Source organism: Melospiza georgiana, chromosome 2 (genome assembly GCF_028018845.1).
Source record: "Melospiza georgiana isolate bMelGeo1 chromosome 2, bMelGeo1.pri, whole genome shotgun sequence".
Taxonomy (NCBI): Eukaryota; Metazoa; Chordata; class Aves; order Passeriformes; family Passerellidae; genus Melospiza; species Melospiza georgiana.
In genome coordinates, this window is record NC_080431.1 from 70,716,070 (window position 1) to 70,788,158 (window position 72,089).

A 72,089-nucleotide genomic window follows, 5' to 3' on the forward strand; every position below is an offset into this window, starting at 1 on the left:
TGTGAGCAGAGGAGGAGCAGGAATGGAAATGGAAGGGGTAAAAAATTTGTTTTGCCCCAGAGGAAATTCAGGAATTAGGGAAGTGATAACACCATCAAACCAGAAACTCATGGCTTGCAGGTGGTGTATATCAAAAGCTTCACCCTGAGTCAGGGAGAGTTGAAGATTTGCTGAGAAGAAAATTATGGAAGTTTAGAAATTACAAAGCTCATTTGATTTAAAGATGGGAACAGGGTGTTGTGTGTAGTTGTGCCATCCAGGTCCTGTTTACCTCTCCACTGTGAAGTTCATTGAGCACTTCCGGTCTCTAAACCTGTTACATGTTTTGATTCTAATGTTGCACTGTGCAGAAGGAAATGATTCTTTTTAAGACTTAAATTTTATTGTTTCCTCTTTGAAAAATATCTTAGGCACCAAAATTCCCTTTTTGTGCTCTATCAAAACAAAAGTGAAGGGTTTGCCTCAGACTGTAAGCTGAACTTGTTAAGTTTATGATCAGAAAACAACTTCCTGAAAGATGGAGAGGCAGAGAATATAAAATTGACAAATCCAGCTGAACACTGAGATCTCATCATGCTTGAGCCTTTTTTTTGTTGGGAGTGAAGTTTTTTATGGTTGTTTTGGTTTTGTTTATTTGTTTAGATTGCATCCAGGGTGGACCATATAAAACCAGAAGTATTGAGTCTTTGCCTTGTCGCTGGTTTTCTGGTACCACAGGCTTGCTGTGATAGTCTGGTCACTTCTATCAGTCCGAGTTTACCAGAGTTATTCCACGTTGTACCTTAAATGATGCGAAGTAATTGTCTGGGTGAGATTCGCAGCAGGCAGGTTGTTACCTGTGAGGAAGGATGAAAAGTCCTTTGTAGCTGCACATAACCTCTAGGTGAGGATTCTTGTTCTGTATGTGAGTGTTTGAATGTTTTTAGCTCTGTTGTGCTTTTGTGATGAGGCTGATGAATGAGATTGAGTGGCAACACCAAAATAAAGCATTTCACTCTCAGTGAAACCTCTAGTTTTTTGAAAAAGTAGTTATAAGACAAATTGTATCATCAACCAGAGATGACAAATCAAGAGGAAATCGTGTCTGGGCTGAACTGAGCTTTGCACCTTTGCGTGTTGACATATGCTGCTCATCTACAGCAGCACATTAAAATCATCTTTACATTTTCATTTAAAGAAGAGGGAAAGAAAAGAGGAAGTTGCAGTAACCCACTAATTTCTACATACATTTTATTCTGAGTATATTAGAGTGATGGAAAAACCTGAGTACATCATTTACTTCAATTCAACTCAGTATTTGATACCAGTAATTTTTACCCTCCAAATCTGTGTTTATTTATGTGTGGCCTGTGTCCAGCTGTTGTGCCATGGCAGAACTGGGGGATGTGGTGGAGAAGAATATAACCAATGGCTGGCATCCACCCTCGCTGTGCAATCAGGGAATTGCACGGCTCCAGGCAGCTCAGGGGCAAAATAATTTTGGGCGTGGAAATACTAAGCCCCTACTAACTCTCATTTCAGAGAGGCTTTCACACCATGCTGTGTTTTTGTTAATCTCACTTTGTAGATACTTCTGTATTTAAAAATTGTCTAGGAGATACTTCAGAACAACTAAATTCTACTTTATTGATGACTGCTTGTCTACACCAGTGGTTTGTTAGCAGACTCATTATCGCTTGGGCTTCTTTTCAACTGTCAATGACAGCTGCAATAAGTGTGACAGCACTGAGTCATGTTATGATTTAGACTTTGTTGTGTGGCAGCAGAACCAGAAGTATTAAATTAAGCAGCTCTTTCTCCCTATTCCTTCCTGTTGGAGTACCTTTATGCCAATAAATACCTGTTGTGGATGATAAAGGCTTGTGGCAGGGTGTGTGCTTGCCCCCCTCCTTGTTCTGCAGGTTTGAGGGAGCCACAGCCCCTGAGCAGGGAGCCTCCTCCCTGCCTCCTCCAAGGGCAGCTGGAACCTGTGTTCATGCAGGACTAATTCAGATTATTTTCATTAAGTCTTTAGCTGTATTACCTTCTTTGCTTTGGAGCATAAAATGTATGGTGCTGGGCTTTGTTTCTGGCTTAACAGAGTACAATACAAGTTCAGGGTCCTTGGACTGATACACACCATGATGAACTGCTCTGGTTTTTATGGGGAAAGTGTTGTGTGGATGGGCTGAACTCCATGATTCTGTTTCCTTGAAATAAGCTCCGTTGGTGTCCATTGGATGAAAGGTTTACCAAGGGAGCTGCAAATGTTTTTAATGACTTCAATATGTGTAGATCTTGCTCAAAAGAATTGTTTTCTTCTTTTGCAGTTTCTTGCATAGCCAAGCACTCAACAGAAAAGGAATTCTTCAGCATCTTGTTTCAAAAGACCTTGGACAATCTTCTGCTGTTCCACTCCCTTTGGTCCCACATTTAAGCAAAAAAAAGATCCAAAGAAGAGGATGAGGCAGCTTAGAGGAAAACCTAAGAAAGAGACCTCCAAAGATAAAAAGGAGAGAAAACAGGCAATGCAAGAGGCCCGGCAACAGATCACCACGGTGGTGCTTCCCACACTGGCTGTCGTAGTACTGCTGATTGTTGTGTTTGTCTATGTAGCCACTCGTCCCAATACAACTGAATGATGCAGCTTTTCAGACTCTCTAGCTTTGGGATATTAATTTTACCAAGAGCCAAAAGGAACTCTCTGCCACTCTTTTAGTACTTTGCAAAGGATCTTGCTGGTATTTTCAGTCTTTCTCTTGGCTAGAGTCCCACAGATTCTCTTTAGGAATGTAACATAAAACGTATTAGTGAATGTGCTAGTACGTTTTATGGTCCAGTTATGTGCCTTTCAGACTTTTAAAAATGGTGTTTTTCTTAAAGCTGTTTGAAGCTCTATATTGTAAAAGAAAATCGTGTTCTGCTATAAATTTGTAAAAAATCAGCTTTCAGCTTTTATCACTGTTACGGATAATGTTGCTCCCATGAGCTCTTGTATGTCTATTTCAGAATTTCCAAAGAAGTACATTTCTTCTTTGTACTTAATGTCATATGAAGTGCTTTGATTCAGAAAGGATATATTTATTTTTTGAATAAAAGAAGTCTTACTTGGAATCTTCAAATTATTTTGCAAAAAAATGTGACATTGTGAGAGCCTACATTGTGTAATAATTTTTTCATCAACCACTATATAGTTCACTCAAAAAGAATTTCTTTTTGGTGCAAGATACTAACATGCAAAGTGAATACGTCAGGACCTGCTGGATGGAATCGTACAGAATTTGGACAGGGAGATTCTGCCAGGTTTTGGTGAAGTAACTAATAACAAACTACATAAACACAGTTGCTTATCTGAATGTTCAATATTTGAAACTGTGTAAGTGGCAATAAAAAGGTGATTTTGCATACAAATCCTCGATTATTTCTTTTATTAAGAAGCGAGAAGTAACAGTATAACTTTGCTCTCTGACATGTTTGCTGAAGGTAGCTGTTGTCCTCTGGCATGCCCCCATCCCCTCATTGGAAGGAACCTGTGAGCACAGCTTGGGCAGTTTAATTCTAGGAAATAAAGCAAAAAATTCTCATCAAAATGCCTGAATGACCCTGGATTCTACTACAGTCCTTTCTCATTGAAGTATTTTAAGGCACTCAATAGGCATTAACCTTCAGAAGATTTTGGAGAAGGAGATTGAGAATTCTTCACTGCTGCTTAAATGCTGGCCAAGCAAGGAAGAACGTTGATGCTACAGTGCGCTGGTGCATGGCAGGAAATATTTCTATGCTGGAAGTTAAAGGTCCCTTGAGTCTTTCCTTCATGTGCAGTCTTTTGGCTCAGGCACAGTCCCAGTGAAGTCAGCGGGACTCTTCACTGAGGGGCCAATGAAAGAGGGGGCTGTGTTTCCTGCATCACCCCCAGGTACTGCTCCTGTGCAGAATGCTGCTGCCAGCCAAAGTTGCTTTACAAAAAAAACCACTTCAGGTGAGCAAATGCAGGTCCTTGCAGTGTACTTTGCCCTAAGGCCCACGTTCCCACAGCAGAGTGAGCCTATGGCTGGCTATAAACCGGCTCCACTGGGAATATGCAGATACCTGCTGGTGTGAGGAGTGGCCATGGCTCCTGACACATTGCTACTGCTGTTGGGAGTGTCCAGAATAAAACTGGCCCCGGAGACCGAGATGTTTTTGCAATAGAAAGTTTACTAAAACCTAAAGCAGGAGTTTGGATGAGCTGTGAGGTTGTTCCCCCCTGCAGGTTGCATCATAGCTGGGATATGTGCACCAGGAGCTGCACAGAGAGCGTGGCCGGCGTGGTCTGACTGCCGGAGCGCTTGCCCGCGGAGCGGCCAGCGGGAAGGCTGCTGGCCAACCCCTGTGCTCAGCGGGCCGTGTGCTGACACTGAAATTATCCGTGCTTTGCACTGACAACCGCTCCCTCTCCTTCAGCTGGGGAGCTCTGAAACGATGAATCTGTAATGGTAATTGCTTAGTCTGTCATCTCCCAGCTGCTTCTGTTCTCCTAGGCACCAAATCCTTGTCCTATTTTTATTTTATCCTCAGTCAGGGATGGCTGTAGTGGAGCTCTGGTAGTTTGCACCTTTTTCAACTGAGCTGTTCAGCTTGAATAAAATTTGTGCCTGAGCAACTGACCAAAAGTGTGTGCAATTTAAATACGCATGTATTGCAGGGTACTTGGTGTCTAGAACAGAAGAGCAGTTTTTGATAACCTCTTGCACAGATCCCTCCTCATTGCCCTCTTCCATAGATTCTTAGCCAGGGATTTCTGACCCTTATTGTTCTGTAATACCTTGTGATAGCTCTAATGAAGTTCCTGTGACTTCCCTATCTCTGAGTAGTAGCTTATTTCAGCTTCTTTTACCTGCAGGGTTTTTTTATGAGCCCAGGCAATGATTTTATAATTCAGAGAGCCTTCCCTGAAATTGTTCAGAGTCCTTATGTGGTTTTGCCCCACCTTCATTTTCTGCAAGAGTGGAGTCTGCGACATAAGAGCAATGGACTGATGAACTGGCTGATAACAACTAAATAGGTAAAAGGTCAGTTGGCTTAGATAACATTTATGATTACTCCTCTAATGAGATGTTACATTTCTGCTGCTTTTTCTTATGCTCTTCCTTTATCTCTTGTCATCTGTAAATTCTTCAGGTCACAATAATAATATTTTCAGAGACAAATGTCTATTAATATGAACCTAGAGCTAATTAAAGATGTGTATTTCAATTCTCTGAAATGTGCAATTTTATTGAGTGCTAATTGAGAGGAAAATAGCGTTACACTTTATGAATAGTTCCTTATGTAGTTCCTTATGTAGAAGCTGGAATTGATTTCACAGTTTAACTTAAAAAAACCCCCAATATTATTTTCTCTAGTAAACAATAAAGTTGGATTCTGACATTTTCCACCAAATTCCCTTTTGCTAGTGTTGAATATAAGAATGTGGATTTGGAAAAAAGGTATGAAGCCTCTGCAGACAGAAACTGTCAAAAATCACTGAGTAATAATGGGGAAATAAATAAATGGTGGTTGCCCAAATGTCAACTTGTGTGAGCTTCTCAGCTAAAGGTGTAACTGTGCCTCTGTTTTTTTAACTGTATGTATTTCTCCAACTGTCATTGCCTTCAAAAATGTCTTAGAAATAGGGTTTCAGACATTTTCCCAGCATACAGTAGCTTGTGGGGAAAATGGAATGATTTATTACAAGCATTTTCCAGAAAACTCACGCTGAGACACTTCTTCAGCAGTGTCTTATGATTTCCAAGAGTGCTCATTATCAGGTGAAGTCATTAAAAACCTGCCATCGCCTTCGGATAAATCAAGTTATAGAAGCAGTTTTTTAAACCTGATTTTTCAAAGCATAAATCAAATCTGAGTCAAATGCTTAAACACCAAGGTTTGAATGGAGTTTTAGAAATGTCTGCGAAGCGCTAAGAAAACAAGTGATTGTGTCAAGCATTCTTGCAGTGGATAAATGCCCAGCTGTGTTACACAGGGCCCCCGCTCCCCAAAGCCAGGTGGGAGAAGCCAGTGGCTCTGCCTGTGGTCTGAAGGAAGAACTACATGTATTTTTAGAACTCAGAGAGAGTGGCTCCTGGTCTCATGTTTCAGTCCATCTACCAAGAAAATATTTACTTATTCACTGATGTTCAGTTTAAATGCACACACCAGAGAAGATGCACTGTTCTTTTTTCAGACCGTTTACCTTCAGTGCCCAGATGGTTCATGTACAGCTTTGAACACTCCTGTAGCTGTGAAAGAGGTGAAAGAAAGATTCATCTGTTGGTTTAAGAAGGGACACAGGAATGCAGCATATCACAGTCTAGGGCATTGCTCAATCCACTAGCAGAAACTTAGATGCAGTACATTAAATTACAGCCTATTTATGGGTTTGAGGCTGTCCATGTGATTAAAGAGTAACTCCAACACAGAGAACTTTGAGATCTGATCCCCACAGTGAGGGAAAAACAACACACAGTTCCCACATTGGTTTACCCAACTCCAATGAACTCTGCTTAACCTAGCATTTTCTCAGCAGAAGCTGTGTGTGAGGAGAAAAAACCCACGTTTTCCTAGCACAAGGCAGTTTCTGTGTAAAATCTAGTGGATAGCTATTTTGAAAGGAATTAAACAGGGAAAATATAAGATTGTGCATGACGTAGTTGGCTGTTGTAGGTTGTAAAGCCAGAGGGGAATGACACAAGCTAAGGACCTTCTCCCCAGTGCACTCTGCCAGCTGCTGAGTCTGTGGGAGACACAGGAGCAGAGAGCAGCAGGAGAGAGGAGTTCAGCACACACCTGGGCTGGCACTGTACTCCAGGCTTTGATGGCTGGCAGGACAGACTGTAGATGTGAAGTCACCCAGGGCTCGTGCATTCAGCAGGCTCTGTTGACGGCTTCCTTCTCATTCCCACCAGTGGTGTTTAGCTGAGCTTTGAATTACTGAGTGCTGGTGGGCTTGATTGTGTGCGCTGTTGTAGCGCTGTTAAACCAGGAACTAGAACCAGTTCCACTACAATAAAGCCAGAGCAGTGACACTGGGGGTTAGGCACCTCCTGCACTGTCTCTGATCACAGCACAGATTTATTGGCTGTTGTTTAAGTCTTACCCATTGGAAAAGCAAGAGAGCCGTGCCTGTGATTGTTGGTTTTTGGGTTCATCTGGCACTGTGTTTTGCTGCTGCAGTTTGCATTCCTCTCCACACTGGCTCAGAGTAGTACCCACTGTCTGACATTCTTACATTCTTATACTCCTAAATTTCCCATACATAAAAGGAGAGAGTAAGAAATGGAAGAAAATGTGCTAAATATCCAGCTTTCATGTGAGCCACTTTAAAATGGCTATTTAGTATTCAGTAACTGCTGTTTCAGCTCCCTCTGAGAAAGTTTTGGGAAGTGAATTGGACAGCAATGCTCTGGCAGCTCTTATGCCACCAACTATTTCAAAATTACATCTTGATGAAACATGTTGGCAACTGCATGCATTTGACCTCTGTTTTTCCTTCAGCCAAAAGAAAAAAAAAAAGCTGGTGACAGCCCGAACCATTGTTCTTTGTATTTAAAACAAGTCTTTCAACTGGGAGCCAAAAAATTGCTTTTCAGTACAGCTTTGAAAAATCATCAAAGTTCAGCAGCTTACAAAAATTTTCCATTGCCTTGCTATTCACAAAGTAGAATAGACATTTTCTGTATTTTTGGGCAATTTGCAGCTCCTGAAGATTGCACCTTGTCCTGTCAAATGAGCCTAACGATTAATACTTTTTTTAATTTTTATTTTTATTGGTGTTTAGAGGAATTTATAGCCTTGGACCCTTCTGACTATTCCTTTTTTAGTAATATACATCTATGTCCAACCCCCGTCCATAAATGAGTAATTTCTCAGTCTTTATTATTTCTGCTGTCCATCATTCTTTAAAAAGATTTTATGGTGTGATAACATCAGGAAGATGTATCTTCCTTCAGAAACCTCTCACCTGCTCAGTTGAGTTTCTGCCTTTTAATGCAACTAAGGTATTCAAAGCAGTGGCCTGGCTCCAGCTATACTATGGTAGGATTGGCCTCATTTAAACTGGGGATTGTCAGATGAGCAACTTTTGCTGTTTGGTTGAGAAAGAGAAGGACAACCCTTCTGGTTAGTAGGTGTTTAAAAAATGGCACCTTGATCCATCGTGTCTCAGTACATTTGTGGCACAGTGTTCTCTGAGCAGGCAATAACAGTAACAGGCTGTTCAGATACAGGTACTTCACAGTTTTCAGTGCTTCTCACAAGCAGTTCACTATATGACATTGCACAAAAGCCAGGCTGAAACCAACTCTGGTGTTTTAATAGCCAAAATTAGTAGCCTGCCCTAAACTAAAAGTTTTACTGTATCTAAGTTTCTGCTAGTGGATTGAGCAATGCCCTTTTTAAGTAGATCTTAATGAACTTTAGGAAAAAAACCCATTGTATCCATTTTTTGATGATTTCATTCACTCATTCTGCATCATGTCACAGATCTATACCTTGAGTGGTGTCCTCATGCCTGAACTGGAGGCAGACACATATATTTCTTTAAAGATCTGGAGCAGACTGTCATCTTGTATGTTTGAATCTGACAGTGGAAAAAGACTGGATAACTGGCTATTTATTTTGCTCTTCTGAAGGGCAGTATTTTGCTGTCTGTTTGCTTATACAGATCTTCCCAGCTTAAAATTTAGCTTTATTTTCAGAGGTTTCTGAATTTCTTCATTATTTCTTTTAAAACTGCATCTCCCCCTAAGCTGAGGGTATGTATATATTTAGTTTGTTCAGATGTCCTTCCGTCATCTTTTTATTCAGTCCTTGTTCCTCCAGCTGAGTCTAGTAATTTTCCTGAATTGTCCTGTAAAAGGTTCTTTGATGTCCTCATCTTCATTGCTCATTTTACTGCAAGCTGAGCCAAACTGGTATTTAAAATCTTGGTATTTTGTGTAAGTATGATGTAGTGTATTTTGTCTTAGTGGAAATATAGCATCGAAAAACAATTTACATTTTAGCCATGGTCCTGAATATTAATGAGAAATCTTTTACTCACAAACTGGAGCAGTTTAACAGCCTGGTATTATTTTTATCCAGATTTTCCCAGGAAGTTGGCAACAGTATATGGTGGAAAGCAGTTCTTCAGTATCTCATTCACTGAAATTGGTGGTTCATCAACAGTGTCTGTAATTTCTGTTTCGCTTGCACAGCAATAGAATTCAGTGTGAATTGCAAATAAAAGGAATCTCAATATTATGCAGATTTTCGGCACATGTAGTTGAATTAACTCTGCTTGGTTATATAATGTTTTCCTGTGATGTAGGAAAATGTAAAGAATTTAGAACCTTACCTAAGACTGATCACATGTTGTATGAAGTTAAAGTTTTTCCTCACTGTTCCAATACAGTTAAACAACGAGCCAACATGGGAACAAAGCTTCAATCCAAAATAGGTGCTTTTAAACACAGGTTTTAAAAATTGTAAAGTCTAAATAGAAAGTGCCTGAGATCAGGTTCTGCTCCAGGTGAAGTCCATAGGTCTGGTAAAAGAGGAAATATGGATGGCTTCAAAACATGTGCTTGGTCTTTTAATGCTTTTCTCACAGAGCAGCATTTCCAGAGGCCCAGGGCAGCCAAGAACCACCAGAGCATAGATAAGCTTTTCATGCCAGGAGCTGAGCCATGGTTAAAGGCCTTTATTTTTTTTCTGTACAATCCAGAGAATTTCTCTTCGTTGATTCTAATTTCAAGGGGATAATTCCACTTATTAGCCCCCTGTACATTACATAATTTAAAGTATTTTAATTTACAGTGCTCCAACAGGGTCTCTGCTGCACACAATTTAACTGTGCAAAACCCACCGGTATAATTTAGAATATGTTCAGAGTTTATTTTGTCATATACTCAAGTTACAATATACTTAAATCTGTAGGAGAATGATGATTTTCTTGAAAACTTGATGTTACAAATACATGCTATTGGCAATGTGCCTAAATACATTAACCAGCTAGTTGCAGATTTTAGTTCTGAGAAACTCATGAGTGATTACTTGGTTTGTTTTTCTTAATTGTGTGACTGTCTTAAGTACGCCTGCTTTGCTGCATCCTGGCATATTTTTTTAGAGTATTTTCAGAATATCTTTGCAGCTCTTCAAGGTGTGAATTTAAATGTTCTTCAAATTCTCTGGCGTGTTTCTCTTCCTCTTGAAGGAACTTTTCTGCTGTTGCAAGGAAGGACCTCTCAGGGGGAGACTGAGCAATGAATAGAAAATCATGGTTAGGAAAAACCAGCAAGTGCTACAACGTGTTTGCCTTATCAAATTCTAGATGTGAAAAATACCTTGACAGCAGCTAACAACACTCTAATGCTTTACACCTCTTCAAGAAAGCACCATTTTTAAAGGCATACATTTTTAAAGGCATTCATGTGCCTAAATGACATGGACTGAACATCATGTTTGATTATCTCTGATATTCATAGCATTAGGATATAGCTTGGCCATTAAAAATTTAAATATCCCACTAGACAGAATTAAACTGCTGCAGAACCTCCAAAATCTATCAACTACAGATTATGTTATTTGTATAATGTAGACCAGGGCAGAGGACAATAATCTTTTTTGGAATGACAGAGTATAATTATCTTGGATACTGCTGATTGTCTCCTGTAATTTTAGCTCTCTGCTTCTGTGGTATGATGCTTTCTGAGAAAAGGAAGAAAACTTGTGCTCATTTCAGTACTATTAACTGCAAGCCCTGACATTCTGGAGAATGTACTAAATTTTTGTTCACTGCAAGTAATTCACTGAAAAATCTTCTTTCCATTTAATGAGCATTTAGTAGACTCAGACTGAAACCGTACCAATAATCAGCCTTTAGATGGTTGTCATGGGATGCAGAGTTCTATAAAGCAAAGGACATGTGTGAATCTTTGCTGGAACAAGTTCTAAATTTTTAAGCACCAATTTCTGTTAATTTTCTTGCTAATACCTAAGATGCATTCATTGGAATATCTTTATCAATAGAAATATGAAATAATTTTTCTTTTATGAACGATACTATGCCTGTTTAAATACATTAAATGGTTTTATTTAGAGATAAATGCAATTTTATTACATGATTTTTTAAGATATGGCTGAGAAAAAAACTTAGTATAGGGGCTTTAATATAAAAAGAGAGGTAATCCTCTATTTTTATATTGTCATAAACTGGGAAAAATTATTGACATATTTAATCTTAGTTAAAAAATATCTTAAATAGCTTTTGTTACTGAATAAGTTATTAATCTAGAATTTCAGGGTTTTTTTCTAGAATTTAAAAATGTTTGAAGTTTATGTGTTAGCGCATCAAATAGGAATTCAAATATTCAGATGGTCTGTGGAAAAGGCCAATTTTTACTCCAGGCTCCACTGTATCAGAATGGGGTTTTCTGTATTTCCACAGAAACTAGAGACAGATTTGGACTTCAACTTTGTTGAAAACTGCTCTTTAGCAGCTTTTAAGGCTGAAAGATACTAACTAGAAAAATGCTCTAAAGCACCAATCCATTGAAACCCTTTGCAGCAGACTCTGAGATGAAATTTAGAGATCTCCTATACGAAACCCCTTTTCTTTTCAAAGTACAGAAGTGAGTGATAGCTGGAAATAAATTCAGAGTTTAATACCATCCTTCTTGAGTGAGAGAGGCTTCCTGATGTATAGGGCTCCTAAAATGAAATTCACAGAAAAAGCAGAATCTTCCTTTTCTCAATCCCTCCAAATGAATGTTTTAAAATGATGGCAAGATAAAGGGACTTAATTTGACATGTATGAATAAAAAAACCTAAAAGTACTGGATCACTTTTTACCATAACACCTCAATCTTAGTACTAGCAAGAATAAGAAAGAACACCAATCCTCTAAATTTTAAGAGAATGGAGGGACATCACCTGCCTTTGATTTTCTTCACAAACACATGCATGATTTCCCATTCATAAATTATCACTGCTCCCATATGAAGAGTTTTTCCTGACATGCTGAATGCCATGGCTACATGCCATTTATTCCTTCATGGGCTAGGTCACAAATACATCTCCTCATGATGTCAAGACTCAGTGACAGAATTGTTAGTACTATTTTAAATTATTTGAAGAAGGCTTTTGTATTATAGAGAATACATTTAATTTGGAGGCTTTTCCTGAAGAATGACCATGTGTTCCCCTTACTAAATACCAGAAATGAAATTGTTGATTCAATGCTGAGCAAATAAAACACTTTCAGTGAGAAGCATGAGAAACTGGGAAAATCTGAAATACAAATTTAAGAGGTGTCACCACCTAGAGAAAAATGTCATGTTAGACTTTTCCTTGTGGACTGCAGATTTACACAGGTGCCAGTCTCAGAAAATTTAAATCTAGTTAGAAAAGATTCTTAGAGATTCAGGATAACGATGCTTAGAATTACTGACTTCTCATTGGAAACAGACTGGCCTCACAATCAAGCCATCTTCCCAAACTGTTAAATGTCCTTTGCTTCAACTGGTACTTTGATGTGTTTCTTCTTGAAATACACTGTAAACTCTGAAAGAGACATTTCTGAATTTCCTCAGAGTTGAGAGAAGAATGTTTATCACTTAGAATAAGCAGGTCATGGCTCCCCACAGCTCCTTACTCAAGGGTCAGACATCACAGGCTATGATTTTAGATAGGTCCCTAATGCATTGTTTTTCATGCACTTTCAGAGATGGTTTTATCTAAGCAAGTCTAAAAGGCAACATTCCTTGTTAGCAGCATTTTGCGTTCCAAGCCTCTGGTCTGTTCTTTCATTCTGTTCTCTATTGTCTTTACTTTTGGCCACTGAGGAAGAAAAACCACAAAGAAAGGGCTTTAATCCATGTCTCAGATAAGATTCATTGTTCTTGGTTTTGAATTTCTTTTTTCTCAGATATTACTGCTTTTATGTCTTTTGGGTTTCTAACTGAAGCTGAATAGGGATGGGTTCATAATAAGCTTTCCATCTAACTTGTTTGGGTAATAAGGCAAGGAAGACTCTATATTTTCATTTCTACAATGCCAGCTGATCTCATATTTCTTTGGTGTATACCAGTAATGAGAAACACCTTTCTGCCTCATCATTTGCTGGAAAGGAAGGAATGCACCTGACAGAGATGCATATTTCTATAGATGAAATATGTGCTAAGTATGTCTTCTCCTTAAATAAGAACTAATGGTTAAGAATTCATTCTGGATTGCTGGGGAGGAGCCATTCAGGAAATTAGCTCTCTCAAAGAAAGAGAGACAGAACTGCCTAATTAATTTGCCTAGAGGTAATCTCTCACTTGCCCCATGAGTTGTCCCAGCATTCTTGGATGCACCTTCAGCAAGGCAGCAAGAAAGCTTTAACACGTGGGATATTTTAGCATTTACTGATCAAATCATGAGCTGTCAAATCCCAGTGTTAAGAGTCTTCTCATGTTTAGCTGCTTCTACTTTCCAGGAAATATTTTGTAGTACCAAGAGTAGAAATTGGTCTGGCTTATTTTAGTTTCACGATGACTAAATTTGGGATGTTTTGGGAGCAGTTTCCTCTAACCCTACACTGCAATACATGTTAGGCAGCAGGCCCCGTCTTAAACGCGCTTCTGCTCATATATGAAAATTAAATTTGAGATGCCTAGAAAATTGCTGAGTGACATAGAAAGATTTTTAGAGGGCCTGCATAGCTAGGAAATAGCTAGGAGTGAGAGACATGGACTATAGCATGCCTCAGGGTAGGATCAAGACTGTCAAAATAATTCCTAATGATGTCCAGGGGTGGAATTGCCACAACTTTTCATTGCAATCTATTTGTTAAGCGAATTCTCATACTAATGTTAGAAAATTTTCTAATGCCTAATTTAAATTTTAATTACTACAGCTTAAATCTTGTATTTCCAAGCCTTAAAGCCAGAACAAACAATTGTCTATCATCTCAAGAGAAACATGAGAAACTATTTTACTGGTTGATCTTTTGACTAAAAGATCAACCAATCATTTTCTGAAGTTGTTCATTTCAGAAAGAGAGCAAACCCTAAAGTAGTGTTTAGAGGAAAAAGTATTTCCCTAGATTTGGAAACCCTTAAAACAAGAATTTTTGGGGTTATGGGAATTTCCATTGAATCCCAGCTGAGCTTTCTATGACTCTTTCTATACATGTCACCTCTAAGTAAGAATGTGAAAGGGCAGAGGTTGCAGTGGAACATTAACTAATCTTTGTCTGAAGATTCTTTACCGGGAGAGAGACATAAGTCACTGTCTAAAGCCCTACAGACTATTTTCTCTCTTCCCTCAATACCAAGAGTTATTTTGGTAGGTATCAGGACATCACCTGGAAATTGGATGTTTTCACTTTGTGCTACAAATACTCTTCAGAAAACTAGTGCTTGTAAGATTTTCAGAAATCTTGAACATACTGGAGATTTCACATGGGTCCTGTGTTCTACACCCCTGAAGACCTCAGAACTCAGTCAAAGAACTCTGGTTTAACATATTGTGCATTCTCCTCCCTCTTTCTCCTCACTGGAACAGCTTTGCATTTGAACACAGAACTCTGGAGTAACAGACTGTTGAATGATTTCTGCACTAAAGCTGTGGTATCCAATGTCAGCCTGAGTGATCATTTAATTTCAGTGGTCTGAACTTGTACCTGCTTCAATGCCACCGATTTGAACCTAGACTCTGCATGAGAACTATCTCTTGCTTAACAGTTTTGTTATGTGTTTGCCCACACACCAGCTTGGCATTGAGCCTGGCCTGAGTGCTAGCTGGGAAATAGTTTCCCTGCAGCTTGCAGAAGTGTCTCAGAAGGGACATTTTTTCCAGGCGGTCTGGAAATGGAAGCTTTGTGATTTGATGTCTTTGTCTGACGTTCTGACAGAAGAGAGAAGAACTGGTGTTTATCAGACTCATCTGGAAAAGTCCAAATGACTCTTCATGATTAGCAGTTTAAAGAGGAAAACTCTCAAGCCATAAGAAACCAGAAGCTGATTACTTCAAGTTCCTGTGAAACATAAGAATATAAGATGGAAGTGAGGTCAAGTACCTGGGACAACGTGGCTCTCAGTGTTCTCAGACTACTGGGACAAAGCTGATGGGACCATGGTGAGTGAAGGGCTACCCTGCAATCCCTGCTTCACAAGCACACCATCATTACAGTTCCTCCTATCACATTTTTTTCCCCAGAACTGCTTCTTTATGTATTTAATAAAAATTATTACTGTTGTGTTATAATTCCTCTAAGAACAGAATTTTCAGACTTGAGTGCCTACTTGACTTGGGTTATGGTAATCTTTAGATAATCAAAACAGACACCACACCTCCCCTCCCAGAAACCAGTGAGGTTCTGGACTATGGAGATAGTTCTGCAGCAGCCACATCTCTGATAGCAAAGGCTGTGCATTTGTTTCTGAAGCGGACAGCAGAACTGGGGTACAACAACCTCAGGTAGCACAGCCTGTCAATCCCCCCTAATTAATGCTGTAGTCTTCCCTCTTCTGCCTCTACAGCTTCAGCCAGAGCCCAGCAGCTGAGAATCTCTTGGTTACAAAGATCCATGCATCACAGCTGGACAGAGGGAGGCCTGTAGCTCATTCCTCACTGACATTCCTAGTTTCACTGCTTACTGATAGTATGCTTTTGTGTCTTGAGGTCAGGAAAGTGCTAATTGTCAAGTGCAAAACAATAGTGGCCTGTAGTGGAGGCCTAAGGTAGAAGAGAAAATACTAATGAAGAGGTAAAATCTCAAATTTAAAGGGAGCTCTAAAGCCAAATAATTATGGAAAGATTTTCTTAAGTTGTCCTAGGCAAAGTGGGATTTGTCTCACTTGTCATGGAGGGTGGTAGTCTCTAGACTATGAAGACAAAAAGAAAGAATGCTGTCCTATTCCTCTTTCACTCAAAGAAAAATAAGGATCACAGCACTTATAATTTGTTTCTTTTCAAATACAATAGCTAACATATGGAAAATAGTTGCTATGATTTTTCTGATTTCATCCATCAGTCAAAGAGATGTAGATCAAATAGGAACTTGATTTGTCTAACAGCACTTAAGGCAGTAAGTTTGCAGGTATTATGGAAATACACTTGTAGCAGAGTGCTCTTATATAGGCAATACAAAGCAATGTGCCCCAATATAGAAGCCAATAAAATGCAGAAATCTTTCTCACAGTCACATAATGGCAGGTAATTATCACCACTGTTATTATAACAGAGGTATGGCTCAGTAGGGGATGTTTAATCTCCAGAAAAACAGCATTTCTGTTAGGATAAGGTACTTATATTTTTGCTGGGCTGGCACTCTATAAATAACAATGACAACAAGAGTGATCTAATTTTTGGCTTCTCCAAGGCTGCATTTGGAGGTCCACAGATGGATTTTTGAGAATATATGTGTTACAGGAAAATAGTTACTTACCGATAATTTGATTTCTTCCGCATTGTAAGCAGGGCTCTGAAAGCTGCCTGTTCTGCCCACTTCAGGAAATGCCCCATGAAGGCCCAAAGGATACCCCACTGGTGGTAAGGGAGATTTAGAATCTATTTTCTTTTCATGGCCTCTGTGAAGTGGATGAGAAGATAAAGTGCTATCACTTTTTGAACCAGTGGTATTGCAGTGGCCATACAAAGCAGGAGTGCAGTGTCTGTGGTATCCACCAGCAGTGAGCATAGCAGTCTGTTGACATTCCACTTGCCATGAATCTTTATTTTGGAAGGATCTAAAAGAAAAAAAAATTACATATGAAACCCAGTTAAAACTCTTAAGCTATCACAGCAAAGCCAAGGAATTTTCATTTTACTTGTTGACACAGTTTTGATTACTTAGCTGTTCAAACCGCTTCATGCATGAAGTTGCATGGGCACAAGATTCAGCATTACCAAATTGCAGCAATTTAGCAATTTCCACCTAGGTTACTGTAAAACTCTCAGTGTGCTTTCTCTGTCTGCTTCAGCTGTGAATTAAACCACCCTAATTTAAACCCTTTCAGTGGAGCTCAGGCTGAGGAGCCTTGCCTTGGTTGGTATAACTGTGGCAGAACGAGCTTAAACACAAACTCACCTCAGGTACTGAAGATGCCAGTTCTCCTTAAGTGTCTGTTACCTATCTTTGCTAATGGCTACCATTCCTTTTTCCAGTGGAAAAAGCTATGCAAGCACCAGAGTGAATTCAGCCACACAAATAGAGGAATTAAAATGTGAAAGTGCAAGAGGAGAGAAAAAACCTATTATTAGTGGTTGGATAATTAGTCAATTTTGATCTAATAGTAACTTAAACAACTATGTTCAAGTGGCTAGAATTGAGAATAAATACTTAAACAAAAATAGTACAAGAATCTTTGATTCTGCATTTTTACTGCAATGATAATTTTGCCACTGATTTAATGGTAACACTTTGGAGATTAATATAAAAATTATTAGATTTTTAAAATGCACTCTCTGAAAAATTGTACAATAACTGTCTTTTGTAACAATAAATGAAATCTTCAAGCTTAAAAAATTATTTTAAAGCATATTATTAGGATTTTCAAAAACTCTTGTATCTCAGTGATCAGAATTGGTGTGCAAGTACATATTTCTAATCATTTGTATTTCTGTAAAGCAAAAACTATTAGGGTTAGTAGCAACTTAAAAAAAAAAGAAATCCATTTTCCTCCCATTCCCAAAATAGTTAACTGAACAATTCTGATACTGTATTGATAAAAGCAGACATTTTTGAGACTCACTTGCCCAGATGTCTGCAAAATTACACTAATTTTCAATGGCATCATTCCTTGTATTACATACCAAAACATGCAAAAAAACTTATTCCAGATTCTATTAATTTTATGTTACAGTATTTTTAGCTGAGATAAAAAATTCTATCGTATTGAGGTCTGTGCTTACGATGAAATTTTAATCTTGGGAGGTAACTATTAAAACATAATAGCAGTTTGAACAGATTCTATCGTTGCAAATATCCTAAAACACTCTAGTAATTTGAAATGCAGCTATAAAAGCTTTTTAAGAGCATGTTCTCTGCCACTAAAATATAATTTAATAAATATTCAAGAGTATGCAGTGCTAGTCAGTACTTTTTTTTCTTTTTAAATAAAAAGAACTTGCCAAGTGCAGGGAAAATACAGTGTTTTCTGCAGAAAGATCACACCATCATTTTCTAGTCTTAATTTAAATATTTGGTGTTGGGAGAGAGTGGCTGTGGAGCCTTGATGGACCTGCTTTTACAGAAGCCCTTCCGCTGGTTTTTACAGGGACAGAGTTGATTTTCTTCAGAGTAGTTTGTACGGGGCTGTGTTTTGGATTTGTGCTGGTAACACAGGGATGTTTTAGCCACTGCTGAGCAGAGTTTACACAGAGCCAAGGCCTCTTCTGCTCCTCATCCCATCCCACCAGAGGGGAGGCTGGGGGTGCACAAGGAGCTGGGAGGGGACACTGCTGGGACAGCTGATCCCAGCTGACCACAGGGATATTCCAGACCATATGGGAGCATGATCAGCAATCAAAAGCTGGGGGAAGGTTGCCTGGGCATCATGACAGGTGGTGAGCAACTGCACTGTTATCACTGGGCATCACTTGTTTCATATATTCTAATTATAGCATTATTATTATTTTATTATTGTCATTTTTATTATTACTACTACCTTATTTTTATGTCCCATTAAACTGTATTTCAACATATGAATATCATTTTAAGAAAATTCCAATTCTTTCCTTGTGAGTGGGGGAATGAGAAAGTGACTGTGTGCTGTTTACCTGCCAGGTTAAACCACAACAGCCCTAAACCAGGAAACTGAGTATTCAGCACAGGGACTGTGCAGAACAACTCAGAGAACTAATGAAGAAAGTATTTTTATTCTCTGATTATAAAAGAAGCTGTGATTAAGATAATCTGAATGCTATGGCAATGGAAATTATATGCATGATGCTGTATTACTGTTTGTTACTATAATTTTATTTTTACTCTAATAATAATAGTATTATTATATATGCTAACATAAAACTCTCTCAGACTATTCACCAAACTTTCCAGATTTCTAAAGCACCTAAAATGTTTACCTTTGTGGATGCAGAGTTTTCTCCTTTCTTTCATCCTTTTCTTTACATATATACTCTGCTCTTTGGGCACAGGAGAATACTTTTTTCCTTTATTTTTCTCTCTATTTTAAAGTCAATTCCATCTATAGTGTGGATGAAGGGCACTGTGAAAAAAAGCCTGCCATAACTGAAGATAGATGGCATGAATAATAAAATCACAGGTTTTTTTTTTTTTTAATCTCATGTTCTGACCTTTTTGGAAGTAATTTTCTCTCTAAACCCATAGTAAAGTCTGTGTGATCTGTGTTCTTTTTTTTCCTGCCAGAACTGCTTCTTTATGTATTTAATAAAAATTATTACTGTTGTGTTATAATTCCTCTAAGAACAGAATTTTGAGACTTGAGTGCCTACTTGACTTGGGTTATGGTAACCTTTAGATAATCAAAACAGATACCACACCTCCCCTCCCCCCAAAAAAAGTAAAAAAATAAAAAAAGGACTGATTTTTTAAAAGGAACTCCCATTCTCCCATTCCTAGTGTAATCCATAGCGTTGCTGGGGCTGCTTGGTATTTTGGAAAAACATGACACCTACATTGAGGTAATTTTATAGGGATACTGGGCCTTTACTCTGGATGGTTTCCACAGCTGTGGTTTAAACTTCTACCAGTTCATGTGCAAAATAATATCTAAGAACACAGATCTACTTTAAATACAATCTGCACATTTGTGAAAAGCTGTCCATTTGTTAACACTGCCAATGCAAATACACTATTTCTGCAGCTGAACAACTTATGCTTTTGGTGGGATTAGTCATAGAGTATTTAACATGTACACATGCCACACAAATAATATCACTGTTGACATGGTGCCATAGGGGACAAGCAGTGAAATAACAGTGTTCTCACAAAGGAAATTTAAACAGGATCTACTTTTCCTGACTCATACATAAAATCTGCCTGGTCCCTGTGTGGTCAATGACTTCAGTGATGCAAAAACCCCAAATCCCTTACTCAGCTTTGGTGGTTGACATGACCAGTGTTGAGAAAGAAAACTACTGATCTTTAATGGCCAGAATATCTTCAAGAATTTGTGTAGTTGCTTTAACCTGGCAAGTATAACAGCTAGCTTGATTTTAAAATGGATAAAAAACCTTTTCCTGAAGAATTGTGTTCACTGCTTCCACTTTATCTATTGCAGTAACTGATACAGTGGTGTGACTAAGAGTTGTATGATCTCCAAAAACCTCCTGAACACAGATACTCAGTGTAAACACACATCCATTAAGTGATCCCCAGCTATCTTAGCAGGCATTAAGCCTTAGAATTTACCCTTCACTTTCTCCACATGATGGAAGTGCACTTTGGCTTGATCAGTTACCTTTTTTGTACATATTTTTGTGTGAAATAAATAGCTTTTCATTTCATAACTCACAGGTATGTTTTACTTTTGGAAGAAACAAAACTGAACATATCAGCTTCATCAGAGAGTTCTCTTTGACCATGCACAAATTTAAATCAACTGCATATGGTCAACGTCTAAGTAAAGGATTGAAATCTTGAGAGTGGGGAAAGCTTATGTAAATGGCAATTAGAAGTAAGATAATTACATAAGAAAACAGTAATTAAATAAGGTGGTTATAGGTAGAATGCGGGCACAGTCCTTTTTTAGCAAAAAGATGCTATTTCTGCATATCTTACTTTCTAATATTTAGAAATTTACTGTACACTGAAAGAAAGAAGAAATCATTCTGCTTTTTGGATTGCCAGTATAACTTCCTGCAATTTCCTGTGTTTTCTCTAGAGGGCTCCTCCCTAAGACAAGATGGTGCCCATACCCAGGATTCCAGTACTGACTGAGACACAACTGAAAATTATTGTAGAATATACACCTGCCACTTGCACAAACACCATGTTTTCTAATTTTTTACCATATAAAAAAAGTCTTTTGTGCCCTTTCTCCAGTGCCATAATTACCATGGAAACAGAACTGCAAATTAAACCAGAAATAACAGGGTTTATGCTCAGAATAAAATAAACATACTCCAGATTTTAACTTAACCAACATCAACTTCCTAGTTTATCTGCATACATCTGATGGTTGAAAATTTAATTTTAGTTTTCTGGAAAAATTTTAGATTTCTGAGGTAGTTTCCTGCTTGGGAACAGAGAACTGATACTACAGAGAGGGCCCAATCATAAAAACACTGGCTGCACAGTACATGTCAAATTTGCACGTTTTAAAATCTGTGTATTTATTTATCTGAATAGCTTTACATTTAGGAATTCTAATGAATGATTTAGATCCTGAAATCTAGGCTCAATATATCTGTTTCATCATATTAGCTACAATAATAATAATAATAATAATTTATATTGTGTTCAGTAGTCTGGCTGCGATTTCTGTTGTGAGAAAGGTCAAATCTCACAGGTGTCTCTCTCACAGTTTTGATTGATCTTCCAACAGCTATGAAATCACAGTCCTGCAAATTACATGCATAATTCTATTGTATCAAATATTTATGTTCTCATAAATTAAATTTCACGGTGTCTTATGTACAGCAAGTGTAAATCCTGAGAAGATGGGGAGAAAAAAGTCTTATTTTTTTCCTCACTTTAGAGGAGTTGAAGCACGAGCAAAAATGGCACTGACCAATTTTGTTAAGTTATGAGACCTACTGGTGCAGAATAATCTGTATCTTGATTTACAAGTATTTGTTTCACCAACATCTTCAACATAATTTCAAACTTCATAGGAAATCAGCCATACCTGCCACTTCCAAAGATGGGTGTATCTGTATGTATATATATTCATGCATTCTGTATATGCATATATATATATATATATATATATATATATATATATATATATATATATACATATATCTATTTATTTTTATATACACATGGATGCTATCTCCAACACAAAACAACACTCTTTAAACAGAAATTTTAGGCTATGGAGCTACATTTACTGGGATGCTGGTCTATTTTGCAGAAAGAAAATATTTTTAAATTTTGCCAAATCCTAAATGTATGAGTTTGAAATCTTAACATGTTCAATTTTGGCTCCAACTATTTCAGCTTTACTTCACAGAACTATTTCATGTTAGTGCTATCATGTCAGTTCTTTATTACAAATAATCAGTATATTTAGCTTCCTATTAATTTTATTTTCCTGTACTGTGAAATATTGTTTAGCAGGGTGTTGTTTTGTTTTTTTTTTTTTTTTAATTGCAATGGCATGATTATAATATGTTTGAAGGTAATTCATTGGCTCACTGAATACAGGGAAATAAGAAGAAAGTCATCACAACAATGCTTTCTATGAGTCTGAATATTCTCATTATTTTTCCCTAACAAGGAGTTTATTGTAGTAATGACTTACTCAGAGCATCTGAAATTACATTTCTGTTAAAAATCAGGTCACCCAAGAACACTGAAACCAGACAAGGCATTAAAATACATTTAATGAAACTTCCAACAAATGAAACTGGAGGACACAAAGCTTTTCAGCGGGGCCTATAGTTCAAACTGCTTATTAAGAAAACCTCCTGTCGAGAAGTTTACGCTCATGTTGATTTTTCTAGCCTTTCCTTGTCTTGTTTTTATTTGGTAGTAAAAAATACAGTTTGCTCTATCTTGCAAAACCTGGAACTGAGAATAGCTTGAGCAGCACATAAAAAGTTTTAAAGTTTCATGTGATAAATACTAAAACAGATATTAAACATTTCTGGGACTTCATTTACTGCCAATTTCCATTAGCCATGCAGAAAAATGCAGGAAGTCCTTACAAACATACTAACTAGATCTGATAGTTATATTGCTGGGAGTTCTGAATGAACAGAAACAGCAAAAAACTTGACAGTTTGGCCCAGTCAGACCTTCCAAAACGCTTACAAGAAGTTTCATAAATGTGTACAATCTAAATATTACCTCTCTTCCTTTTCTTGCACCTTTGAATGGGTTTGGCAGCTGTGCTCTGTTTCTCTGCATGCATCCATGCAACTCAGTATAGATGTTCCTGTGTCATTTTGTGATTTAACAAGGCTATTTTGTAGTCTTAAATTCTCATGCTTCATTTTGTGAACAGAAGCTGTGAAATTTCCATGTTCTTTGTTACATAAATCTATACACTGTGAAAGGAGATAATACCATCATTAAGTAGTTATTTTTTCCACAGTAAATGGGTATATTTTTAACAAGCAAACACAAAACAATGTTCTATGCTAAAGAAAAGACCTAGCTACCATATATAATCATGCAACATTTAGGGCAAACCGAGAGAATTGCCTCCAGAAAAAAAAAAAATCACAGTAGATAAATAGAAAAGAAGGAATAACAGCCTCTATAACACAATAAAACAAATTAAAATTTCTCAGCAAACATGCATTCAAAATATTATTGTTGTAAATTTATCGCTTGCTTTGTAAAACTGATGACATTAACAGCTATAGTTGCAGACTCTACTGCTCCCTTCAGTAACAATTCCTCCAAAAATAACAAGCAAAATTATAGGAGTTCATTACTACACTAGATACAGAGTATGTGTACAGGCACAATTTAATATGTGTGTTGAGACAGTCACCTTCAGTTTCAGAAGCAGTGAGTAAAGCCACATCAGCCCAGTGCTCTCTGTCCTTGTCACTAAACCCTGCTGCTCAGCTGGGTTAGCCCACACAGAGTGCAAGGCCAAATACTGAAAGTGCAAGCCACAGGTGCACTGTGATCAGGGGCTAAAAAGCCCCATCCACCAGGATATCCAGAAGGGAAGATGGAGATTAGCTCTGGAAGTTGTCTAGCCAGGATACTCTGTTCCTTTTTTTCTGTCACTTAATCCACAAAGCCTATGCTGCACACCTGAGCCAGCTATTTTGGAACTATCTCTCTGCAGAGTACTGCACTGCATTGTGTAAAATATTTGCAATAACAGTATGCTGTCATCACCAGGAAATTTTCAAAAGGTTTATCAGATTACATACAAAAGACTAAAACCCCTCGCATTTCATTAACTTGTGCTTTCATATATTCCTAGATCTACCTTATTCTCTGGGAACTCAGTAACTCTTTACAGATTTGGTCTTTGTACACTGCTGGCACAACTGTGCTCCTGCATTTGAAAGCTTGTCTATTCCTTGCACTGATTTGATGCCATCTCTTCCTGTGAACCTTGCCTTCCTCAGTTTTAGGGTGAATTTATGAGCCAAGCTGGCATGGAAATGCCAGAAGGTGTAATAAAATTTAATATTTTGTGTAACTATGGGGGAGCAGGGGCTCAGCTATGTCTCACAAGTGGGAGGAGTGGCAGAACCGAGGGAGAAGGAGAGCACTAAGTCATCCTACCACTAATAGCTCTAGAATCAGCAGTAAAGTTATAATGGCATGAACCCCAAAACTGAGCTGGCCCAGCTACATTGCTTTTGACATCTGAACCCTGACAGTAACCCTGCCTGATGATGCATTACACCATACTGACTTAGGCTGGCACTGGTCTGAGAGGTCTGTGTAGTGCTGCACTGTACAGCACAAACGCCCATAAAAATCTCTCCAGTCCCTGGAATCCTAATATGAAATACATCACAATCTAATTTTAGATCCTCACAATACATTAGTAAAGCAGCAAAGAATTTTTAAGTCCACAAATCTACTGAAACATGTATTGACCTTGGTATGCATAGTAACTGGATTTTACTGTTAAAATATAACAAACATGTGATGTCTCCAAGGACCCTTGTCAGACAGCTCTTCTCAATCTTCAAGAAAAGTGTCACTGCAGAGAAGAGTTAGACATGCACACACACACATCCATCTGTGCTTCCACAATAATATATCAATATACACACACAGATACCCATAATAGTGTGTATGTATGTGTAGGTAAGACATCACTGATGGACATCCATGCTGTTTTAAGGCTGTGGGTAAATGTAACATTCTTTCATGACAATTCACAGGCTACAAATCCCCCCCAAATGTATTTACATCAGTATTTCCAAACAACATTCCAGTGGGATTTTTTTTAGTGATACAGTAACTGCAGATGTTGTGTAAGAAGGGGATCTTTTGAAGCTTTTTGTGGAAAACTGCCTATATACTATTTATTATACCTTCTCAAACCATAGTTCTAGATAATCTTATGGCACACTTTTTATCAATTAAATTTTAAAGCCCTGCTGTTTGGAGAGATATAAATACTAGACTCTGAAAATAAGCTGGGTGGGAGCAAAATGTGTCAGTTTTTTACACTGCTATTTAAATACCATGTGAACAAAGGGGTAAGATATTAAAAAAGGGGCATATTTTTGTCTGTGAGGATGATGACTGTTTAAACTTAAATAAGTGGTGTCACTTACAAAAAAAAGAAGCTCCCAGAAATTGTTTAATGTCTAGACAATTACTGAAAAATTTAACTTACTTGTAGTTTAATACAATTAAGGTAAAAATTACTCCTAGCTATACTCATCTTCAGTCTGTGTGTGAATATCACTTGGTTTTGATTGTGTTGCTTACCTGATATTTATTTTTTTTATTTAATGTATGCAAGCCAGAAATCTCTAAATCTGCCATGATCTTAATCTGAATTTACAATAAATATAACTATTCCGCATACTTCATAGATTATAAAAATTTACCATGCAACTTTCACACTCCTGGTTTTCCATCATTTCTTTTAGATGTGTGTTTTCAGATTTGATAACTTGGTAATGGAATTCCAACAACTAGGAAAAGATTAAGATCTTAGTTAAATACAAGAATATTACTCTCAACTGAAATAACACTGAGTATGGATATATTTAAGCTTAATTTTACAAAATGTGCATTAGTAACTACAAAACTTACTATAATATTTTCAAATCTAACAATATCAAAGTAGGAAGAAGTATTAAACCATCTATAAAAGAATACAATACCTCTGAATTTATTTACCTTTTTGAAAGAAGTAATGACTTACCAAAACAAACTCACATGCAGTTACTACATAGAAAGAGGACAGATTTTACAGGCCACTGAAACTAGATGAAATCCTGTTCATGATATCTAGAAATTATATATATTCTTTTATTGATACAGAAATACCTGGTAAAGAGTGCCACACAACAGGAGATATCTCTCATTTTCCCCAAATACTAACTTTTCTATTGTCAAAAGTAAAGTATTACTTCAATCACAGTTTTCCACATGTAGTGACCCTCTCAGAAAACACAGAGATGCCCAGAAACCTCTAATACTGATGATTCTTTTGTTTTATAAACTAAGTAATGAAGCTGACAATTTTTTTTAAAACAAAAATTTTTCATTGAAATCCCCACTAGTATCTTACAGTTTCCAGCTATAAAATTACTAGAATTTTCTATGCAGATTTGTACCATTCTGCAAAAAGCTTTGGAAAACACTGAAAAACTAGAAACTTAAAGCATATGTAATAACAACAAACTGGAAGTTTTCAAGATCTTTTGCATGTTAAAATGACAACTAGATGTGATGGTCAGAATGAATTTCTATTTGGAGGTACAGTTAACATTTACTGGTGATTTCTTGTTCCAGCATCAATTTGGCTGCTTTTGTAATACTTCACAGATATTACAGCACCACTGATAAAAACTACAGCAAGAAATGGGATGTCTTTTTTTCCACAGATAATAAATGTCATTATCAATAGTGGAGTAAAATGATGTGGGCTGCTTTTGCCTACTTGCATACCTGCTGTTTTGTTAACAATTTGTGTTTTGTCTCTAATTCCATTTTTAACTGTCTTTCCAGAAGAGTAGCTTTCTCCATGATAGTTGCTATAGTGATCTCCTTCTGATGAAGCTCCTCTGTCAGGTCAGAGATTTCTGTCTTCATTCTTTCCTGCTCAGAGCAATGGGACTGCTCCTCTCGATAAACATGGTTTCTTATCTGTAGCAAATACATTTCAAAAAGAAAAAATGCTGTGCAGTAAATATGATTGCATCACTTGCTACTTATCAGTGACTTTTTCTGCTGTTGCTTCCAAGACACCAACTCTTCTAACTGAACAAGAGATTCTGAAATTGTAAAATAAAATGTCTTTGGAAGTCAGTGCACAGAGCTTTGTTTATTTTTACATATTTTCTCACTTCTCTTGTACATTAATTTGCTATTTAATATTAGAAATTAACAAAGCACAATACACTTCAGTTAACCTTTTAAAAGAAAGTAATAAAAATCATGTATAGAATTAGAATTCATGGTAAAGAATACCCAGGAAAATATCCATTCAATAAATTTAAGTACGATTTAGTTATAATGCACTTAAGTTTTGAAAAAGTTTGATGAAGCTTAAATTAACTTAGAAGCAACATAAATCAATCAATCTAGAGGTTCTTTAATAAGAAACTATGTTAGAAATAAAGGGGATATATGGAAAATCATTTTATGAGAATTTTTCCTGCCATTATACGTAAAAATTTAAGGTCAAACTGTCTTCAATACTTCCTGTGCAGAGTTCTGCAAAGTATCAACACAAAAATTGTTTTCCTAATCTTTCTACTATAACCAACAATTTAGTACTGACAGATTTTTTTATTGCATAAGAAACAGAAGAACAAAACCCAGCACAGCAACCTTTGAAGACATTTTACCAACTTTTTGCAGTACTATACACAATGAATAACAGATTGCATTCCGATTTTATTTATGCAAACAGCACAGAAATATTAGAATTAAAAAAAAATAGATAAAGATGCAAAAAACCTAAGAGCTAGATCATGACTGTCATGCCAAAACTGATGAACCCAAGTCGGATGCATCCAAACAGCGACATTCTAAACCCACTTGGTAAGCATTTCTGTAATTTGCTATAGGTGGCAGAGTGATTGGACCCTTCCAATCTAACAATTCTGTGATTTTGCTTACATTGCTACTTGGCAAAACCACAACATGCTTGTAGGATGAGTTCTGAGCATCCTCTACTTCCAAAGTATTTCAGCCTGCCAAGCCATACACTGTTCCACAGTGCCGTGCCACTGCTGCTCGCTCACAGCCCCTCTGAAATGTGCAGTGCAATGTGATGCACAGCTCCAAGGAGAGAGCTCTGCCCTACACCGTGCAGCAGGAACCTGGGTCTGCTCAGCCCTGTGTGAGCACCTGCCACACTGACTTGTATCACTTGATCTGTTTGCATATCCTACCTCTGAGACCACCTACAAACTACAGCTTAGCTCTACAGGTTACCAATTAATCAGAGATTTGGAGGCTTTCTTAGTTGCATGTTATTATCTGAACCACAATAATGTGTAGGCATGGTCTCTTCCATTATTTCAATGGAGTAGCTAGGCACAGAATCAGAATGTCAGTTTTACAGCTACACAACTAAATGCAACCATATATGAAATCTTTTTCATATCAAAAGCTTCAAGCTCTCCAGTACCAACAATGCATCCTCCTGCTCTCTACAGTACATGCACATACCCTAGCTCAGTACCCTCTCCTAAAAATTCTATAGTGCAGTTAAGATCTGGAAATTATATGAAATACCTTGTTCAGCTCTTCTTCTTGGCATCCTTGACTTTCTGCAAATAGCAATAACTCAGGGTTTTTATTTTCTAGTTGCTCAGTAAGCTGAACATGAGATGACTGATGCCTTTAAGTAAGAAATAAACAAAACATGAAACAACCAGAACATTCAATACTCTTCACCTTGTAGTATCCTCTCCACAGTGTAAAACTGTAGAACATCTGCTTGCTGATGAAAAAATACCCCCAAGGACAACCAACATTTGGCCTAAACCAGGCTGGATTTTGGGAGATGTCTAGGAATCAAGGACAATACAACTATGTGCAGAAAGACTCCTGAAAACTCCTATAGACTGGTATTTCATATAATTTGAAATGGCTACAGCAGATTAGATAAGCCATAAAACCATTATGATTTTATTAAAAGGAGATTAGGGAGATCTCAGCTGCATTGTTTCCAAGTGTTTTAATGCTGAGAAAACAAAAGGCTGTAAAGATATAGGTAGAAATATCTGAAATGCATTGATTTGTAAAAATCTAGGCATCATTAAATCTTTTTAACAGAGCCTGCATCTGCCTGAAATTGTCTGATATAATTGTCAATGAATTTCCATTGCCGAAATTGTCTGATGTAATTGTCAATGAAAACATCCAGTCTAAAATTCAGAAGCTGACATTTGAATACAAAGTATGTTATCAAACAGACTTAATTTAAAACAAATGTAAGAAAAAAGTCATTAGCTCAGAAATACTTGTTAATTTAAATAGGTCTTCACCATCCATACTTTATTTGAATTTCCTGTATATCTTTGTACTCCTTGATTTTCAATAGTTCTGTATACAACTTTTGGCATTCCAGTTGTATCCTTCTCCAGAGATCATCCCTTGACTGAAGCTCATTTCTCATGTCTGAGATATCTGCCTCCATGTTCTAAAGAAACAAGCAAACACACAAACAGTTAAATAAAATTAGACAGCTTAAAATGCTGGGTTTTTTTAACACATCATATTCAATACCTGTACGTAAATGATCTTAATTTCAGGAAAACATACTGCCTCCATGTCAGTTCCTCTCATCTAAAAATCAGATTCTGAATATTCTTTAGCCCTTGCAATGTTCCAATGAATCTGCTTCTGAAATTATCATAGGAAACATAATTCAGAAGTTCTTTATTGTACTAAATGCATCTAAAATATATAGCTTGGTTGTTTTAGCAGGTTCTGCCATCCTGGAACATGTTTCACATGCCAGAATTGGTGCTATAAGTGGCTTCCATTCTTCATTGCCAAATTTATAAACTTTAGAAACTAAAATGCTGCACAAATCTTAAAAACTAGCTCCATCTGCATGGAGTTAATTGCTTATTTAAATGAACATCACAAAATTTTCAAACAATCAAAAAAAAGATTTTTCTTAGGGACTTGACAAACCTTATTCTGTTTTATCTTTTATTTCTGATTGATAGTGTGTTAGACAACCTGAAGACACAAGCTACATTCGGCATGATAAAATATGAATTCCAAAAAATATCAGAATTTCACAAAAATATACTGAAAACATACTAAGTATAAGAAATTGGAAATATAACCCACAAATTACAAAAGTAATAATAACAATCAGGGCTTGCAATAGTAATATCCAGAGAATATGTATTGCTTCTTACCTAAGATCCTAATGCATGTTTCAGATTAAAAAAAAAAAATAAATTATTCTAAGGATACTGATCCTTTACCTCTCAAACTATTACACTAAAAACATTCACATTTTTCATAATTTCTTCATTTTATTTCAACATAGGTTCCATCTTTAAGAGCAAAAAAAAGCCTTAAAAATTTCAAAAGAGAAGTGGATTCCAGGAACTGCACTGCAAGGAGGAACTTCAAAGGTTTATTTCCCCTAGAGGCTCCTATGAGAATGACCCTCCTCCCAAGAAGTCAGTGGTCTTCCTCAGGCTGAAAGGGTTGCTGAAGATGGATATTGAAGTGCTTTTGTATTTTTTGGTTTTTTTTTTTTTTTGGGAGGGCTGCATATATGGACTCATTAATCTTATCCTTTGTTACATTAAGACCAAGAGAGCTTTTTGAAACACCAAAATGCAATTCTGGGTATATTCAAGTGAAATAAAGCTTAATAAACTGTTAAAGTTGTTGGTAAGACTTGCTTATTCTCTTCATGACTCCAACGTTCAAGAAATAGCCACAATTGCTTTATAACACATGAACTTGGGAGATGGTTACCCATCTGACTTCATTCTCGGGTGGATAAGGGAAATGAATTCCACACAATTGTGTGTCAGAAGTCATATTTTCTGTGATAGACTGCAGTCAGCACACATATTTACATAAATTTTATTTTCCTGTGAATTAAAATAGTAGCAGGAACAACAGTAGCCACAGGAGCAGCTGCAATAATAATTGAAACAGAATTTCAGGTCAAGAGTTTCACAGTTTCACACATCAGTTAAAAAAAATTAAAGATGCATCACTTGTTATTTTAGAAAATATCTACTGCATCTGGTTAAAATGAAAATTAATTTTGAAGTAGAAAACTTTAGTATTTGTCTAGAAAATATCTCATATAGTGACTCTATTTCAAGCTGAAAAAATAATTAAATCTTTTCTTTCCTTCTGTGAAAAGTTTTGCTTCTACTAGCTTGCCAATCAAAACAAAGTCCCAAAAATTTCCTGATCAGCTCTTGTTCTGATTGTACTCAAAGCTGTTTGTGGTGGGCTGACCCTGACTGATGCCAGGTACCCACCACAGCCACACTGTCTCTGCCTTTTCCAGCTGGACAGGGCAGAGAAGCAAGAGAAATGCTCTTTGTTGGTTTCTGGAGAGAATGACAGGGAGAGATGACTCACCAGTCACTGCCAAGGGAGAACAGACTCACCTCAGAGAAATTAATTTATTCCTAATCAAATTAAACCAGGTTAATGAGAAATAAAAACTAAACCTTAGAACACCTTCTCCTCATGCCTCCTTTCTTCCCAGGCTCACCTTCACTCCTCAGTTCTCAACCTCCTCCCCTCCAGTGCTCTGTCAGACATGGGGGAAGCTTCTAGTACCTTCTCACAGAGGCCATCCCTGGAGTGCCCCCATTACCAAAACCTTCCCAGCATAAACCCAATACACTATTCAACCTTTGAAATATAATTATATGGTGTATTTTTACAGAAATTAGTATCCAGAAGCTGACTTAATGCTGACTTTTCAAGAACCAAGACCCTTGTGCGATATTTTCAGGTTACCTCTCATGTTCTGCCTGCAGATAAGTTTGTCAGATAATTCACAGGGTAGAGAAACAGACTGCAGTCTCCACTTAGATCTTTTAAACTTTGCGTTTTCTGTAAAGTCAAAAAACTGCTCTTCCGTACATTTCACTTTATTATTTGCTAATTACTAGTATAAGTGAAACAATTAGAAGCACACTGAAATGATCATAGGCATAAAGGAATATATGAGGCTCAATGTTTCTTGCTTTCATTGCCATCAGAGTTCTCCACACCAATATTTCCATCTACTCCTTCCTCTGCTACCTATATCATATCCAACTATTGCCATCCTCCACCTAATTCTCCTTCACATAAACATGCTTACTTTTTCTGGCTGACAACAGGCCTTGTAATTTCTTCTTTCTCATACAGACATTCCTAAAAAAATATTTTCCCTGAGCTACTCCTTTTCATCAAACATTGACATCAGTGCTTCCCTTATGCAGCTATTTCCAAATGCATCTTTTCTAACTAACATAACAGCATTCCACACCACCAACACAGTTATTCTGCAACTTTCTGCCCTTCAGATGACACTGTTGTGTACATCCAGCTCCACTTCTACTTAAAGTGTCTTCAAGCTTCCTACAGCTCCTGAACTCTCTTGAATACATGATTCCAAAATTCTTCCTGCTTGAAGATTTTCTCCAAGGTGATGGCACAATCTCTCCACCATACAGCTTGTATCCACTTGCTCCGACTGCCATGATTTGTTCCACTGCATATTCTACTGCCACTGCTTTGATGGCAGCCTTTTTAACAGGCCCCAAAACAGAAGTTTTACTTGCACACTGATAAGTTGTGCACAGGCAAAAGACTCAATGAACTAATGTGCAAATGGCATGTATAAACTTGACTCTTCCGACAACACAATCTGAAATTAACCTCTGCCACATATATGCTAATTCCTATAAAGTGTGTTACACATGCTATTAGCACTCTGTGAGACTATCTGTAAACAGAAACAAATCTTTCTCCAAAAAGACTTGAAGTTACTATACACCATTCAGTGCATTACTGAACCTAGAAGTGCTTAAATAAATAAGCAAAAGCATAACTGATATATGTTACCAGAAAAAAAAAATGTAACAGGAATTTCATTCCTGATGTGTTTCAAACAGAGATAATAAAAAGGTTGTAAAGATCTTGTATTATCTCAATCTTGTCAAAACTCATATACCATGACCAAAAGAAGAGGAGTAAATGGCTGCCTTCATGGATCAGTGCTATGCTGAAAAACAATGAACTAGGGATAAAATCTGATGGTTATTTACAATAGCCAGAAATGTAATTTTTTTTAATTGACTGCATAATCTCATTTCAAAACAAACAAAATATACCATACATGTTTGTATATACTTATTTACTAGTTATGTGGCACAATGAACAACAAAGTGTAAATCAGATAAAGAGCTTTTACAGAAGTCATTTATATTCAAGGAACCAAACTAGGGGAAGTTCTAGTAGATGCCATGGACATAGGAGAGTTATAAAACCCTAGACACATAGACAAGAGAAAAAATATACTGCTACAATTCAAACTAATTTCTGTTTTACTAAAAAACTCCACCCATACTGCTCCCAGATTATTCTTTGCTCAAGCACAGAATACACCTAATGTATATTTATGTAGGCATCTCATCTTGATTTTCCAATATTAATTCCACAGTCATCATAAAAAAACATTACTACCTGGCACTGATTTTGGTAAATTTTTAGATCCTCATGGAGTTTCATGTTTTCCTCTACCAGTTTGTTCTTGTTTCTTGCTATTTCATTCACAATTGCCTTTAGCTTTTCAATAATCAAATCATCATTTTCACTTTTGGGCTGGGTATAGGTAATTAGCTCTTCTTGGTCTTCTTTCTTATTGCATATTTGGAGTTGATAATTCTGGCTCTCCCTCTATAAAACATGAAAATATTTTAAATTAAACTCAATAGTTGTATGTAAATTGCTCGGACCAAATCGTTACTGCTAAAATCGTAAGGCTATTCCTGTCTTCACCTGGATTCGCTTAGAAAAGATGATACAATTCAAAGAGTTTTAATTACTTGCCCTCAGTTAAAAAATAAGAAAAGTTTCAAAAACCTTCAAGGGCACGGGAGTTTTTCAAGGATTTTTTCCTCCTGTGCTGTGTATTTTCCTAATACTTAATGTTAATGAGCCTCAAATGTGAAAAAGGTGATTATGATGACCTACTCAAAGCAGTTACCTGTGAGAAATAATTTGAGAGAAATGTTCCTCTTTGATTCATTGAACTCAGTAGGAGCTGTGTGTGTGTGTGCCTCAGGATAGATATTAACCTTTGACTAGAGGGTACCATTACATAGGACATGTACAAACAGCTCAGTTACTACAGGAACTGCACTTCTTTGAGATCATTATCCTTAAACTTGGGAAAGAATCATTTGTACATTTGGCAGAGTCCTACACCCCATGCAGCTTCTTGTACCAATTAAAATCCTAAACACAAAACTTCAGAAAATTGGTATTGCCAGTATTTCTGAATCCACAGGCATTGTGAAGAAGCATAATTACTATGGCAACTGTTTTTGCTGTTTAAAAAATTATCCACATGAATCCCACTACTGGGAGATTAAAAAGCAGCACTAATCTTTCAGAAGACTGAGAATTACTTGAAAAATGACAACAAAATATGACCTGGAAATCATACATCATGTGCAGAGAACAAGTTGGGCAAGAAAATATAAAGTGAAAATAAATAGGGTTTAAAATACCATATTTCACTGACAAGGATTGCAAAAAGTCATACTTTAGACAGTTTTTGATGTTATTGACTATGTCCCCATAATTTGTGTTGGCTGAGAACCTAAGCAGAATGGACCACTGGCTGCATATCAAATAAAAAGCCAAAAAATATTTGCAGGTTAAGTTTCATTTCTATAGATAAAAAAAAATTAAGGTCTCTTTGACATCCAAGTTATGAATTCTGATGTATCCAAGTGTCAATATATCCTGTGAAAACCACACTGCAAGACTGCAACTGAAAATCAAAGATCTCATGAAAGACGAATTTCAGGCAAAGATGCAGGAACAATTAACACTTTTGAAACAGCTAAGGGTCCATCAGACTTGGATGTTAAAAAATAGTTGGTGTTATGTTACAGTTGTTAAGGAAATCGTCTTCAAAGAAAGTTCACTGATGGAATTGAAAGCTTCAACAGAAACATGTGAATCATCACCCTCACTACTCTATTATGACTTGTCTAAGTGTACAATCAACATGTCATCAGTCAATAGTTTTGTCTAGTCAAAGACTTGCTTTTTAAAGACATTTCCATGAAAGCTCAATTGCTGGAATATAATGCTCTCAGCAGCTAAACCCAAAACATAACTGTCATCCTTGGAAACTCTGGATATGTGTAAAGAGTCTCACAGGAATTGTTAAGAAAGTGTTTCACTAGATTAAGATCCAATGAGCTTAGTAACAGTGGAAAAGGGAATTACCAGTGAGCAACATAATTGCCTTCCCTTTACTTAATCTTCAAGCTGTCTTGTGGTGCAGTAAATTTGTAAGTTATTTTCTGGGTTTTTTAAGAGAAGGATAGGTCACCATGATAGCATTAAATAGCTTTTTTTTTTCTGGATTAGAAGGAATTAAAAAAAATAAAAATATGTAGTATCAATAGTCTATCTATAAAAAAAAGCAATAAGCAAATTGGCAAGTAAAAAATAATCATTAAGTCAAGCAAGGAACTGCATAGTAACCAAAAGGCTGAAAAATATGAAAAAAGGGGGCTAAGTGATCCAACGAACAACTCCAAGAGTGATTCTGGAGTAGCATATGAAAATTCATTTTTCTGCATAACTGATGCTACTGTATATTTATGATCTTCAAAAAAAGAAGGTTATCAGATTTGAAGGAACTTTATACTTGCGTCAATACCTCAATGGCATGCACTATTTACTTGGTAAGATACTTTTTAATAACTTGTCCAATTAATTGCATATTAGCAAATAACATGGAAAAGTGTATCTATAATATGCTTAAAAAGCAAAAAGGAACAGTCAGTGTTTTCTGTCATTATTTGTGGGGTTTTTTTAGAAATATTAACATTTCCATCATGATCTTTATTTGTTTTCTCACTTTCATGAGAAAAACTAAATTAAAATAAGTCCATGTATCATTAGATGTTCCAGTATGGTTCTGCCTTACCATATATTCACTACCAATACACACATGCATTGTAAGATTCACTGCAATCTTAGTTTTTAAAAATTAAGTTAAAGTAAGCTCTAGCTGAGCAAAGAGTTAATTTTCTTCCTCAAGCAGGAAGGTAGGAATTTTACCTGAAATAAATTACATTTCTCAGGCAATAATTTTTGTTGCATATTTCCATAAACAGGGTTATTCACACAGGTTGTCCCGTTCTTCTCCCATTCCTGTGATTTTGCCTTAAATCCCTGAAAGACAGCAAAACAAGCCTAGGAAACATAGAGGAAATATCTATTTTCCTCAATATAAAAAATTTTGCAAATTGTATTGTTCTAAGAAATACCTAGTTTTTAAATTAATACATAATCTTTCCACAATTTTGGAAATAAGTTTAAAAAGAACAATTCTATAAACCAGCCATCCAGTCACCCCCACCAGAGAAAGAGCAGTCTTAAGGGCTACTGATCAGAGAACAATGAGTGTAAACATAATAATTGAATAAAACCAATAAAATAGAGTTATTACTATGATACACAAATTGTATTGGATGGTAGTTCCTGTGAGTTTAAAGCTGTATCAGTGTTGAGCAGTGTAATCAGCAGGGAATCAAACCCTTAATATTCAGACACAAAGTGCTCACTTTTCACCTTGGTTTTTAATGGGACAGCAGCTACATTGAATAAATTTTACTTCTTGCTCTCTTTAAAATTGCTGCTTCAGGTTCTGAGTTCATCTGGTTTAAACAAAAAGCTGTTTAAGAAATTGTATTATATTAGATTTATCTAATACTGGTTTTGTATTTTCACTTACATTTATATTTATGGTGTATCTGAATATGTTTTAAACTCATGCCAAACCTTTTATGTTCATAAATATATTTTAAAGGCAGTACCCTAAAAATAAGCAAAATTTCAGTTACTAGAACCGTTGCTCTTTTAGTTTGAAAATTCAGCAAAATAACAGTACACGGATTTATATATTGAAAACTAATGGAAATGTTGTTTCAAAAAGACAGATGATATTTTTTAATTAAGCTAAACTGGCATATTCCCCAAATTTAAAACAATACGGAATTTTTTTGCTACTGAAGAAAACCTGACTATTTTTCAACACATATTAATGCAAATCTTCTTTCACAGCTTTCCTGATATCTGCTTTGGCATTTATAACAATAAACATCTCCCTATTTTATAAAACATGATTCAAATGGAGTTTCAGACTACTTAATAAAGACTGTAGGTTCAAAGCCTTACTAAAGCACTGCTGAGCTTAGTAGATTTTCACCACAGTAATTATTTCCTGAATACTCGAATTTGCTGAATATATTCCAAGCACCCATTTTTCATACTGCATAATTAATCAAATTATAGCATTGTCTTACATTATTTTCACATTTTAATCTTGAGTAAGGTTATTCTCAAATTAGCTGACAGCAGTGATATATCAATGATAGATGTACAACCCATTTATTATTCTTGCAGTAGCTGATCTTGGCAGCTGTGCTGCAGTCCAAAGCATCGCAGCTTTTCTGATGGTGAGAACTTCCATGTGGAGGAGACAGCCAACATCAGACGGCCAACATCAGCCACCATCAGATAGACACATCCCAACACAGATAGAGTTGGGATGTGTCTATGTGGATACAGGAACCTGGAGGTCACAGAAGTTAGTCCTGTATCTTACAGAATAACGTAAAAGGCAAGTCCAAAATACAGATCCTGAGACCCGCTTAATTTGGGTTAAAAGTAGGAGACTACTTAAAATCTACTAGTGCTGAATTTCTTGATTGCAAAGTCCTCAAAGTGTCCAAGTCACCTACATCATAAATCCACATCATAAACATGTAAGTCCTCCCCATGCTTAGAGCTGGGCAAGCAGCTCCCAAATCAACTGGTTCCACTCTTCTTGCTTTGCCTACAGCACCCAGCCCAGTAAGCACGTGGAGCACACACTACTTTATTATGCTCTTCACAAAGGATGGACAGAGAAAACATGGACTTTGTGATCATCCTATGCTTCATCAGATTACTGCTTAGACTGTTCTTCCCATAAGTGGAGAGCTCGGTGTAAAAATCTTTCAAGAGAGAACCTGAAGTATAATCTTCCCATGTTAGTTTTCTACCTAAGAGACAAATGTTATTTTTCAGCAGGCTCCAAAATTCTTCCTTTTGAAGCTGTTTCATTTAGCTCAGGATATCAGGAAATGTATCAGATAAAAAAGGCAGCAAAAATTAGCATACCTAGAGATGATATTGCTCAGTTAGAGAAAATAATACTGGATATCAGTTTCTGCCCCAGTGAATGCAGCCAGAGCCATTTGGAGAGAAGACACCACTTGTGGGCACACTCTTTACAAGCTCTCTATCTTGCCTAACTTTCCTGCTGGTCCAATAAATACCACAGATCATATTATTCCACATATTATTATCATATTATTCCACAGATCATAAAGTAACCTCTGAGAAGTCAAGATTGGGAATTATGAACAAAAATCAGTGTCTTCCTGTATTCAAGAATAAGTCCACTAAAATCCAACCCATGTCCAAAGGGATAGGGAGTATGACTGAATCCTGTCCTCAGCACCTATTATCTAGTCCCCCAGCCAGTATGCTGGATTCTGCAGAATGTTTTTTTAAGTGCCTCATCCTTCCTCATACATTGCCTAGGGAAATTAGGCACTGAGGTCAAGGTCATGGATTGCTACAGGCATATGGGTACTGACAGGATAGAGATTTAACAAGCAGTTTTCCAATCCAAAAAACTTTTTTCTATGTAGCCCAATATGCTCAAGGTTGTCCTGAGGTCTATAAAACTTGAATTAATGATAGGTATTATGTGACAGTGTCCAGTACATGTACAACCTCTCATGCCTCAAAGGAGACTGTGCTATCCAGTACACATCTATTCATCAGGAAAAAAAGTAAAATTTATTTATAGTTACATTTACAAAAATTTTGCTATTAAATAATATTAAAACTAAGAACCATTCTCACCAAAGCAAGACAATGACATAATTTCCTTTAACTATGAGCAAAATAAAGCTTACAATTTTAAATCAAAGATTAGTTCTAGAAGCCCATTAAAATTAAAATATAATGACAACTATTCTTACCTCCAGTTTCACATATAAATTCCTTGGGTTAGATGATGTCTCCAGATTTTCCTCACATTTTTCTCTGCTTTCGAGCTTTTTTTGTTTTAACTGGTAAGACTGTAGCTTTTCATAGCTATGTATCAACTTTGAAAACTAAAAACAAAAGTAGAGTTGAACATGCAGAATCTATCAAGGAGGATCACATGGCCAAAGTTTTCTTTAAACTAGAATCACCAACTGCATCTTTAGCATTCTAAATGTTTAATCAATGTAACAAAAAATCTATTAATGACGTTAAAATCAATTAATAAAATTATCACAGATGAACAAGACTATGCTCTCATATAAATGTTAACTAACTGTTCAAATGGGTTCATTTGACAGCTACTTAATTCTGCTGCAGCTCTCCATGGCATTGCTACTCTCAGAGTCATTTCCTCTTTGGTGTTCACATGGATTGTTCTACACTTGTTTACTGCCATCTTGTGTTGGCAATTTAAAGGGTGCTTCACTAGTCAGAATGAAAGATTATCATTAATGTACACTAAACTTGCATGTTCTTTCTTATGATGAAAATTGTTGAAATGTTATGTGTGTGATGATGGCACTCTTCTGGTACTACTGTGTGGGTCTCAGAATTAGACCTAAATTGACAACAGACACTGCCTACATGTCACCATGAAAGCCTGGCTTAGGAGTCAGAGGCACAGAAGAAAAGGTGCCAGGAGAAGGACCAGCCTCTCCAGAAAAACAGCCAGTTTTCACATCAGATTTTTCACATCACACTGCACAAAACAAAGGGTCTGTCTAGTGCCTGTTTACAGATTTGATACAGAAAAGTGATACTGTTTGCTAGGAATATGTACATTTGGTTTTGAAAAAAACAATGCAGACCCAAGGATATTGATAAAGGAAACCCTAAAAATACCATCGTGTGGAAAGCTGAGTGAAAGGACTTTGGGAAGAATATTATGCAGAAAAGAAGCTTCCAATAAATACTGATCATGTCTCTTGTTGTTTAGTTCCTTTACATTAAAATATATATGACTTTAAAAAAACTTGACTCTCACATAAAGTTCTTTGTATACCCGAACAAAATCCATAAAATCTCATATATTTGTTAACAGCTCAAAGTGAACTACTGTTTGGAAATGGAATGGAATCCTGTTGAGTCAACACTGAATGAGCAATTGAGGTCTGTTCAGATAACAAACATGGCAAAAAGAAGTCTAGAAAAGATACAGAACAGAAACAAATTAAAAAATAATCTGGAAACTTCCTAGACACATTTGAGATGAATCTGAGAATCATAATATGGGACAGCAAAAACTAATTGAAAAGATGACAAGAAGACAGATTGTCCTGGACTAGGAAGTTTCATGATATGAAGAGGCCCAGGCACAGATTTCACCAACTCAGAATGTCTGAATAGCAATTCTGTAACATGGGCATAACAGAGCTGAGTTATCACCTTTAAACCCAAATCAAAAGTCTTGCAGTGAAGCTGCCTATATTTGAAATTGACTTTGTCAGAGAACAGAGTTAAGATAAAATATTTAAAATGAGTCAGAGTATCCAGGCTCAAACAACATGGAACTCATTGACTTGGAAGAAAGATATCCTTTTTCAAATAAGAGTTTTGCTCTTGAATATGTTATGGCATATGAGAACTGCCTGGGAAGACTCAATTCAGATAAGACAGGTATCGGAATGCTTATGCTAAAAAGGCTAGGAAATATAGTATCCAAACAATTTGGTAAATCAGGCCAAAATGGAACAGAGTGGCCAAAATGAGAACATTTAGTTTGAATCTTAGATATTTAATGACAGTAGGATATTAAAGGCATATTGTTGTGTGGATGTTACAATGACTGGAAACCAGACTGAAAGACAAAATCCTTTCAATTTAAGGCCAGATATTTGCTTTAAAAGGTCCAAGTTGTTCTGCTTGCATGTTGTGCATGTTAAAAAAAAAGAGCATTTTAGTGAGTTCTGGGGTAGAATCCATCTTAGTTTAGATTTCTGAAAGTTACACATACAAGCCTGAGATACTCTGCATCAGAAAAATCTGCCTGTAAATGCTTAGTCATTTCAGCTATCTCAAATTCTTGTCATACACTGACACATATTGTATTCTGAGGGTGTCCATTTCTTTCTGGTGATTCTAAAGGGAGCTTGGGATAGCTCAGATGTAGGTTTTACATGTCTAAGTGAGGAAATTAGTTGCAAAGTTCTTAGAGCAAGAAAGGATCCTTGTTCTTTTGCTGAGAGATTTCCATCATTTTCAAAGTCAGAATATTTACTAGGCATTAATATAAAAAAATAAAAAAGAAAAAGAAGGATCAAAGTAATGCAGATGAACCTCAGAAAATTTTGCTATTTAGTTATGACAAAATGCTGCATGTTTGAACGAATACAACAGTGTAGTCTAGGAGTTTCAGGTTACATACTAGGAATTATTTCCCTATTACAAGAAAAATATAGGTTTTACTGCATTCAACAGGCACACAATCAATTCAGAGGGAATATTGTTCATTAAACAGAAAAGAAATTCATTCTGAATAGCCTAGCATTCTGACAGCTAGAAAAAGTCATCCTTACTATTTTTATCACGATTAGGAAGGAAGAAATCTTCAGTGGGTTTTTAAGAATACATCTGTAGAGAAGATACAATGCTACTGGTAAATAGTAACACACAATTTGTGCAAAACTAAATTGTAGCTTGTAAGATTGTAACATTTAGAAGGTGGTATAACTTCCAAGTGAGAATAAGAACTGAAAGAAGAGAATCAAAGGAGATAAGGCAAAAATTAATATTGCCACAGAAGGTCTATATTTTAGATAAGAGTTTGTGTAGCTCAGAATTTGGGACATTAACGTCATTCCATTGCAGAAAATGCAGCCCTGTAATTCAGGAAAGAAACTCAGTAAGGAGATGTGGCAAAAGCTAGAGGAGCAGAGCGGGACAGTCCTGTTGTCTAGCATAGGTGCTAGGAATTGTTCTGACAGGCAGACTTGTGTTTATCACATGGAGAATCAAGGCAGGCCCCTTAACAGAGGCATTTAACAGTTTTCTTTTTCAGTCAAGGTGAATGAGGTGGATATTTCATGAAGAAATATGGTTTGGTCAAAGGAGAGGAATGGGCACTGGAAAATAAAATGCAAACATCATCAGTGCTGGAACCTTTAGAAAAAGGAATAGGATGACTGAGAGAATGTAATGTTTGGAGACATGGACTGGGAAAGTGACCTATATTCTTAAGAGCTAGAAATCCAAAGTTCTATCAAGTTTATCTTGCATAAAGATAGAAGAAGAAGCAATCAAGAAACCCAAAGAAAGGTTAAATGGTCTGAGTGGTAACTAAAAAGGATAGTTTGGGGATGAAATATAACCAGATTTAAAGAGAAAAGCTTGTAGGTTAGAAAATGTCAGGTTCTTTAAAAAAATAAAAGAGAAAACAGGTTGTATTTGCCCGTGGAAAGGACTTGTAGGACAATTAAACACTCCAAAATAAAAATCTTTATGAAAAATTGCCTGGACTTTCAATTTCAGAAGGTTCAATTTCAGTGAAGATATTAGCAACAACATGTAACATAAAGCCAAGCATTTTTAGCACAGGATAAAAAAAATAATTAAGAAGTGAAAAATATAGCAGCAAATGTTATAAAGAAAAAAGAGCTTTACTATATTTCTGAGAATAGTTCTGCACTGCTAAAAGATACCCTACTACTTATGCATAAAATGTCACACTCCTTTTCACTATGTGATGTTTATCTTCTCAACAGTCATGCTAAGATGATGCTTTTCTGCAATTTGTGTAAATTATAAACCAGCTTTTATTTCTAGCTACTTTCCCAAATGATTAGAAGTGTTAATTACAAAACAGCCAAAGCATTCACTGCCTATTTAAAGAATTGTTTTCCAAATCCATTTTCAATTGTAAAAGAAAATATAAATTAAATACAACATAACATTAAAAATAAGTAATAGATTTATTCATTTGATGGACTCAGGTGTACTATCACTTCTAAATGAAAATAATGATACTCAGTTTATGCAATCTGACATCAGTATATACTAAGTGTGGTGACTGGAAATTCTGAATTATAACACTATATCTCTGGTAGAAGAATCCAGTGAAGGGAACAGAAAAGTAGCAGGAAAAACAATGCAGAGTTGTGTACCTTAGTTGTTAAAATCTCAGAAACAGAATCAACTCAAGTTTGCCACGAATTTATATTCATGATTGAAGTAGAAAATACTGAAGAACAAACAGACAGGTGCAGAGCAAACACAGCCAAACTGCATCATAAAACCTCAGAATGGTTTGGGTTGAAATGGACCTTTCAAAGACCATCTAGTCCAACTCCCCTGCCATAAACAGGGACACCTTGCCTTAGGCAGCTTGCTCTAAGCCCCATGTAGTCTGGCCTTGAACACTTCCAGGAATGGGGCATCCACAACTTCTCTGGGCAACGTTTTCCAACGTCCCATCACCCCCACTGAAAAAAATAATAAATTGTTCCTCAGATACAGTCTAAATCTGCACTCATTCAGTTTAAAACCCTTGTCCTTTCACTCAGCCTGTCTTCACTGGAGAGCTGGTCCAGACCCCTCAGATCTTTTTCATGGCCTCCTCTTGACTTGCTCCAACAGGTCCAAATCTTTCTCGTACTGGGCACCCCAGAGCGGGACACAGCACTGCAGGTGGGGCCTCACCACAGCAGAAAATGGAGAGAAAAACCTCCCTCCATCTGTTGGCCACATTTTTTTATGCAGCCCAGGATAGAACTGGCTTTCTAGGCTGCATGAACACTCTGAAATAAATAAAGTCAGAACAAATTCCCAACATCATTAATGTGGGTTACTCCAGTTTTGATACAAGGGAAATCTATACCTTATGGAAAGCTATCAGACCACTTTAACAGTTGTGTAAATCAGGGAAACTAAAACCAGAAAAAGATATAGCAAAGACATGATAAGCACAGTATAACTCTTAAAATCCCTAGCATGCATCAGACTCATATTAACATGAATCCAATTACCTGTTTTAGTAATTCACCAAGGCTTTAGTTTATTAGTCTGAAGTTAGGAAATCAAGTATTTGTCTTCATAACAGATGTCACATTCACATCAAAATCCATCCAAAGAGTTTTGACATGACAGTACATAAATTATAATGGAGCCTGGTAGGAAGCTGTAGCCATCATCATTTGTATGACACAATTCATCTTTCCCAAATCCATGATGGCACATCTATACAATTTGGCATGTGTAAGCTTTTTATACTGCAATCACAAAATAATGAAACTGACATTTTTCTTACTTGAGATTTCAGTGCTTGAAGCTGAGTTTCGTAACTCTGAGCCATTTCATTTTTAGTTTTCTGTAAGTTTTCCAATTCTTGTTGAAGTAGTCCCACCTAAAGTTAAAATAAGCATTCAAATGTACCTTTTATGACATTTTTCAAAATATGTAATTTTTGGGAAAGTAATTTGAAACTTTAAAAGAAGATCACTGCTTTAAGAAGAGATATTAAAAATAAGTATTAAATCAGTAGCTTGATAATAGAGCTGCATACCACAGACCTAGATTGTCAACATCAAACTAGGAATTTTACGGTAAAAAATCTCATTACATGTTGATGTTATGATTTAATCATAATATTGTACAAGTCTGTCATGAAAGACCATTCCTGAAAGCTTTTTAAACGCAAGTACACTGTTCCCCATTGTGAAAATTTTCTTTGCTTGGCTTATAAAATGATACAAATTACCTTCCGGTATTTATGTACAAATTACCAGAAGACACTGTGGAGTCATTTCAGCTCCCTAAGTGCAGTGCCATTTGTGATATCATAAATTATTACTGAGTTTCACAGAGACCTGAGAAACATGACAGAGAGCATACACAGCACCTGTGCTTTTCTGGAGGGGCACTTGGAAGCTTGGTAGAATATGCTGAAGTATTTCAGATAATGTCCCTATACAGCAAATAAATTGATGCTTTCAGGATGGGCTACTTGAATTCTTGTCTTGGTTCCTCTGACTGCAGGGACTAAGGGGAAGTTCCTAATTGCTCATTAGGGAAAGTCACTCCATTTTCAAAACTCCCACAGGCAATTTAGCCACCTAGCTCACACAAGGATTCCCTCATGCAAAATTCAGCTGGCTTGAACTAGAACTGAATGCTATGCAAGGATTTCTTGATGCTTCTGAATAATTATTCAGAAGAAAAGACTGTGAAATACAGTCAACACCAGGTACACTGGGGCTTTAAGTTTCATATGAAAGTTGAAGTAGTAATACATTTCAAGTCTTCACAATGAGTAAAATTATCATACAAAGACAGTATATCATGTAAAATGTTAAAAACCAGGAATAGACAGGAGTAACAAAGACCTGATTTTGGGAACCTTTTTGAACTGCATTCTTCCATTTAAACTTTCTGATGAAATGAGAAATGCTGGCATTTAGAAAAAACACCAAACTATCTTTTTACAGCTAACCCGAGAATATTTCATGTAGACTTTAGGGAAATAGAAGAAATATGAGATTTTCAATGACATTTTTACAATCACTTTTCAGAACAGAAGTACACTTTAAAACAAAACACTAAGGATAATTAGTGACCTTTAAGGGGTGTTTGGTATTTTTACATGATAGAACAAATGGTCTTATGGAGAATTTAAAGCATGCTAATAAGAAACTACAAGAATAAATACTTTCTTTATAGAAAGTGATATTCTTAAATACCTCTTGACCTTTTTGATCCAGTTTACTTTGGGCACTTGCTAATTCTTGATCCTGGATATCCATCTTTGCTTCCAAAGCTCTCATCTTTCTTTCCCATTCTACTTGCTTTCTGTTTACCATGATGTCAATTTGATGCACTAATTCCTGAAGTTCAGCTTCACATGGAGAAACTCTAAAAACATAAAAAAATTTATTTTTTCAAATAAAGAGTAAGGGAGAAAACAAATTTTTATTTACATTTATTTACAATTCTCTTTTAATTGTGACCAAACTAACCACTTTTCAACAACAGAAAGAAAAAAATGGGAAAGTTAAATGATGCCTTCAACTGTAGGTGGAACCTCACTCATCAATCTTGAGTTTGCCTGCATGCTCAACTTTTGACTGCACTAAACTTTTATTTATATATATCACAAATCTTTTATTTGGTGCCTAAATTGTGCACATCCCTTATTTTGATAATTATTACAGGAAATTTGAGTGAATTTGTTAGATTTATACCATCATAATTAAAATTTAGCATGATTTTTTGAAATTAAATTCTTTAGAACTTCTTTTATATCCACAAATCCTTGAAACTGTGATGGTATCAATGTTAAGTTTGGAAGGGCTTTTTAAATGCACACATAAATCTTAATGACTTTTTAATGTTAAAACTGTTGGTAATGCTGTTTTGAAATTTAATATGAATCACAGGATGACAATAGCCGAAATGCAAGCAAGTGATGTATATTGCTCAAAACAAAAACACCCCTCTCCTAAGTGCCTGGAACCCATCTCAAAAGTAGCATTAATGATGGGTAAACTTTGCTGCCTCTGGGTGGAATATAAAATGGGATTTTGAAAACAGAAGATGAAGTGATACTGCTTTATCAGGTCTACCTGTTACATCAGGAGTACTTTTTCCTTGACACTGCTGTAAAGACCTGTGCACTTCAGCCTCCTCTAATGGCAACACTTTGGTGAACCACCAGCAACGACTCAGCTGTACTATTTTAGCCTTCAGAAACAGGTGCTTGCTTTATCGTGTGTCATATGGATAATCTAAATATTGTTATGCAAGTAAGAATTCAACTTCTAGCCTAGATCATCAGATTACCCTTTCAGATCCATCATGGCTGACATCTTTCACTCCTAAATTTCACCTGCCTCTTTCAGATCTTCCTGCACATGGCAAATTCCACATTTGCTGCTAATAAAAAATTTCTCTTAATAGTTCTTCCATGCTTCTTGAATCTAGAGTCATGGTTATATAAAAAGGAACTGTTGAAAGAAAAACCCCTTCTGAAAGAGCTTCTCAGTCTGTCTTTACTTTCTTTAATTTCTTACCTGGATCCTCTAATCACATTTGCAGCTGCAAAAGGAAATCTATATGTGAAGTTGTAGATTACTGCTGCTGTTCTACTACCAAAACTACCCTGTGCCAAGGCTCTGGTATTGAAGACAGACCTGCAGTTATCCCCACTCACTAGCAGAGAGGTGCTACTTGGTGCAGTAACTATTGCTTTAGTCCACTAGTGTTTTGGAAAGAGTGCTCATTAGCTCCTTCAGAACATGGCCAAATTTTTGGCACCACAGTTGTGAGAATTTATTTTGATCATTAGATATAGAATGCAATGGTTTCTTTAGCAAGACGTGTAAGCAAACACACAAAGAACAAATTTTCTCATAAGCAAAGAAGTACGCATGGGTTTTTTCTACCCATTTGGATTCAGCATTACCAGTTTGCTGAATGCATACCTAGAATGGATTTGCCACACAGGGAAGTAATGACCTGTACTTCAGCAAGGGGCAGCTACTTTTTTTTTTTTTGGGTTCATTTACTTTGAAACAGCTCAAAACACTTAAAGTTATCTCATTTTAAAGTGACGTAGGCAAGCTCTTAATCTTCTTTTATTCTGTCTCCATATAAGTGAAAATAGAGATGAGTCATATTCTACTGTCATTAATAACTATTCATCTTCATGTAAAACAAAATGTTTCCAAATTTAGGCAAAAAACCAGATAAAAAGTTTCACCACCTCCAGGCCTTTTTCGTTATCACAAAGGATTTTTGCACTGGTTAGACCTTTCTAGCTCTATTTATCCATCTTTTGCTTTGCAGTTCTGCATAGGTCTGCATTTTTGTGATTGTTTCCTAACAGACAGAAAAATGAATGGTAGAAAGAATGGTATTGTCCATACACTCTAGAATAAAGTTGTTACTTAAAAACAGATGATTTAAGAAATGTTTGGTTCATACTGTCTGTCTTGAATTTATACCTTCTTCCCATATTATTTACATTTGCTCACAAATAGGCAAGTAAGTATGGCCATATTTATGCAAACAAAAGTAAAACATTCAATCTTACATAGTATATTCATTAGATTTGGATATTTACTACAGCTTCTACAGTCAATACTAATGAATTTAATTATTGCAAATTGTGCTCTAAAAATAGGAAATATACAAACCAGTTGTGGTAGAATATTCTACCCCAAAGTTCCATTATAAGAACTACAACCAACTCACTTAACAACTTTCAGTCATACAGAATCATACACATCTATGCACAGACAATTTGTGATTTATGAGTCCTTGCAGCTGGAATGTAATTGTCATGATTTTCACCACCATTACTCAGCCATTATCCCAAGTTTTAAAGGCACTGTATTATCCCTGGAATACTGTCAGCATAGACTGAAATTGTTTCCTTTCAGTGAAGATGTATCCTAAGCTACTCTTCCAGCATCTTCGTATAGTTTATGGAACTAACTAGCTAGCAAGAATTATGGTTTATGATGGGACAAATTCTTCTAGATGCATCTGCAAGTAGCCTGAAATTCCATATATTGATTAAAATAAAGGAAAGGCAGAATTCTGAATTTCTGAAATAGGCTTCTGACTTGTAGTCAAAGAATAGCAATACTTTTGGGTTTTTCTAATTCAAGTTTTTATATGGCTACTTTTACAAATCATGTAACCATGATGTGAAAAAAGAATTCCCTCAAAGAACACTTTTAAATCCCATTGAAAACTTTCTTGGGCCAGAATAAGGTATGACAGATCATGCCTCTTTTATTTTAAGAAATACTTTTACACTTAATATGTGTCATATCACGTTGTGTTGTTTCTTGGTAATGATGGCAGAATAACCTGGTTTACTTGAAAAGTAGTTAGTAAGTTTACTTACAAAATTATGATGGATAAATACTCTGTTTTAAGTAATTAAGTGGGGAACTACTTCTTATATTTGTTTGTTCCTTAAAATTGCTGAATGGGACGAGTTCCTACATCAAATCTTACTCATGTTCTCATTTCTTTAGAAAGACTGTGCTAGCATATTTTTTATATTAACTAAATACTAACATATTTTTCAGATTAACATTAAAAGAACTAAACTTGGATTATATAAAAATAAAAAATGATTATGTGCTCTTATGAAAAGTGCACTTAATACTTTGGGGGAACAGTTGTAGTTCTTTTCTGTGCAAAAAAGGCTAGGGCTTTAGCAATGAATCTTGTTTTCAGGATTCTTAATGTTTTAAGAGCTGTGATATGTAAGTTTATATTGCTGTAGCCTAGCAACTCCAAGTACTTTAAAAAAAAAAAGTTTGAAATAACGTTTCTTAACATCTTAATAAAACCCTACATAGCTTTGATCCTCCCCCCCCCCCCCCCACCCCTGGTTCAGGTATGAATATTTAAAACATTAAAATAATGAACAGAAACAGTGAGTCGACTACTAGCCAAAGCAGTAAGATGTCTTGTCTTAATTATCAGCACCTTCTCCAGTTCGCATGGAAAGCAGAAGAAATACAGAATCAAGTTTGCTTCCAAAATCATTAATATTTTGCGTTTCCAATGTTTAATAAACACACATAGTTCAATTCCATCATATATTCAACTCCCAAGAGAGTAAGACATTACGTACTTAGTCACAGCTTGTTCCTGGAACACTTCTAAGTCCTCCTCCATACCACTGATTGTCGTTTTAATCTGTTAAAACACCAAAAATCAAATAATTCAGATTCTTAAATGCATTCCTTTACATAGCCAAGTAGGGCAAACTGGATGGTTCTGTGCTTTCCTTTCATATTATGCTATTTTCTCATTAAAAACAACAAGGACAGCGGAGTGCAGCTCTAATCACAGGCTGGAATGGGCAAGACAAAAACTTCGGGAGTAAGTTCAGCTCTGACAGCAATTCCTGCACTTGCTGCAACACTGAGACACCAGAGGTGGCGCTGAATTTGAACCTTGCCCTGGGTCTCCACACGGAAATTTGTTTTGGACCATTCCCTGTTGAGTGATGTCAACGATTTGCGAAGACTCTGAAGCAGATGAACATTAATTTGCCATAGATCCATGGCTGCGCTCATCAAACATTTGTACCTTAGCACACCGTGATTAACCTGCACGCCGGCTGTAGCTGCTCTCAAACACAAATTCCTGTTGTCCGGTCGCTGCCTTTCCTGGCAGGTGCAGTCTGAGACACGCAGCCCTCAAATACCTCGGCAGGACCATCAGAACAAGGCTACTGCTGAGACCGCCCGGTTCTGCGGGTCCAGCAGGACTCAGGGGTGTGTGGGGGCATGCCAGCCTGCATGCAAGAACAGTATGGGTGACGGGGGAGCATGAAACAGCCCTAATTCCTAATTCCTGGTGGGGACAGCATGGGGCTCTCAAGGGCACGGTCCCAGCACCCACAGACGTGTGGGCTATGACAGACGGCACTGCAGCCTTGGATCCACAGGGAGCAGGCACCTGAGGTGACACGGCCAAAGGGGCGCTGCCTCCACAAGGGACCCGCACCGGAGGCGACACTGCCAGAGGAGCACTGGCTGAAAAAGGACCAGCCATAGGAGACCGGCACCTGAAGTGACACCGGCACACGGTGTGCCGGGCACCTGAGGAGATCGGGGCACGGACAGCACGCCCCGGGCTTCCCCGCCGCCCCCTCCCCTCCCGTTACCTGCCGTGCTCCCCCCTCCGCTCCTGCCGTGCCCGCTGTGGCCGCGGTACGGGCCCCGCAGCCCGGCCAGCCCCGAGCCCGTCCCGCCGCAGCGCCCGCCCGTCGCCGCGGTAACCGGGAGGGCGGCGGGCGAGGCGGGAAGGCAGGCGGGACTGGGCCGGGACACGGCCGGGGCAGGGCCGGGACAGGGCCAGGGCCGGGGCAGGGCCGGGACAGGGCCAGGGCTGGGCACCGGCCCCGACGGGCGCAGGGGAGGGGCGCGGGCGTCCCGGGGTCGCTGCCCCCATCCCTCCTTCGAGCCGAAGGAAGCTGGAGTGAATTTCACCACGGGAAAATTTCACCCGGGGTGAAGAACATGTACTTCTCCTTTAAGATAATTTCAGAAATCAGTAGGCAAGGTGTTTTTCTTCTTCTTCTTCTTCTTCTTCTTCTGGCCTTCAGTCTCTCTTACTGAACAACAAATTGCTTTTAGGAATCACAGCTATTTCAGCTCTTCGCAGTAATAATTTGAAGGACTTAAAATTTCTTCAAACACCAGTGAGGTTTTCTACCAGGATGGTACGGTTCACTTTGCGTGTATTGTCTTGAAATTTCACAGAGCAGTTTCAGGACCTGCTAGTCTATTTCTGTGCACCACATGTCCAGCTTTTTCTTTGTTCTTCTTAATATGTTTACTGAAACCAAGTGAACAGAAGCTTTAGTACAATTTCTAAGGAATAATCTATTTCATTGGGTTCCTACATACTGTGCTGTGTCAGATGGTTTTCGTGTAAGCAGAACTGCTGTTTCAAGCTGTAAAAATGATTTTTAATTTTTTTTTTTAAATAAGAGACTAAAATAAAATTATATGTGGAGTTTCAGGAAAGTTACAGAATGACAGAATTATTAGGACTGGAATGGACCTCTGGAGATCATCTCTCTGGAGATCATTTTGTCCAACTCCCTGGCCAAGGCAGGGTCACCTAGCACAGGTGACAGGAACTCCCTGATGAGGTTTGTCTATTCATTCTAGAAAAGAAGAGTTTTCCCTTGTAGCCAAGCCAGTCAGGATGACAGGAGAAAGCTGTAGGACCAGTAGCTGCACTCTGAGCCCTGAAAACATTTTCTTCATTACACTTTTAATACTTCATTACACTTTTCTTCATTATTTACATACTGTAATTGAGTTAATGTTTCAAATATAATTTCTTATAATTGAAATAGTTCTGAGATTTTTTTAAATAGTGAAATTTGGGTTTATTTATTTTAAATACAGAGCTTTGAGATGATCTGAAGTATTATGTACTAGAAGTAATTTCTAATGCAACTGCCAGCAAATTTCTATTTTTTCATCTGCTCAATTGAAATGAACTTTTCAGCCATATTCCCAGTGTATATATTTTAATTTCTTCCATGTCTTACCCTATCTCAGTGGTAATCAGTTATTCAGAAATTTAACTTCCATCTGTCATGCCTAAATGGAATTGGGAGGGGGGCAACTTAAAAAAATACAGAAGAAGAATTTTTAAATTACTTTTCTATATTTTCAAAGCTTTTTAGAAGGACAATTCCATGGCCACTAGCTGGAGTTGTATTTCTGACTCTCTTAGGTATATCCAAATACCTCCCCCACTATATTAAAAAACTCCCATGTCAAATTTCTGACCTTTTTTATTTGCTTTTGCTCATCCACATCATCTCTTGACTAGAGCTTGTCTTGTGAGACTCATAACTGTTATTTGTTGACTTTAAAGAACATGCTTTACAAATTGTGACAGCCAGTCAGCAAAAAAAAAAAAAAAAAAAAAAAAAAGCTAATTTCAAATCAGCTTTTAGATTAAAATTCATGGAAAGCTCTAAGTGCATTTCTGCAGAAAAAAAAGAAAGTAGATCAGGGCAGGTGCACAGCAGAGTGTGAACAAATGTCAAACAAGACAAGGTGCAACACTGATCTGTTTACAAAAATGCGGGGAACTAAGCATTACCTAGGAAGCTGCCTTGCAGAGGGATCTCAGATTGGGCAATGATTAATGGCATGGAATTTAACAAGTCAAAATGTTGGATTCTGTACCTAGCAGGTGAGAGTTTCTAATAATAAAGCAATAATACACAATTCAATATAGAATATTTTCAAAGCAGGATAAAAGTGGTGGTGTTAAAGGAGTAGCATAATTTAGATATAATTTCAGTGATAAATTATTATATAGCTACTAGTTATCCTTCCCAGGTATTTGTCACTTGAATTCTTCAATATGTGTTGGGTCTGTAGTGCAATATGTAATAACAGGTAAAACCTAAGTGCGTTTGTGTATTTAACTTCAAATGCAGATTGTATTTACAGGATATATTCACAACTTACTTTGCAAACTCAGATGACAGATTTGATTGAACATTTTGTTCCAGTAAGCTCAGTATAATTCTCATAAGAAACAGACTCATTTCTTTAGCATAGAAACCACATGATTTTAGTGATATTTATGTGATGGATTCATAGCAGCTCTATAAAAGTTTATTAATTGCATTCTGTGTGTTAGTTTGAATGCATGTGGACACCCCAGCTTGATTTACAGAAAAGAAAGGAATAGCTGAGTATAAGCCATCCATCAACAACTATGCAGGAGTCACTGAGAGACAATAAAATCTATGAAAAAGATCCTTAAGATGTAAGCAACAACAGAAGAATGACATTTTTAAAAAACACCTTTGCAAGACGGATTTCTGCTTGTGAGAATGAGACAGGCACATAAAATGTGCCTGAAGATTTTGAAAGTGCCTGACTAATTTACTGGCAGGAGCTGCTAAATCCTGACATAATACAGACATAGATGAAGAGTACTGTTTCTAAATATTTTGTTTCCAGTTTAAACTGAAAACTACTCTTTTCTTAAGCTGCTTATGAAATCACTGAAGGAAAGAACAGAAAGAGTTTGGATTTAGTAGGATTTGCCAGGTAAACCAATTGATATGTCACACTGTAGGCTGAAACCTTAGAGTGGAGAATTTTGAGAATTTATCCTGTAAGAGGAAACCTGAAAATTAAGGGTGGTGCTGTAGGAGGATGTAGACAGGAGAAAAAGGTGCCATTAGGCCTGTTTTTGTGACACAAATTAGTCTTTCTGTATCCCTAAGGATGATAAAAAATAATGGTAGAATCGTGTAGGCTGTAAAAGACCCTTTAAGATCATGGAGTCCAATCTCTACCCCAGCACTGCCAAGTCCATCACTAAACCCATAGACCCAAGCATCACATTTATGCATCTCATACATACCTCCAGGGATGGTGACCCCACCATTTCCCTGGGCATCCTGTTCCAGTGCTTGACAAGCCTTTCAGTGAGGAAATTTTCCCTAATGTAGGATGTAAACCTCATCTGGTGCAACTTTGAGGCCATTTCCTCCTGTCCTATCCTTTGTTATTTGGGCAAGGAGACTGAACCCTACCTGGCTACAGCCTCCTTTCAGATGGTTGTACAGAGCAAGAAAGTCCCTCCTGAGCCTCCTTTTCTCCAGGCTGAACACCCCCAGCTCCCTCAGCCACTTCTCACCAGACTTGTGCTCCAGAGCCTTCCCCAGCTCTGTTGCCCCTCTCTGGACACGTTCCAGCCCCTCAATGTCCTTCTTGCAGTGAGGGGCCCAGAACTGAGCACAGGATTGGAGCTGTGGCCTCAGCAGTGCTGGGTACAGGGGGACAATCCCTGCTCTGCTCCTGCTGGCCACACCAGTGCTGATCCAGGCCAGGATGCCATCGGCCTTCTTGGCCACCTGGGCACTGCTGGCTCATGTTCAGCCACTCATTGACCAGCACCCCCAGGTCCTTTTCCACTGGACAGCTTCCCAGTCGTCCTGACCCTAGCCTGGAGCATTGCGTGAGGTTGTTGTGACCTAAGATCTTTGTTGAATTTTATCTGTATAGTGCTAGATATTTTCCACACAAAAGAGCAATCACTTGTTTAAAGCTTGCTCCTAATATTTTTTTGGAAACTCATAATAGCATTTATCATTACTGCAACATCTTTCTGTATGGCATAGTCTTTCCTTTGTACTTATTCCTACTGAAGCAGAAAAATATAAAAATATTTTATGATTTGGCAGCATGTGGATGGTTTCTAGCTCTATAGACAAAAATACTTCTTGGTTAACTTGTTTTTACTTATCAAATGTTATCTGTGATCTTGTCTGCAGTTAAAAAAAAGACTGTTTAACTTGAGACTGTACATTTCATCTGTGGCTTTATATCCTGCCACAGTTGCCTCAGTTTCTATATTGTGCCATAGTGACATAAGAATTTATTAAAAATATTCCGGTTAAAATAGGCAAGTTATAGAAAAAAATAAACACTCTAGAAGCATAAATTTGAATTTTTATTGTCTGAGAGGATTACAGGAAAAAAACTGGTTTGTTTTCATCCTGAATGTAAATTATTTTGTGATAGTTTGACAGTTTTAGTTTTCAATGGCACAAATATGCTAACAATTGTACAAGCTACTTTTGGTCATATTGAAATTTAATGATGGAAGAGTGTGTAATTGGAAGTTTTGTAATGTTGCACAGATTTAAGTTTTTATTTTTTGAATCAAGCACATTAAGTGAATGTTCTGTTGAAATACCTTGTAGAGAAATAATTAACAGTGCTGACATTTAAGTTGTCATTTGGGGTTTCAGAGATAGCAATTGAGTAGATGTTATGGGAGTTCACATTGCTCACTTGCATAAGAATGTATTAATATAGAATACAGTGCTATATTGGTTATATTAAAATGATATTTTCAGGTTATGCTTGAGTGATCAGGTGTTGTGCCTTAACTAATTTTATTTCTTTTATGTTTGGAGTTCCTGTTTAGTTTTCTAATTAACTGAATGTCATGATTTTCAGATTTAGTATTGGGGTACAGTGGTAGAGCAATTAAAAAGTATTGTTGTGTTACGTTCTATAGAAGTGCATGATGAGGCCTGAGCTATTTGGCTTGCCTGGAAAAGTAAAGCCCCCATTTAACTTGACTGTAGAGATATTTGGCTGGGGATTCAGAGGCAGGCACATAGGATACTGGCTTTGTCATTATTTTGCTTTTCTCTAGAAACAGAAAAGAGCTTTTTATCAACCTAACATCTAAACTCACCCTTCTGACCTTGAGAGCCATAATTCTAATCAGAGTGCAAATAACAGTAGCACAGTATTTGCTCACTGTCTCTGCCTTCTGCAGACACTTGCTCTGAGCATTTACATGCTCAAGGCTGAGTCTGGGCTGAGCAAATACTGCATCTGCTTGAACATCCCGCTGTGCTTAGCAGTTGGCAGCTCACAGTGATGAGACTTGGGTTAGTGTGAGTGCTCCTTGCAGGACCAGCTGCATCCAAATGTATAACACCACCAGCAGCAATGGAAACTTCACCTTCCTGGTAAAAAAAGCAAAGGCAAGCAAAGCTTTCCTAGAAAATTCAAGCTAACAAAAATACTCTACATTTTCTACAAGCTGAAAATGAGGATTGTTCATCAGAGTAACCCAATTACTTCAATTACCCTTGACTTTCGCTCCCAACCTGAACACCACCATCTCGTAAGACTACATTGCAATTTTATTGCAGGCATAACTAATTATTATGTTATAAGCACTCTGCTATTATCCAAAAGGTTAACTGGCCAGACAGATATAAGCCGTGGTCATTTTTTTTTTTTTTTTTAATTTAGGGTAGCTAATCAAATTAGTGGGGAAAAACTGTGCAGGACCCATGGAGAAAAACACAGACACTTGGCTATACAAGCATGCACAAACACAGATGTCTGAATCTTATACTTGTGTTGAGTGTTTGACTGTCTAGAGCAAAAGATTCTTGGACAGGCATTCTTGAGGTATTCCATCTTCCAACACAGTACGTGTGGCAGGAAAAATGCTACAGTTGACTCGAGCCTTTGCCCCTTCATGGCTTGAGGGTTGCTTGGCCAAGTTTCTGATTGGCATTTCTGGGGCATAAGGCAGAGTTCTCCTCAGAGCAGCTGCCCGTGCTGACCTCCCTGCCCAGCTAGGCTGAACCAGCTGGGGTAGGGGCTGTGTTCTTCCTTACTAGTACTTTCAAACCTGCCACCTTCTGCTACTTGTTAGCTTCAGCCTGACCTCCATCAGGTCTTAATGCAAAGCAATGAAGATACCAACTGCAAAGTGTATATCCAGGGAATGGTTTCCTCAGGCTACTGGACATTTTCAAATTTTTTCTCATGAATAATATGCCAGGGTTTGAGCCTGTTTTTGGAACAAGGAAACAGGAAACATCACTGTTGAATGTCATGAACTTCAACCTCCGACAAGTTACCTTTTCCATTGCTCTTTCTAGGAAATAGCAATTAGATCAGGATTTTCTGTTATTTTTGTGTGTGTGTGTGCATACTTTAGACCTTTACACCTACTACCATTGCTGTAAAGTGGTAAACAAGAAAGTAGGATAGAAATCAGCCCTGGTTTTAATTGTGTCTCTGGCCTTTGGGCAATGATATTTATCTCCTGCTTGCTTCCTCCTATCTGAAACACAAGACTTGAAGATGAAGATGAAGATGGTCTTTTAGCAGTCCTTGCAGATATAAGTGTGGTGCATGAGAAACACCAGGATTAAGGGAGGAGCTGAGGGAGGCTGAGGAAGGATTAGGTAGATGAAAGACAAGGGAGGTGCAGAGCACATGAGGAAGGGTGTTGGACAACAGTAGTTCTTAAAGTAAGAGGAATGATATTCTGCCAGCAAGGACCCAAATCACCTTTGTGTATTGGGAGCTATTTGGGATGCTAGTTGCTAGCTGTACATACACTGATGCTGGGCAAAGGAGGATTAGAAGGAGAAATCATATCCATTAAATAATGTTTATGCTTTTTGGCACAATTTTACGATATACTTGTGTTACTTAATTGTCAAATCCATTGGGGGTATAAGCACACTGCTGTTCTTGGAGCACTGCCTTGCTACTGGAGCAGGAAAGGCTTACAGGTTATCTGAAGCAGAGAACTGAACAAATACTAAATGAAGAATCAATCCTCCTCTCAAACTTTTGGACCAGTTATGATGAAGAACATTTGAATGGGATTTCCAGAACTTCATTAGCTACTCTCATAATGGTGCATAAAATCAGAAGTGCTGTTTTTTCTGTTTTGCAGAACAATTGTCTGCAGAAAAGATTTTGGTTCATTAGGAACTTAATTTTTTTTCTAAATAACTAAATAACATGGTTATTACTAATAACTAGATTATTATGAGTTATTAATTACTATTTACTTCTTACCAACTACTAAATAACGTGGTTATTATCTTGTTGTTAAACAGCATGGTTATTAAGTAATGTTAGAGCCTCTACGGATTTGTTCTATAGTGATTTTTTCACAGTCTTGAATATTCTTCCTCTGCCTTAAAACAATTCCAGTTCCATCTCTGAAACTTTCCATGTCCTCCACAGTTATCTTGCACATCTTTGTACATGTTTAGGAACACTGAGCTAAAAATCCACTTTTGACTAGAAATGCTGTATTCTGCATCCTCTACATCCCAGGAAAGGCTCAATTTTTTTTCCCTTTCCGATGCTGCTTGCTTTTCAAATTTAATTGTTGAATAATTATTATCTTACAGGGTTGTCTAATCATGAGCTATAAGCAAAGGGATTTGTGTGAGATCAGTGCTCAAAATGTCCTTGTTTATTCTCGTATTTTTACTTGTTTTGTATTCCTGACTATTACCTGATTGCTGCAATCTATGATTGAGTGAATATACTTTTCTTTATGAATAGCTTGTTGATGTCCTAGGATCCTCTGGGACAAAGGCAGCTGCATACATATAAGGTGATATTAGTATTTTCCATCTTATCAGAGAAAGTTCACAGCTGGGGAGATATTAAAGCAATATTTTCAGCTCTCCACATTCCCAGTAGTTTAAATTGAGAACCCAAATATAAAATTGAGGACTAAAAATAGCGTCCCCCACTCAATTCACAGTATTATAAAGAACCTTCTACCTTACCTACTTCTCTCAAAGTCATAATGATCTTTAAAGGCCAGTTCTAATCATCTTTATATCCAGTCTAGATTCTACTGACTGAAACAGTAGGTTTCAGGAGGTTTTCTTCAACAAGCAGATAGACCTCAATGATGTGATTTTTCAGTAAATCACAGAATCACATAATCACTGGGTTGGAAGAGACCTTCAAGATCATCAAGTCCAGCCCATGCCCTAACACCTCAACTAAACCATGTGGCACCAAGTGCCATATCCAGTTCTTTTATTAAAAAACACAGAGATGGTGACTCCACCACCTTCCCAGGAAAACCATTCCAATACTTTGTCCTCTCATTCTGTCAGTTGCTGCCTGGAGAAAGAGACCAACCCCACCAGGCTACAGCCACCTTGCAGGGAGTTGTAGAGAGTGATAAGGTCACCCCTGAGTCTCCTTTTCTCCAGGCTAAACACCCCCAGCCGCCTCAGCCGTTCCTCACAGGGTTTGTGTTCCCAGCCCCTCTCCAGCCTCGTTGCCTCCTGTGGATGTGCTCGAGTGTCTCAGTGTCCTTCCCAAACTGAGGGCCCAGAGCTGGACACAGCACTCAAGGTGTGCCCTCACCAGTGCCGAGTACAGGGGAGAATGACCTCCCTGCTCCTGCTGGCCACACTGCTCCTGACACAGGCCAGGATGTCCTTGGCCTTCTTGGCCCCCAGGGCACACTGCTGGCTCATGTTCAGCGGGCTGTCACCAGTGCCCCCAGGTCCCTTTCTGCCTGGGCACTGTCCAGCTACACCGTCCCCAGCCTGTAGTGCTGCAGGGGACTGTTGTGGCCAAAATGCAGGACTTGGCACTTGGACTTAATAAACTTCATCCTGTTGGACTCTGCCCATCCATTCAGCCATTCCAGGTCTGCAGAGCCCTCCTACCTTCCAACAGATTGACACACGCTCCCAGCCTAGTGTTGTCTGCAAATTTACTGCTGAGAGACTCAATCCCCTCATCCATGTTACCAATAAAGACGTTGAACAGAGCAGGCCCCAGCACAGACCCCTGAGGGACACCACTGTTGACTGGGCCCAGCTGGAGGCATCATTGTTCACCACCACCCTCTGGGCCTGGCCATCCAGCCAGTTCCTAACCCAGCACAGAGTGCTCCTGTCCAAGCCATGGGCTGCCAGCTTTTCCAGGAGTGTGCTGTGGGAGACAGCGTCAAAGGCTTTGCTGAAATTCAAATAGACAACATCCACAGCCTCTCCTGCATCTACCAGGTGAGTGTCCTGGTCATAAAAGGACAGCAGGCTGGTCAAACATGACCTACCCGTCCTAAATCCATGCTGGTTGGGTCTGATACCCTGGCCACCCTGTTAGTGCTGTGTGAGGACACTTACTATGAACTGTTCCATCACCTTACCAGGTACTGAGGTCAGGCTAAATGACCTGCAGTTACCAGAATCCTCCTTCCCCCCTTTTTTTGCATATGGGTGTCACGTTGGACAGCATCCAGTCATCTGGAACCTCACCAGTGGTGATGTCCAAGATTTTCTTAGTTTCATTTCTCCAACCCCCAAATTCCTATTTCTACAGCATATATAGGCCAGTCAGATGGGGCTAGCCACACTTACATGGTAGCAATTTTTCTGAAACATTTCATGCTTCCTGCTGAAACCTTGCACTTATGTCAATGTAGCTACTCAGTATGATAACAGATCACCTGAAGTATCTGAGGATGCTTGAGAGCAATGGATTTTTGGCCATCTTACGTATGGTCACTGCAAAAAAAAGGAAACTATCTAGGCCAAATTTATGATCCTAACTTTAACAATTAAAGAAAAAAGGTGGTTCTTTGAACTTATGAATTCTGGACTCAACTCTGAAATTTGTCATAGGCTTCATACACTTTTCAGCAAACTATTTGGATTAGTTTCCATACACAGAAATTTGACATACTATTAATTATATTCTCATTTGTTCATCTATCCTTTATCTTCGGCTGTTGCAGCAGTGACCATTTCCTGTTTGTTGTGCATGGAATATGAAAGAAACAGTTTTGGCTTGGTTTACAAGTCATCTCATGCAATAATTCTCTTGTCTGGGATTCAATAACTCAGTGGCCATGGCATTAATTATTCATATACATTCTTCATTCCCAGATTGGTCTTCTTATTCACTTTAGCTAAAAGTAGTTTAACGCAATTTCATCTTGCCTTCTCTTGACAGAGAAAAATAAATCTAAGCAAACTAATGTTTCTGTTAATATCTTGTAATGAAAAGGTGTTTTGCATTTTCATCCTCTTTTCCAGTATGGTACAACATATGTCATTGATTATTTTACAAAATTACTATTAGACTTGCATTGAAATCAGAGGGGTTGCATTCAGATTTTCAGAATCAGTGGGATATTAGAATTTTTTATATGGCTTTCAAGCATTACCACGTCTGAAAATTAGATATTTAATACAATTTTTAATATATTTTTGAAATAATAGTTAATTTGTTTAGAAATATTGTAAATGTCTTTGTTGAAGTTTAGCATCTTTGTGCTAAAAATACACCAGTTCTGACCATTTAAAATTAAGCTGCTTTGATGGTTCTTGTTATAGAGTGCAAAGGATTTTTCCTACTGAGTTTTCTACTGAAAGGAATTCCATAGATCAAAGCACCAACTGACATGCTGATAAAATTTTTTTTATGTTCTTCTTGCATTTTTCCAAACCTTTGGGAAAAAATAAAGCATGTGTCCTTGTGAGGTGTTGAATTCTTTATCAGTGCAAAGAGAGTAACCATATTTGCAGCATTAGAGAGTGCTGTCTAAACAGATTCACAACATTGCTGTCCTTTCCTTGAGTTTTGGGAAGTGAATGTTACTTTTTTTTTTTTTTTTTTTCCTAAGAGCACTTCCAAGCCACATGGCCAGTCATCTGTTACTGCCACATGGAGCCAAACCTGAGAACGTTTCTGCTTCTGCCTTCTGTAATTTTTCAGGGTCCAATAGGTTATTTTTCTTAGTTATGAAACTTGACATGTTGTTATACAAATGGTGAATTTGGAAATGCCTTCTATAATTTTTAGTGTGCACTCAGGCTTATAATTCTGCATCCATCTCACTGTCTGGAAAGCTAGTTATTGTTGGTACATGTTTGTTATGTACATAGTTTAGGGAAGATGATGCCTCAGGTTTTAGTTTTTGTATTTCTCAGATTCTGTACTGCTTTAGTGTGTAGTTCTGAGCTTCATATTATGGGATAGTAAGTTCTCTTCATAGAGTAGGTAGACAAAATAATTCCTTCTCTAGCTGGCAACCAAGGACAAATGATCCAAATTTAGGCCCAAGAGAATAAACAACAGTGGCCTGAAGAGAGAAAAACGAGAAGGATGGGAATTCATACCATAAAGCCATAATTGGACAATTAGTGTGGATGGGATGACCCCATGACTGGTCATCCATTTTGTGACCATTTTGGGTTCATCTTGGGTGTAGCCCTGGCTGGGCTCTTGTGCTGCCCAAGGTGTATTCATTGAGTCCTTTTAATAAATACCTACTTTATTCTTTAACTCAGTCTAGTCTCTGTTCTAGGTCAGCCTTCACAAGGCATCAGTTTCTGGCGACCACAAAGGGACATGAACCCTCAGACCTGACAGGTCCCAGTGGCCCAATGGATAAGGCATTGGCTTCCTAAGCCAGGGATTGTGGATTCGTGTCCCACTTGGTGTGCCAGAAACAAAATGGGCAAGCTGTCACAGGATCTCACACTTTTATAAGTTCTGGTCCATTAGCATATTGTAGCTAATGAATCCAATTATGGCTTTAGGGTATGAAGTCCCATCCTTCTTGTTTTTCTCTCTTCAGTCCACTGTTGTTTATGCTCTTGGTCCTGAAATTTGGATAATTTGTCCTTGGTCCCCAGTTAGAAAAGGAATTGTTTTGTCTACCTGCTCTGTGAAGATGCCATTTAGGTATGCAACAAGTTCCTCAAAATCTGGTTATGAATCATGCTGCTTTTCTATGATTTTAGGTCAAATGAAGTTAAACTAAGTCTCAAGAGTGGAAAGATCTACATAGTTGTTGTCCATAGCTGAAATTTCTGACTTTCTGTCTGTGAACAGAAATAAGCATTCTAGGTCTAATTAGTCTCTTCCTCTGTTTATAACTAAAATGAGGTTGTTGAAAATTGCCTTCAAAGTCCTTATTTCTGTCCAGTGACTATAAAGGAGAGTTATGATGCCTAGTTTACATAGAAAACTGTATGTTATATGTCAAAAGCTAAGTGAACTGAATCTTAAACTCAGGGAACCCTTTTCACATCAATGTGATACTTTCCACCATCTAGAGAAATTAGTATAGAAGAAAATACACAGGTGGCTTGAATATGTAGTCCTATTACTTAATGTGACATTTCTTTCTTTAAAAATGCTGCTGCTAATGAAATGATATAGAGAAGCTTGTCAAAACAATGTCTCAGAAAGTGAAATATGTTATTTAATAGAATTTTGATTCCTTGACTTGCTGTTTTCTTTTTGAAAAGACTGCTTTTTGAATACAGTTTTGAATGTGGGGGAAGAGGAAGTGATATGTCCTTAACACCTGTTTGAAAAGCATGGCATTTTTCTAAGAGTAGTTATTCAAGTGTTGTTTATTTAGTTTACCAGTAGAAAACTTCAACCTCTCAGAGAACCCTGAAGCCAGATTATTGAAAGTGTATTTATGCGCATTTTATTTTGAGATCTAAGTGGGGTTTTATTAAACAGCAGTTAATGAAGGAGAGGGTTTCCTGCCTTGGAAGTTACTGGTTTTTTAGATGAGTTACACATAACTAATTTTGATTAACAAGATAGTATTGCAGTTAGGGTTGTGTGACTTTTTTGGTGTTCTGACATTCCCTTATTTTCATTCTATTTTCTGATGCTTTTAGGAATTATAGCTAGTTAGCTGTGAAGTGTTTGGCAAACTTGGCTGCTTTGGATTGTATAGATCATGCTCAGACATCACTGGTTCTAGAATAGCATTTATTCTCAGAGAACAGTGATTTCAGACTGGGAGAGGCATATTTCCTCTTCAAGTAAAAATAACTTTCAGCTTTTTTATTCATTATACTCTGCTTTGGAAGCGGAAGGTTTTATTCTTATTTTATAATTTTGGATGAAAGGAAGTATGGAAACAAACCCATATGAGAGTTCTACAGTTCATTGTAATGTATATGCCTTGACTTGTGAATTTTCAACAATAATTCTGCCAGTAGGATCGCAAACTCAGGCTTTTTGTGTTCTATTATTGGCAGATCTTTTGCCAAGGTTGCAGTCAAACCAATAATTAGTGGCTTAAATAATTCTGTCCTAATCCATAGGGTTTTTTCCCAGACTCCATAGATTCCATGTGAGAATTTTTCTAACATCTTGAGCAGTCATTATCTTGTGCACTACTATGGATTAGCTTTTAGTTCGGGCACAAAGTTAATGTGAGTGTATGCTGCTTTCTCAGATGATTATTTCTCTGTGACTGCATACTAAAATCTAGGGAGCTTTGTATTATCTTTTGAAGGTCTGTAACTGTGAATAATGCAATGATATGTGCCCCTAAATGATTTCTTTCTCATCTGGATGGGCTTCTGCACTCCCTGAATATTTTCTTTTATATTTCATACATACTAGTATTTTAGTTACCTTACAGTGTCTACTATAGTACCAGACATCAGCCAAACCCTGTCTTCTTCTACCTGACCTCATAACCAACATATTTTTTTCTCTTTTGGAAATGAGAGAAAAAGATAATTTTGGCCTTCTGATTCATGGCTTTGGGGATTCATAGTCTAGCCAGATTTTCCAGCATGCTATGACTCTACTGAAGCTCAGGCAACAACCTTCCATTCATTTTCCAATCAGAAACAGAGACTATGTTTTAAATTAATTTGTTTTATTTTCTATCTCTTTTTCACCTTGTGCCCTCCGTGCTATTTATTTGCATTGTGGTGACTCCTAAGAATGTACACAGGATCTCAAGCCTCATTTATCAGACATTATACAGGGATGCCTGTACTAAAACTTACATCAAGAAACAGAGAAAACAGAATCAGAAGGCATGGACTATATTCCCGGTTCAAAATTCAGAATTTTTTCTCTTTGCTTAAATAGGATAAACATCATGGGAGGTATGATATATTAAAAATATATTCTTTTTTTCCTCTTTGCTTAAATGGGATAAACGTCATGGGAGGTATGATATATTAAAAATATATTCTTTTTTTACCAGATTGTTCAACCTGACCATCTTAATTTGGCAGTTACCATTAGATATCTGGTGCTTCAATAATAGTAAGTTCTGAAAGCTTTGAATTTTCTTAAGGCTTTCTTAATGAGAAAAGCAGGGCTTTTAAAAGAGAGCAGAATTTGTATTTCCTTTGATTTAGAACTCTGCTATCTTTCCTCACAATAATGTATTCTAATATAATTCAAAATGACTGATATTCATAATTCTACAGAGGATTTTGGTTTCCAGAGCTACATAGTGTTTCTGTAGAAACACTGTGCTTTTCTTTCAGTCATTTGCAAGACTAGGTTTTCTGTAAGACCAAATTATTATTTTATTTCCTGAGAATGAGGCATTCAGAGTGTTTTACTGTGTCTTGATTTATGAACAGCATCACTTTAGGATAAATTAGTTGATTTTTCATTGCTGTTTTGTCACAGAATCACAGAATTGTTTAGTTTGGAAAGAATCTCCTTAGATCAAGTCAAATCCCACTGTTCAAAAGCAAATGGAAGTTCATGTTTTTTAATTTGTGCCCATTACCTCTTGTCTTATCAGTGGGCACAAGTGTGCAAATTCTGACTGCCTCTTCTTCATTCCCTTTCACCAGGCATTTATATTTATTTATTGATGAGATTTCCCTGAGGCATCTCTTCTCCAGGCTGAACAGTCCATCTTTCTCAGCCTTTCCTGTTATGAAACAAGTTCCATTCCCTTAATCAATTTTGTGGCCCTGCTCTGGCTCACTCTGGTAAGTTCATATCTGTCCTGTACTGGGAAGCACTGGACTCCTTACTCCAGATCTGGCCTCACCAGCCCTGAGTGGACCTCCACCTGCTGGCAGCACTTTTCCTAATGCAGCCCTAGAAGCTGCTGACTTTTTGCCACAACACATTTCCTGCCTCATGGTCAGCACTGTTGTCTGCTGCGACCCCAGGTCCTTATCTGCCTTGGGGAATTGGTCCACTGCCTTATTCCTCCCCAGGGTAAGGACTTTGCTCTTCCCTCTTCTGAACTTCAGGAGGTCACTCTCATCCAATGTCTCCAGTCTGTTCTCACAGCACACCAATCTGGACTATCAGTCAGTTATCCCAGTTTTGTATTATATTTGGACTCTTTGAAGGTGCACTCTGTCCCACCACCCAGGTCATTAAAGAAGCATAGGCCCCTGTATTCACTTCTGGAGCACACCACTAGTGACTTGCTTCCAACTGGACTTCTTGCAGCTGATCACAACCCTCTGGACCTGGCTGTTCAACCAGTTTTTAATCTGTCTTTCTGTCTGTTTGTCTAGTCTGTACTTTGTCAAGTTGTTGATGAGGATATTAAAAGAGACAGTCAGTGTCAACAGCCATATGAAAATTGAACTAAACAACATTCACTTCTCTTGCCTCATCCATCCATAGGTTACTATCAGGTTGGCTAAACATGACTTCCCCTTTGTAAATCCATGCTGACTAGTCCCAGTCACTTTCTTGTCCTTCATGAGTTTGGAAATGTTTTTCAGGATTATTTCCTCCATCATCTTATTAGGGTTTCAGGCCAGCCTGACTGGCCTGTAGTTCTCCGAACCCCTCTCAGTACTCTTCGTGAAAATAAGTGTCATTTATTCTCTTCCTGTCTTTAGGAACCTTTTCCAGCTGCCCTAACCTTTCAGAGATAATCAAGGGTGGCCTTGCAGTGACATCCGCTGGCCCCTTCAGTACTTGTGGGGACAGCCCATTGGCCCCATGGACTTCTGTAGGTCCAGTTTGTTCAATGGTTCCCTCATCTGATGCTCCTCTTCTGAAGGCATGTCTTCCCTCAGGTCTCAGACTTTTCATCTGGCCTGGGATGCCTGGCATTCCTAAAGACTGAGCTCACCAGTAGGGAATGAGGCAGAGGCATTGAGAACTTCATCCTTTCTCACGTAATTTGTCATCAGTTCCTCTGCCTCATCCAGCAGCGGGGCCATGTTTTTCCTAGTTTTTCTTGTGCTGCAAATGGACTTGTGGAAACCTTTCTTGTTGCCCTGCATATCCCTCACCAGATTCAACTCTGGTTTGGCCTTGGCATCCTAACCCACCCCTGCTTCCACCTCTTGTACACTTCTTTTTATGTCTGAGTTCACTCAGGAGTTCCTTTCTAGGTACTGGCCACCTGCCACCTTTGCTTGGTTGCTAAATTGTTGGGGTGGGTCTTCCCTGAGCATGGAGGAAGTGATCCTTGAATAACAACCAGCTTTGCTGCACCGCTCTTCCTCTCCCATTGTCTCACATTGTATTCAATGGCTGCTACATTTTTAGTACATTTTGAAGCTTTTGATTCAGTTTGTTGTCTCCTCTTTCTGATGAACAAATTCTATGTACAAAATAGTGACTGTTATAATGACTAAGGATTTTAGAAGTAGTTAGAAATTATGACAGTTTACATAAAGTTATTATTGTTTTCCTGTGTTCATTGCCAGAAGTATTAACATGAAAATTCTCTTACACTGTCCTTTTACACCACATTGACAGTGTTCTTTCCATATCACATTGAAGGGTCCCACTGGAGAAAGCAATAGGAAACACAAGATGCAGAGCTATATTTGAATGGTAAACTGGCTTTACCAGAGTTTATCTTTTTTATGTCTGATTTCTGTGTCTTTCAGAAATCAGAAGGCCAAATGTTGGACTTTGCCGCTAATGCTGTAAGACATTTCTTGCATCATAACCTTGAGATTAGAAAACTTTAGAAAAAAATAGTTGTGGTAAACTGACCCCCTCCAAAATCTGGAGGGTCTCTGTTAGGGTGTACTTTCTATCACTTTTGTTGGAGATAAATCAAGCTACTGTGTGTACAAGAATTCAAAACCAGAGGGAAAACTAATGAGAGATGAATTCTACAGACTGGTAGGAAGAGGACATGCTTTGATGACAGGAAAAGAATCTTGTATCCTGGTCCTTGTTGCCTCATAGACTTAAAGACTAAATGATTTTCAAAAACATTGTTATAATTGGTTTACAGAGCCCACAATGTAAGTATACCCATGAAAAGAAAAGGCAGTCTAATGATAAAGTGCAATCTAAATAGCTGAGGTAAACAAAAGCTTGAAAGAAAATCACAGCTAATTAGTATCACAATTATCTGGTACCCACTGCTTTTAACTCCTGTTTTATCCAAAAAGACTGTCTGAATTTCTTCATGTTACTTCAGGAAGGTGTACAAATGGTAGGTAAATGTGTTTGAATGTGTGGGGAATATTTTTTCATTCGAAGTCATTAGTCTTTCTAGTCTATATTGCCACCCAGCTGTGATCAAAGAAACTAGGATGTTACAGGGCTTGAATATATTGCTTTTACTTCTGCTCAAGAAACAGATTACAGGGTATGCTTTATTTGCAGGAGAAAGTATGAACAGATTGCAACAGGAAGGATGAAAACAGGGCATTTGTAGCATTAATAGGCACAGTCTGAAATTGTGAAGAGAGAGAATTTCCTCAAACGACCCAGGGGCAGTGGCAATTCTTATCTTATGGGACATTGTACTTTAACACAACAGCTGTCTTGCTGCCTAAGATATGTAAATACTTTAGTATGCATTTATATTTTCGCTTCACTGAGACGAAAATGATCAAAATATATGAGTGCTCTGTTTACTGGTTTGTAGTGGACCCAACTGTCTATCAGTATACGAGATTCTTCAGCACTGAAGTAGGACTGGAAGGAAAAAATGAACAAATACTTATGATTAAATGCATACTAATCACTGTAAAAATAAGGGGATTGTAAAACTTGTATCCAGTTTGCAATTTTATGAACATACAGACTTAAAAGGGAATAGAGAAAAAATCCATTACCCCTATTTGATAAATAAGGTAAAGTATTTATAAGATAAGATATAAAATAAAAACAATTATGCATTATTTACAATCTTTCTCTCAGTTTTTTAGTTTTGTTGAAGCTGCAAAGAAAATAAAAAAGTATTTGCTGTAGATTTTACCACAGCTGCAGAGCAGAATTTGTCTCGCTACACAGGTTTGTAAGATGCAGTTCCTATATAAAGGCAGCCAAATTATAGTAGTGCATTTGCTGCCTTGCTAGCTGCATTATTTTTCTATGTGCTAAACCAACTATTTTCTATTATGATTAACTTAAACAATAATGATGTCCTTCTGACATCAAATTCTATGAATACAGCTCCAGTGTTAGTGGCTCATTTTTGTACACCTTGCTGATCACCTGCCCTTGTTGATCAAGTGCTATTTTCTGTGGGTCTTTCAGACACTTCAGAGTTTATCTACACCTCCTATTAAGTTTGTTGCATGGCAAACTGATTTCCTATTCCAAATGAACTGTATATTGACTCTGAGATTAGGAGCTCTTGTGTTGTGATATGTCAAGATCTCCAGCACAGGCAAATGAGTCACACTCGTTCAGACTGTGTCCAATGCAATATAAAGAGTCATTCTTCAAGGAATTGTGAGGTTTGAAAGTGCATGAAAATGGAAACCATGAGCAGAGTTTTCCCAGATGAACACAGATTCTTTCTATTTACATTTGTGGTGATTTCACCTGAAAATTCAGTTAAATGTTGCAGGAAATAGGTGGAGGTAGATTTAGATCACACAGTTCTGAGTGTTCCTCAAACTTAATTTCTTTACAACAGAATATAAGTTTATAATTGAGAAAGGATTGAAGCTAACCTTTATGTTTCTGGTGATCTGCTTTTCCATGTAGATATTAGGGCAGGGTATCCTCAGCAGGCTGAATGCATCTGTGTCAAGGACTGCTCTGAAAAATACAGTGAAAGTCAGAAAAGTGGGCAAAATAGAGTAGTTACAGTTGTGTGAATTCAGAAACACAACACATAGGAACCATGCTGAGTGTTTCATAGCACTTTCTAGACAAGTAAATTGATAAAGTTCTTTGACATACTTTGCAAGTGCTGCACAGCAAGAGGCATTGCATTCCTTCACTGCCATTGATAAATGAGTTGAATTATTAGGACTGAAGAAAGAAAGAAACAGAAAGAACTTGGCATGATTATCAAATCAATCTGTAGCAAGTTTTAGGACAAATAACAACGTGGTCTTTCAAATATGCCAGAGTAAATAGCTCGCATTAGAGGCACCAAGAAGAAATTGAAAGCTGCATCCACACAGTGCCATTTGAGGTTTCTTTTCTGAATTTTGTTTTTCAGAATATTACTGCCCTTTGAACACTATGACCATACTCACTGTTTTCAGGATGTGAATGCACCAGAGGGCAGGTGATATTAGATATGAAAAAAATGAGAACTCCTTAAAAGAAGTAATGTCAGTGAAGTTCTGTTTCAATGGGGACTTTTAAGTATTGAAGGGTCTGTTTATCCCCTTAGGGAGATTACAGTATCAAAATACCAAACTGGTTATGAAGAGCTGGGAGAGCATGGACATCATGTAATTAAAATCACAATATAGGATGGAAGGAATTTATAAATGTTGCAGGTTCTGTGTCTGCTTTGCTATAAGCCTTCCTGCCTGGAGAAGAAAAAACGGTATTCTCCCTTTGCTCCAGGATGCACTACCTTTTCCAGACTGGCATGTTCATATTTTGGAGAAGACAGCATTTTTTTGTAATTACATATAATGAGTAGCTTGCCTACCTGTCACCAAAATTACGTTCATTGTTTCTGTTTTCCCCTCTGTAATCAATTTGGTATAAAATATTTCCCATTATTAGTTTGCATTTCCTCTTGTGTATTAGTCACATCCATTGTTTCTTTTTTTTTTTTTTTCATGAGAATAGGTTCAGTTATTTGCTATATGTTGCTGGAGTGCCTTAACAAGATGAACTGAGGTGCTGCAGTGTTCCTGCAGTACAACTAATGAGTAATAATTGTGCTGCTAGTAATAGAAGGACTGATTTGTTTAATAAATCTAGAAGGGAACTGGTTTGGCTGACTTAAAGTGAGTGAATGCTGCCTGACATTTTCCAGGGAGATATTAATCATGCTGTCTTCCTAGAAAAAGTAAGCAAAATAAGAGAAAAAGAGAACTGTAGACTTGTTAGTGCCCTTGGGGCAGTGAGAATATATAGATCCTACTGTGAAAAGATATGGGAGACTGGAGTGCACAGAGGTGTTAAAGGGCTATTAGATATTAGAGTCTGTCACAACAATGAACTGTTATGGACACCTCAATATCGAAAAGTCATTGTGAAGAGCTCAGAAATAAAATAACAAACATCTTTTTGTTCCTAAAGATATAGTTTTATTTGAAAAATATCATAAGACTAACTCACTTCTTTCGTTTGATTTGTTGTATTTTTTTCGCAAAGGAATTTATGGATCCAGTTTTATAATAATGGTTTGCTGTTGAAAGCTTTTCACTGAAGGAAGTTTAAGACATTTGAGAATTATTTGCTTAACCATCTTAAGTGGGCCTCTGAGAAGTAGTGCAGAGATGGCTAAGTGAACCCTCAATGAAGATCACTGGACTATTAATAAAACACTCTACAACTACTTTGCACAGTAATTCAGAAGAAGCAAAGCAGAGCTGGACCAAGCCTACTGCATGTATTCTGCTAGGTGGACAAAACCCATTCATTTGAAGAACCAGAATCTGTTCCCATCTGCTGTAGATCTGTTCCTATCTGCAAGAATCTGAATGGCTTAATAGGGTGAAGCATAAATGTTCAAGTGTCTGCAAGACACATAGGGGCACATGGGGGACAGGGAGGAACCTGAGGCCTTCTACAATGGAGTGAGTGTATCAGTGACAAGGGAAGAGCTGCTGGTGTAATCTACCTGGACTTCTGCTAAAGCTTTGGCGTGGCCACCCACAACGTTCTATTACCGCACCTGAGTGGGCGCAGCTGGTGATAGAGAGACGGTGAATCTTGTTTCTTGAATCAGAAGGCTTGATTTATTAAGATATTATATATAATACATTATGACTATACTAAATAGAATATAGAGAGAGGTTTGCAGAGCAGCTAGGCTAGGCTAAGAATAGATTGAAAGAATCTACAACAAAGTTGTGTTCAAGGACTCAGTCCCCTAGCTTGCACTGATGATTGGCCCTTAATTATAAACATAGGAAATGAGCCAATCAAGGTGTCCCTGTTGCATTCCACAGCAGCTGATAATAATTGTTTACCTTGTCTTCTGAAGCCTCTGGCCTCCAGAAGATGCAGAAATC

At 37.5% G+C, this 72,089-nt stretch overlaps 1 protein-coding gene across 1 annotated transcript; it reads right to left on the minus strand.

Moving 5' to 3' along the window:
- Positions 1 to 10,063: 10,063 nt before the first annotated feature.
- DEUP1 (deuterosome assembly protein 1) lies at positions 10,064 to 49,762 on the minus strand. The gene is made up of 14 exons (XM_058045672.1): positions 49,719 to 49,762; positions 45,805 to 45,976; positions 44,376 to 44,471; positions 39,067 to 39,201; positions 36,089 to 36,202; positions 33,467 to 33,679; positions 29,287 to 29,432; positions 28,523 to 28,628; positions 26,726 to 26,923; positions 25,657 to 25,743; positions 23,613 to 23,723; positions 22,961 to 23,160; positions 16,412 to 16,712; positions 10,064 to 10,234 (listed from the first exon to the last, which is right to left on the minus strand). The coding sequence occupies exons 1-14, from the start codon at positions 49,760 to 49,762 to the stop codon at positions 10,064 to 10,066; spliced, it is 2,094 nt and encodes a 697-aa protein (XP_057901655.1).
- Positions 49,763 to 72,089: the final 22,327 nt, after the last annotated feature.

Bases quoted from the DNA above. Each gene is read 5' to 3' on its own strand.
- DEUP1 (XM_058045672.1), bottom strand. From the start codon at position 49,762: ATGGAGGAGGACTTAGAAGTGTTCCAGGAACAAGCTGTGACTAA. The intron at 16,713-22,960 runs GTAATATTTAGA...TTTTTCTTTTAG, and splicing joins GTGCAAGAAAAGGAAGAGAG to ATCCTTCCAAAATAAAGATT. The intron at 10,235-16,411 runs GTAAGTAACTAT...TTCATTGCTCAG, and splicing joins CGGAAGAAATCAAATTATCG to TCTCCCCCTGAGAGGTCCTT.